This window comes from Zonotrichia leucophrys, chromosome 5, assembly GCF_028769735.1.
Source record: "Zonotrichia leucophrys gambelii isolate GWCS_2022_RI chromosome 5, RI_Zleu_2.0, whole genome shotgun sequence".
Taxonomy (NCBI): Eukaryota; Metazoa; Chordata; class Aves; order Passeriformes; family Passerellidae; genus Zonotrichia; species Zonotrichia leucophrys.
In genome coordinates, this window is record NC_088175.1 from 5,311,124 (window position 1) to 5,382,331 (window position 71,208).

The 71,208-nt window shown below is 46.7% G+C and overlaps 1 protein-coding gene across 1 annotated transcript; it reads right to left on the reverse strand.

The window, feature by feature from the left end:
- Positions 1 to 2,295: 2,295 nt before the first annotated feature.
- On the reverse strand, positions 2,296 to 21,325 carry EXOC3L4 (exocyst complex component 3 like 4). The gene is made up of 11 exons (XM_064715866.1): positions 20,992 to 21,325; positions 17,359 to 18,010; positions 14,697 to 14,814; positions 13,598 to 13,723; positions 12,253 to 12,353; positions 10,794 to 10,889; positions 8,682 to 8,796; positions 6,620 to 6,742; positions 6,200 to 6,352; positions 4,672 to 4,793; positions 2,296 to 2,458 (listed from the first exon to the last, which is right to left on the reverse strand). The coding sequence occupies exons 1-11, from the start codon at positions 21,323 to 21,325 to the stop codon at positions 2,296 to 2,298; spliced, it is 2,103 nt and encodes a 700-aa protein (XP_064571936.1).
- Positions 21,326 to 71,208: the final 49,883 nt, after the last annotated feature.

Sequence of the window (71,208 nt, forward strand, 5' to 3'; positions counted from 1 at the left end):
CAGAGAGCAGCAGCTCCCAGAGGAAGCTGGCTGTGTGCCTGGCACTCACAGGATGCCAGGCTGCAGGATCTGAGTATCCCAGGAGAGGCTGTGACAAAAGGCAGACCATTGTGCCCAGCCTTCCTCCATAACTTCAGAGGAGCTTTTATGAGGAAACGGAAACCGAGCACCTTATCTAATCCCAGGGACAGGCAGCTGGGGCCTGAGGAAGGGCAGTTGCTTTGTGGAGGTCGGCCAGTAAAATCATGAGATTGAAAACCTCAGTATACATTTAAATAATGCCCTTGGGAAAATGCCACAGCTGCCTCGTGTGAGGTGCTTGGATGAGAGATGCATATATGGTAAACAGAAATTTCTGATGCACAAAATCTCTTGCTGAGGCTTTAGTGCCTCAAATCCAGCACTCCAGGAGTGCAGCTTTACAAGTCTCAGGCCTAGCTTGCAAAATTCGAAATCCTCTTTGTATCATTCCCACTCAGTCAATCCTAACAATAAGTGTAAGGCTCTCAGCCCTGATGCCCCTCCCTGCTGCTGGGAGGGAGAATGTAGCTCACAGACCCATGGGGGTGTAATCACAGGGCTCCCTGCTTGCACCATGTCCCCAGGACAGGGGAGGGGAGCTCCAAAGTGTTCATGTGTTCTGCACACCTAGTGGGAGACTCAGAGGATATTTTACTTCTCCTTCTCCATAGCAAATACAGGGAATCACCAAGCTGAGCATTTGTGGGAATTGTCATGAGATGTATTGAAGAATGATGCAGGGCAGAAATTCCACACAGGATTTCCTGCTTCAGGCTCTCAATTTATAACTGATATTTCAAAACTATCTTTAGAAAAACACCTTATCTTGACTGTGCAGGTAACAAGTCTTCCTTAGAAAAAATTTCATATGATGATTGTGAATTAAAGATGCACTCTATGCTTCTTTATCCATCAGAACTTTTCCCTTGGCCTGTCACCCTTGGCCTGTCACCCTTGGCCTGTCACCAGTGCCTGCTGCTCACCCAGGCTGAAATTTATACTCGTGGAACCCAAAGCAAAGAAAACAAAAGAGACTCACTGCTGATGCTGTAAGCTCTGCTGCCAGAAAAATTAGTGTTCAAGGCTATGCCATGGCCACATTTATCAGTTTAGTAGGTCATAAACGCATCTCTGTAAAGTCTTAGATTAAATCCTGTGGAGGGCAACCTAAAGGATAAATTGAATTAAATAAAATCAGATTTATACAGCTTTAGGCTGCTGAATGCTTCTTTCAGTCTTCCCTGCAGATGCTAGATGTAATCCTTGGATCCTTTGTGGATTTAACCCTGTAGTGATCCATGCCCATCAATGGGATGATGTTGGTTTACACCAGATGAGGATCTCATCTGTAGCACTGTCTGTCCACCTCACATTTGGTTTCGTACTGCAGTCAGACTGTAACAGATTTCTTAAAATGCATTTAAACACTCAAGAAAATGGACTGGAGGCATGGTGGAACTTTCTCCAAGTCAAGGAGAACTTGGAGCCTCTCTCCACGTGGCATATCCAATCCAGACATGTCTGTACACGTGGAGATGTGATGGCATGAACAGATCTTCAGTCCAACAGGAGTTTTGCAAGGCAGTTCTTGACGGAGGAGAATCTGCTGAAAGGCCAGAGGGGCCATGGGGGCCACCCTGGAGGGGAGAGCATTCCATGTGCTGCGGGTCCTGGCCATGGGGTTTGGTTACCCAGTGTTTTCCTCCCCAAGCAGGTTGTGGTTTCTGGCCTCAGGTCACAGCGTCATGACCTTGTGTCATGCCAGCTCAGCCAGGTGGTTTGTGGGGGAGGAAATAAAACTTGGCTCCTACCACATCCCTGCCCAAGCTCTGCCCCCTTGTTGCTCATGGGCACTAATTATGAGGGAGGTTCTTGCTCTGCTGCTGTATAATTATGCAGAGCACAGTCCAAGCCTTAATATAGGGCTGAGGCCTTAATATAGCTCTGAGTGAACTGCTTTTTGTTTTCTCCTGTTCTTTGAAAATATATTTAATCTTGTACCAAACAGCCTCTTAGCAATAGAATCCATCTGGAACATGAGGTGGACACTGTGCCTGGGCTGGAGCTGCTGCCAAGGAGCTCTTACAGGAGGTTGATGTCTTAGTGCATTTGTAGTCTTTGGGTTCTGAACTCGGGGTAGCGAGTTCAGGAAACTGCTCCTTTCTCCACAGCAGTCAAAAATCTGGGTTTGCAGAGGAGCAAGGTGGGTTTGCAGATTTTGGATCTTGTGTAGAGGCAGCGTAGGAGAAGGCAGGATGTTGACTTTGTCCTGTGTTAGAAGCAGCTGCAGATTACTGGAACATCAATTTCAGCGAAGAGTGCGCCGCCCTTCCCTCCGTTGGAGCTCTCCTGTGCTTGGCACACTTGCCGCAAAATCGCCGCTCTCCTGGTGCGCCCCAGCACCCGGAGTGCCAGGATGGCCAGGATGTGCTCCTTCCTGCAGAAACCAAACAAGACCTGGCTCAGATCTGGCCAGCAAAACCAGCCCAGAGCAAGGTGGTTGTTGTGAGCAACCAGCAGCTGTGCTGGAGACAGAGCAAGGCTATAGCAAAGTGCCAGGGAGCGACCCCTCACCACACTGGAGGAGCCACCAGGAGGGGAGTCTGCAGCCTCTGGAGGTACCAAACCAGTGAGCAGCAGCTCCTGCCACACCACACTGGTGGGACAGCCTCCTGCTGCTGGTGCTGCAGGGAATTTCCTCCTCTCTCTCCACACCCGTGATGCCCTTTGCGGGTTTTCCAGAGTGGCTGTGGACCTTTTGTGTAATGATTATTTTGAGATGAGTAATGGAAGTGCTAATATTTAGGAAGCTGATAGACACTAATTAGATTAGAGCTGGAAAGCCAGCTTGGAAACATACCCTGTTCCAGTAATCTCAGTGTATACAAATTCAGCAATGTCTCTGAGAGCTCAGGGGAAAAATTAACAGGGACCTGAACAGGAAGCAATGCAGGTCCAGCAGGTTCCGCCTCATTTTCCAAACTTCATTGTTAAAATGATGTTACTCAATCATGGAAAAGCAGAAATTAAATAAACCAAGAGGACAAACCTTAAAACCTGGGGTGGGTCTGAGCCTAATGATGAAAAAGCGGCACAAATCACAGCCTTGTAAATTACTTTTCTGACTGGAAATTTGTTTTCAAATAACCATAGTTGATGATTAGCTGTCATTTACCTCTCCCATTCTTCCCAGAACAGGAACTGCCTCTTTCAGCTTAGTCTGGCCACTGGGATTAAACCCTTATTGGGGTTTATTTATTTGGTTGGTTTTGTTTGTTTTTTTGTTTGTACCTATCATTTTTGTAAGATTGGTATGATCACCTAGGAAATTGCTCAGGAACAATTGTTCTTTACATGTCCATGTCCTGAATTCCCCCACACAGATAAGCCTGAAGAATACCTGAACCACCCAAGTTATGAAAAATTTTGAGCCTCAGTTTTGGGGAGAGGTGAATATATTTAATGTGATCTTTTTTCTCAATATTTGAGAGTCCAATACAGTATTCTAGCAATTAGTTAAATCGTATGGATTATTTTGATTGCATAAATGTCATCCAGTGCTGAAACTTTTGGTGGGTTTTGTTCAGGTTTTTTTCTTTCTTTCTGAAATTACTCTGATGAAATGGAATTTATTGCAGTCTCTACTACTGATATTCATTCTCAGTGGTTGAAAGAAGAGCTGTAGAAGAGAAGGTGACTTCTGATTTGCAGCTGCTTAGCCATGCACAGAGCTAGTCACTTTCTTTACTTTTCCAGGAGTTTTACATTTTCCAGATGCAGCCTTGGAACAGAAAATGGAATGTACAAAAGAAAGAATTTGTAATTTATTCCAAAATTTAATGGTTGTGTTGAGGCTGTTTCAGAAATTGCGGCTGAACTGTGTCAATGGCTGCCACACTTTGAGGTCTGGGCCTGGGAACAGGAGGCAAACTATTTGCTCCAAATCTGGACCCTGCAAATTGGCAAACAGTGCTGATGCTGGTGATGCAGGAGAAAGCAAACTGGAGCTTCACTGTGAAATAAGGTTCATTTAGAGCAATAAAATGGAATTCAGTGATAGAATGAATGGGGATGGTTCAAAACTGTGTCAGGGGAGCTCTAGACTTGACATTATGAAGCATTTTCTAAACGAGGTGCTGGAGCAGGTTTCCTAGAGAGGTAGTCAATGTCCCAGGCCTGTCAGTGCTCAAGAGGCATATAGATAATTTACATTAACAAGCCTTTAATAATTTAATACATTAACTTTTGGTCAGGCCTGAAATAATCAGGAAAGTTGGACTGGATTATCACTGCAAGTCCCTTCCTAATATACTGAAATAGTTCTATTCTATTCTATTCTATTCTATTCTATTCTATTCTATTCTATTCTATTCTATTCTATTCTATTCCATTCCATTCCATTCCATTCCATTCCATTCTAAAATGAAAAGGCTTTGAAGGTAATTTGTGTGCATTATATGATACAGCACACAGGCGAAAAAATTAAAAAGTATGCAGCCATAAAGAGAGAAAACTAAGTTGGGATTCCCTCTGTTGCTGGCATCCTGATCTCTAAGCAAAGAGAAGCTGAAGAGCTCAGCCCAGGCACAGGACAAGCTGGTGCTGTTTGGGATGAAGCCCAACAGTTCTGGCATCTGCCTCTTCACATACCTGATATCTGGATAGTCCTGGCACAGCTCCTTGACATATGCCTTGATCTTGTCTTTTTTCTTCTCCCCAATAATACTGGCAATGTGATAGATGGCAGGGAGGAGCCAGTCAGCTTTGGAGCCCTGCGGACAAAGAATCACATGGGGACGTCAGGGACAGCAGCACCTGCTAAATGCCTTTTTCTCTGCGGGTAGAGCACGGCAGTGGGATGCACTGGAGTGACCAGGACTGGTGCAGGCAGGACAGGCTGCCTCAGGCAGGCAGCAGGGGGCTGGGTGGCAATGGCAGGGCACCCCTGGGGCTCTCCCAGACCTGACCCTGCACTTCTGATTCCCACGAGCACCCAAGCAAGGCAGACCCCGAGCAGGGCATTGTGGCTGTGGGCCAGCATGGTAGTGGATGCCAGAGACTTCACCTCCTGCTGCCTGACAGTTTCATGTGCCTCATCTCTGAGATAAGATTTAGTGCCCTGGATGCCTGACTTTCCACAAAATCCAAATAATTCAACTTTGACTTCCCTGAAAATCCCAGACTGTTGCTGTGAGAGACAGAAATGTTAAAGGTTAATGACTCAACCAACTGCAATCATTGATTGTGACCAACAGACCCCTAAACTGCAACAATCAAATCTTGTTGCTGGATCTACAGGTGGTGATACCTTCTCTCTGCTATCTGCTCTTATCCTTTCTTTCTTTTCCTTATATATTTTCCTAAGTGATATTTTTATACTTTTATAATGTTATATTACTATAGGTAATAGCCAAAATGGCTACATACCTCCTTTCCATTGTAATCAAATTGTTTTAAAATAAACCAGCCATACACACACACACACACACACACACACACACACACACACACCTATCTATCTATCTATCTATCTATCTATCTATCTATCTATCTACCTATCTATCTATCTGTCTATCTATCTATCTACATCTATATATCTAACACCAGTCATTCAGTGCTGTGCCACTGTAATCTGGCCCAAGGGATTTATTAATGGGAACCTCAGTTACCCCACCTTCATGGCTGGGTTCTAACAGTTTTCCCATCACAAAACTCTCAGTCTGCCACCACTTTTTCCCCACACCCTGCTGTACAGGGACTGTGTACCCAGATGGAACTTCTCATGGGACTCAACTTCATGAGTTGTATCCACGTCAGGAATCCTTTGGTGACAAAGTGCATCCCATGGTCTGAGGGAACAGGCCCAGGAAGAAGCTGCCACAGGATGAGTGTGATGAACCACCCTATGCAGAACTCCCTGGGAACACATTGAAACGGTGCTGCCATCACAGAGCTGCTGGCTGAACATGCACAAGCTGCCAATGCAGAGAGGCTGCCAGGCTGGAAACCCACACCATGAACCTGCAGTAATCATCCTGCTCACTCTTTTCAGCACTTCTATGTTTCTTGTGGTTTGTCCTCCTCAAGAGCCTGCTGTCTGGTCTCTGTGAAGCCAAGTGGGAAAATTGCACCTCTGGGAGTGGGGCAGCCAGGGGATGCCAGGAGACAACTCCCATACCTGATCAATGAGTGCATTGTGAATGATTGCAGCTTCCTGGCTCATCTTTCTGCTCACTTGCTGACGTGTGTCCTTATTCATTTTCCATCTGGGTTTGATGATCTGTGTGACATATTCCTTCACCACGTATTTATGAACTTCATGTAGAAGGTCCTGGTTAAAAAGAAGCAAACCTCATGAGTTTTTTGTCCATTCAAGACCAAGGCAGTGAGAGAGGGCAGGGAAAGCCCTCAGGTCTTTGGCAGTACCTGAGGGAGGTACAGGAAGGCAGCACACCATCAGCCAACACTCATACCTGCAGCCCCCAGAGTTATAAAGAGCAAGCACTGTTGCAGAGGAGTCTGCAGGTCTCACCACAGCCTGAAGATGATGGTGTGGCCCCTCAGCATTCCTGTGCCAGGTGAGGGACTGGCTGCCTACCTGCCCCAGGGGCTCCCTCATGTGCTGCAGGTGCTCGGAGAACTGCGAGACTGCCAACGCCAGAGAGTCCGGCCTTTCCGTCGCCAAAATCCAGCTCTTGGTCAGGATTTTCTTAAGGAGTGGCTGAAAAAAGACCAACTCACTGCTGGCACAGGTGTGTTCAGAGAAGCTGATGATGCCCTAGCTGAAGGCACCCAGCTATACACCTGATCTAGGCTTGAACTGAAAGCACAGGGCACCCCCTCTGCATGGAGACACACGAGGAGCAGGCTGGGTTTCTCTCTCCACCCAGGCAATTCACACCCATATCTCCCCTTCCTGGGTAGGCATCCCAGTGCAGAGAGGAGAAGCATCACGCCCTGAGCAGGAGAGGTTTTGGCATTAAAGGCTTATTTAGGATACCTAATTTTCTTGCTCTGTGCCACCTTCTGATCCACCAACTCTATTTCTTTAGGTAAGTAAATGTGTTTTTCTAATATACTGGGGAAGAAAGAGATGAGAATGTTAATCACAAGCAACTCAGGCATGACTAGAACAGGCTGTGGTGGGCAACCATGTGTGCCAGTGTTACATGGAAACAAAAATTCACTTGGTAGTGAATCTCTTGGAAATCAGCTCAGTAATCCATCACCTCTACAGCATTTTCCATATGGAAATCAAGCTCTTTGTGTTCACAGTCCTTCCAGGAGGCTCTCTGTACTCCTGCAGACCTACATGAAGTCTTGCTTGGATTTTCCTTCTGCTCTTTGCTCAGATGTGGTGGTGGGGGAAATGGCAGCTGGAAGCATCTCCAACATTATACCTCAAAGTTAGGGATGACATGGGACTGATGGCACAGTTTCCCATCTGTCCTGGGTACAAGGTGCTCTGACCAAGTGTCCTTAACAGGTTATTTTCCTTTGTTGGGTCCCTAGAGGTAATGTACCCTCATATAGAAACAGCAATATCTGCTAAAGACTTCTGGCACCTGGAAGACCCCTCCCTAAAGGTCAAATGCAAAATATCCTTCCTCTGGCATGTCCCCTTTTCTCTTCCTAGCTCTCACGATCTCTGTCTTTAGACTCCTGGCAGTCTCCTTCCCAATTATCTCCCCCCTTGCTGTGCTCCCAGCCTGCCTGAGAGCTGTTTAGAAATGCTTTGATTCGGCCTCTCTCAGTTCTCACGACATTTCAGCTCTCTTGCTCAATGCCTTGGCTAGGGCCTTTCCTCATCTGCTGCTTAGGCTCCAAAACAAGATCTGCAGTCACTGGAAAGTCCCCTTGGCCAGGAGGGCTTGGCTTAGGTTGGAGAAATTCCATGACTGCCCTAGTTTCTGGAACTTATGTTTGGAGATTTAGAAAGTGAATTAGAATAAGTGAAAGGGGGTGGGACCAAAGGCTTGATTTCCCCCATCTCTTCTATAACACCAGCTGGAGCTAGCAGACCCCAAGTGGCTGAGAGCAGAAAGGTTCATCTACAGCACCTGAGAAGCACAAATGTCATTGCAGCACATTGCCTTTTACACCTCTTAACACAAGTCAAATTCTATCAGAGTTTTATCAGTTGATACAAGACCTTTAGCATTCTCATTCTGGAGCAATCAGTCTTTTGTCACCATGGGAGCAGCCTGGAAAAATCACCCCTACCAGAATGAATTCTGTCCTATCTGACAGACTGTGATGGTAGATCTATGAATCAGTAAGTCAAAGTCCTGAAAAATCCAAATGATTTGATAGAAGGAAAAGTGTCCCATTGGTGGTGTTCAGTCTCCTGTGCTTCACTTCAGATAAAATTTTCCCCACTGCTTTGCCTGAGACTGAAAGCTGCTAAATATCCTTTTTCTTTTGATTGCTATTAACAGCTTGAAAAAATGTATCATTTCTCCTAGAAAAAAATTCCCAGAATGCTGGAAGTGTTGCTTTTTAAGGGGGATTTCAACAGGTGTGAATTACATTTTGGAGGGACCATAATGTCATGTGCTGCAAAATGAGGTTTAGCTGGTGAGACAAGGGAAGGGCAACGACCCTCAGATGCTGCACATAACCCTTATAATAAGGAAATAATGTGGCCAAGATCCTCTTACCTGTGTTTTTGTTCTTAATTTTGTTAAAAAAATATTTGTGAAGTTCCTTGTCAGAGTTGCCAAAATCTTCTGCAGCTCCTCAGTATTGACTTTAAACACTGTTTCCAGCCCTGACCTACAGAGAGACAGAGATCACCAATGAGTTAAGGTTAAAATGTAAACTATTACATGGCCCTAAGCATGTTATCTGGATTGGCATGATGGATATTATTTTAAAATAAACTTGAGTTTCTACTACTTCCTCTTGGAAACACTTACTGAGTCAAAGTAGTGGCTCTTTTTGCACAATCCTGTACACTGAAAATTAATCACAGATGAGTAACTGTGGTGAAAAACCCCCTCAGATTTCCTCATCAGGTGCAGTGACAGTGCAGCCATGCAGAGCAGTTGCGTAGGCCAGTTGCTTTTTCACTTGAGCAACATCTCTGCAAAATGATTTCCAGGTACCTGGGAGAGAACTGAGGGCTGTGGGGGGAAAGTAAATAATAAAGCCAGAGAAGGGAAAGCTGCTGACCCTGTGTCCCCCAGAGCCTGTCTGATTCACTCCACACAATGTCCAGCAGCATCAGCTGGGATGGTAACTACAGGGATGGAAACCTGTGGAATTTCCTAAGGACAGTGCATACTTCTGCAATGTTTCACCTTATGAGAAAGAAAATTCTGAGAGGTTAATGAAATTCCTTGTGTGTGTGTGTGCTTTAGGGGCATTGTGACCTCCTGGACCTCCTGGCTTTCTTCTCACTTTCCATCCCTGTCCCACTGTAACATGCTCAGTGTTGGTGAGGAGGGGAACTGAGGCAGCACCACCACAAAAAAAAGGCATCACCTGTGATGCCTGAGCATCCCTGGATGTGCCACATCCACTGCTGTAACCACAGAGAACAGCAGGTTCCTGTCACTGCCCAGATTTATGTCTGAGGCTGCTCTGGCAGGACTGCAAGGCACCAACACCATCCCTGTCATCCCAGGCTGGAGATCAGGACTGTAACTCCAGTTGAACACCTGAAGTCTGGGTCCAGCATCCCAAAAAATCGTGCTGTTGGGACACCTACCTCTGCCCCACAAGTCATCACTCCGGGCTGATGAAGGTTTAATTGACTCAGGAATAAACCCATCACCCAAACAATTCTAGCTCCCTGCCTGGGGCTGGCGTCTCCCTTCAGCCCCTGTCCATTGCCCCGCAGGGAAGGGGCAGCAATGTCGCGCAGCGGCAGCAGGAGGCAGGGAAAGCCATTTCCTCGGCGAGGTGAGCATTGCTGGAGACACCGTGCCACCTAGAGACGTGCTGGCGGTAGTGCTCGCTGCGGATGGAGCCGTCGGCTCCTGCGAGACACAGCCCGAAATCCCCTCCGTCCCCCGAGTAGTTCTTGGCATGAGCATCCCTGCCGGAGCGGTGCAGCAGCAGGGGCTGGAAATCACACCCAATCTTCCGGGTGGCCAGAGCCCACGCACTAATCCTGTGCTGTTTGGCCGGGTTGACAGACAAAAGCAGCACATCTGCATGGCAAAGATGTCCCCAGATGCTGATGAGCCCCTGGACCTCAGCACGGGGCTGATGGACCAGACCCTGGGACATGCACTCACTGCACCATCCTACTTATGGGCGAGTGCTGGATCTTTGACAGTCAGCCTGAGGATACCTGTTCTTCAGAGGCACTTTCCAACATGTGGCTTGAAGTAACTAATTCATGCAAAGCCCTGGAAGTTCCAGATGCCAGCAGCAATGGCAGGCATTTATTTTTGGGTTGAGTGCTTTCATGGAATCTCCTCCAGCCCAGTGCCAAAGGCAGCCTTGAGGGCATGTTTCTGAGTTTTTTCTGCTAACCTCCAAAACAGAAAAAAAAAAGGAAAAAAAAACTCCCCTGAGGATGAAAAAGATGCTCTGAAAATGAGTTCAAAACTCTCTTGCAAGCACTGCATCCATTCATATTTCTGTCTCTTCACCCTTGTTGCTTTTATTTGCATTCCTTGGAGGAAATCCTCCCTAGAGATTAGAAGGGCTGGAGGCTGAGCAGCCACCAGGGCACTCAAGGAGAGCTTGGTCTTTCCTTTCCAGATCCTGCCACCCCCCAGACCCCAGAAACCCCAGTGGCTCAGGGAGAGCAAACTTACACCAGGTCATGGAAGCTGTTGATGTAGGCAACAAGGTGGGGCACAAAGCTGGGGCTGTCCTGGGCAGTGCTCCACGCCATGAACTCCTGCTCAAACCTGTAGGAAAATACAGCCAGGTATCACTAACGGTGGGGCACTGAGGATGCCTCATCTTCTGTGTACATGGTGGTGTCAGGAGACACCTGTGGCTGGCCCAACCTGTCCCCTCTGTGTGCAGACAAGGTTTTTCCAGCTGTCATAACAAGTGTGTGCAGTGGAGGGAATAGATGGCAGATAATTGTGGGTTTAGGATGTGCTCGCTTGAGCAGGTATGCAGCACTTCTGGAGAGATGCCAGGGATGTTGGGAGGCCAAATCTCTGACTTTTCCTCATGCTGAGGGTTTAATTGCAGGTGTGCTACACAGGCTTATAAGTCTGAGCTTTCATTTTGCTGGCTTTTGGGGCAATATATTATGTGCCTTTTGAGAACACAGGGCTGATTTTATAACAGAAGATGTATAGGAATAGGGCAGTGCATCTACACCTTTCCTCCCCCCAAAACCTCAGTGTGGTTTTTAGGTAGTTGTTTTATTGTAGCCCCACTTTCATGGGGTTAACAGCTGTTTCACAGCCAGATCCATGCTGAAGGCAGGAGGCTGCATGCTCAGGCAGCCTTTGCCTGGTGGTCCCATTCTTTGTCATGGTATGAGCAGGCCCCAGCCTCTTGCATCTCAAAAACCTCATGCAGGTTTTTTAAGCAAAAGCTTAACTTTCAGTCCCTTAATTTGAGAGCCCTGGCTGCTCCAGCTTGCATTTTATGCAGTTTTTGGTTTAAAAGAAAAATTATTGAAAAGGAAAAAAAATTAAGAAAAAAAAATAAAAAAGAAACAAAGAAAAGGGAAAATAAGAACAAAGAAAAAAAAAAGTAAAAACATTATTTCAGCAATTTCCTTTGGACACTGGGTAGATTTTAAGGGACTCAGGAGGCAGCTCAGCTGTGTGTTTTGCCAGGGTATACAGACAGGGTCTCATCAGCCCTTTTTTATGTCCATAGCCAGAGAAAACCACTCAGCAGGACTCATCCCAGGATACCCTTTTGAGCAAACAGGCTTTTGGTCTGAGGGGTCCATAAACACTGCTTGCTCATGACTGAAGCTGCAAGTGATCAGTGTCCAATGTCACAAAAGTCCTGGGTGATGGGACTGCAGTGATCTCATCCCTTTCTAGGTAGCAGCTACTTCCCAGACCTTTGACAGTAGAATTTTGGACTCACAGAGTCCCATCTGGGTTTGTTTATGACTCCCTCCAAGCTGTTTTGCAGCTTGCTTTTTACTGGGTTCACTGTGATCTCCAATTCTCCCAGGAGCAGCCTTGTACCTGCTCAGTGCCAGTGTCTGGTCCAGTGCCTGGACCTCCTCCCTGTTTTTTTACCAGTGTGGGGCTCATTTAGAAAGAAAGTACTGCTCAGAGCAGTGATGACCTTGGTATGAATTCAAGCAGCTCTGCCATGCACAACTCAAGCATTTTTGTTTCCAGGCCTCCACTGATAGCTCCAGATGACTTCACGTGCTCCCCAATGATCTAGAAAAGGGAATGAAGAAACTCCAGTGAGTGGGACAAGCACTGGTGAAACATCCTTCACAAGGATCTCAGGCAGCTTTGGCTGGTAAGAGTGGCTCACCTAGCAAAGGGGCAAACAGCAACTTGTTGCCAGGAGGTTTTCATTAACCTCTGGCAGTTTTAAAAATTATAATGCAGAATGGGCCAAGAAGCACCAAATTATTTGTGATGTCGTCATTTACCCTTAATGGCCTCATGCCCTTCTGCTGTCTGAGTGTGATTAGAGGCAATGTTGGCTGGAGCTCTGGGGTGTCCTTGTGTCATCCTTCTCTTTTGGGGGAAATTGCTGGAATTCCCCCAACCCTAAGCCCAAGGGGAGCTGAGCTGTCCCCGTGCATGGCCCCATGATAAAGGTGACTATAAGCCCCATCCCTGAGGGCCCACACAAGCCCCCTTCTCAGGAGTGATACCAGGGCAGCACAGAGGGTCAGGCATCACCCTGAACTCTTGTTTGCACTGGAACTCCTCCCAGATTCCCATTCCCACAATCTCAGCTGCACTTCTGGACTGAGGTGTGTTGCAGTCCTACTCTGGTACTTCCCATGGCCTCCTATCCATCTGCTAAATGATTTCAGACCTGCCTTCCCTGTGATCACATAATGTGTCATATTCCTCTATGGAAAAAGAGTCACATCAGTGGGCAAAACTCTTTGATTTTCTTTCTTTCTCTGTCCCTCTCTTTTTCTGTTAGTTTTATTTAATTGAAATGACTCAACCAATTGAGTGATGAGAATTAATCCAAACCCCTCCTGCCTTTATTACCCTGTAGTCCTTAAGCTAGTAGGGGCTTTTGTTTTTTGTACTGTTTAAATTGGAGTGGCTGTCACTGCCTACAGCCTTTCCCCAGCTTCCACAGCCCTGGGACAAAGTTGCTCTTTAAGCCAAAGGTTTTTTCAAAGAAACCTTTTCTTTCCACCTTTTTTCCAATTCTCTTTCTTCTTCCTAATCAAAGAGGTTTAGGGACTTTAAAATCAGTTGCCTATTATGTTGCTGACACAATTGACAGCAGGTTTAATTTGCAGCTAGAAGGCAAGCGGGAGAGCTAAAAGTTGTAATAAACGGCATTTTCTGCTCTAATGTATTCTGCCAGTGTGTGACTTACATAAATTATCGCAGGAGGCGGTACCTCCACCCCAGAAGGAAACGATCCAGTTTCCCTGGAGCCACAGAGACACCTCCCCCCCATCCCCCAGCTAATTAAATACCGTTTGAATATCAAAAGAGACTGAGGCGTGGTAGAGGTTTTCCTCCTCTTCTAAACGAACTTCCTTCTCCCACTTCTCTGTGACCTCCAGTCTCAGGATGTTTCCAAAACAACTTTTGATTTTCTCCTAAATGTTAAACATAGGAAGGAAACACGCAGCTCAGGATAATGAAGCAAACACAAGTGCAGCACCTCGCTGCATTTTGCTCCATCAGCATGCACAGCATGATAAGGTGAGCAGAGTCACAGGCCTTGCTCCAGACCTCAGGAGAAACCAGGAACTGTGCTCTGTGTGTGCAAGGTACTCCCAAATCAAAGGAGAGTCATTTTCCTGGCAGGGAAACAGTGGATCAGCTGTTTGTTTGATTGCAAAGTCCTCCAGCACATGGAATGCACCAGGTCAGGATTAAAGGTCAAACCAGTCCTTTCCAGGGTACAGCCACTCAGGTAAGCAGCAGCACTGCTCAGTCCTGGCTGATAAATCAATCTTGTTGCTGGTGAAACAAAAGTGATCTTTCACCAGCATGGTGGAGCAATACTGATTTCATTCAGCTGGGTACCTTGAGCTCACCTTGAGCTGTGCCTTGATTCAGAAATTATTTGCAACAAAATGTCTGAGCCCAGCAAAGAGCCAGGAAAGTCTCACACAGGGTGCCAGGCAAGGACTGCAGAAAGACAATGGGGAAGGGGCTTCATCAGAGGACACAAACCATGAGTGTGTTCTCTGGTGGGAATGCCCAAAGTCTGCCAGTAGCACACCTCAGCTGGGCTGGAGGAGATCCCACACAAGGACAAGCTGCTAGAATGCCTTAGCCCCTGACTTTGCAATGCAAAGTACAATCTGCTGAAGCCCAGCAATGACCTTTCAGTAAGTGTCTGCCATACTGAGTGGGTCTGGTCCAGTCCTGTTGGCTCTCCTTGGGTCCCCAAGGTGGCACTCAGGAGTTTTTTGCTTTAGAGTACAGGCCACTCTGTGTGGGGCCAGTAGGACTCAGCACCTGGTGGGGCTGGAAACCACAATATAGTCATCCAAGACCTCTGTATGGGAGGCTGGGGCTCCTGTACCTTCCCTGGGGGGCACATGGGGTCAAACCTCTCACCTTTGCAGAAGCAATGTAGTTGTTTTTCAGTTTATCCCAATCAGCTGGTGTTAACAGCAAGGACAGGTTTTCTGTCTTAACCTCTGGTTTGAGCTCAGGATGACCCAGAAAGAATTCACTGGAAAGAATCAAATGAAAAATTGTAATGCCTCAGAGTGTGAATAAACTGATAGAATATTCATGCAGCATGAGCTACATAATTACTAAGCCATGAGAAATATACTTAAAGCTTAAATTGTGCCGCTTGTTTTCAAGGTTTAACAAGAAAATCTTTCCTTTCTATTCAAAATCCTAATTATTCAAACCCAAAATGATCTAAGGTTCCAGCCCACTTCAGAAATCATGAGACTTCTGAGTTGTTTGGACATGAAAAGTGCTATGAGAATTTACTTTTTAAAATAAACAACGTGAAGCTGACTCATTTGACTAGGAGCTTGCAAAATGCCTCTCAGGGTAATTCCTGTAGTAGTGCATTGCTCTGGAGTTAGCCCATCTCCTGCCTCCCCTGCAGTGTCACATCACGGCTCATGGCAGCCTGTGTTTGTCCCCGTGCACTGTCCTGATCCAGGGGAGGTGGCAGAGCAGGACCTGGAGGGCACTGCCATGCCTGGGACACGAGCCATGCTCCCCTGCAGATGGAAGTGGTGGGTGGACGTGCAGCTACAGAGTCTGACTCCAAAGAGGGCTCCAAAGCTGACACCAGACTTTGCTGCTCACTTTCCTCTGGACTGACATGTAATCAGGCCAGCTGATTAGCACAGGAGCAGGGGAAGGGAGGGAGTGCCTGTGTTCCTCTCTCTGGGGCAGGAAAAATGTTATTAGCCTGTACAATTGAATGTGCTGCTCCTGCAACCTGCCGCAGACTGTGGAGGCACCGCATCTTGCAGGGCAGTGAAGGTGGAAATGAGAAGGAAGAAAATATTCATGCCCTTGATGAAGGTGGGGCCTAAATTTTGAGCTGTCATCTTGTTAATTGAGGAACGTGCCTGCAGTGTCCTTCACACAGCCTGCACATTTGCTCAGCCACCAAAAAGGGTTCCCATTGCCACACCAGCACTGTGCCCACAGCTGGGCTCAGATACAAGTGAGGACTGTAATGTACAAGGTCAGGCTGCTGCAGAGTGACTGCTCAGCATAAAATAAGTTCAGCCTGCTGGTAGTGTCCTGGAGTCAATGGTTCCATGGTCATGGTTCAGATTTCCCAGAAAGGAACATCTCCACATGTGGAGCATTGCACAACCCAGCTGCTCCTTTTAAAGGAGAACACAGATTTAAATATGGACTCTCCACCACAACTGAAAGGACAAATGTGTACTCAAGGGGCCTATTCCACCTCTTTTTTTTTTCCCCATTTGTTTGAATTGTAACATCAAAATGAGTTTAGGTCAGTCAATCTCTTCCTTTTTGATTATTTATTCCAAGAGACAATGAAGTTTTTTTTGAATGGGAAAATCAAATTGAAATAGCCAGGTGATTGCAGCCAGAACAGCCAGGTGATTGCAAGCAGTGCTCAAAACAACTGCAAACTCTTAATAAGCCCTTTCTCAGAGAAATATGGCAGGGGCACTTTTCTTTGGTACAGAACCTGGCTGCTGAAGCTAATTTTTCTCTTTCTCTCCTGCCATGCCAGTGTGAGGCAATGCAGGAATTTCCCTTCAGATGAGATCTGCAGGGATTTGTGATGCTGAAGGGGTTGCACACATCATTATGGTCACCACACTCTAGGTGGGCTTTTAAGAGCAACTGGGTTAAGCTCACAGAAGAAACCTCTTGAGGGCTGTTCAAAACCAAGACCACCTGCAATGGAAATGTTTCTTACCCAAAAGCTACCCCAGGCTAGGGGTGTTCTGGGCAACAGTGTGCTGTTGCTTGCCCTGCTCTGTCATTGCCTCCTTCCTGACCAGTTTGACCCACTGTTTGGCTCAGTGCTGATACTCCTGCCTTCACTCCTTCTTGGTTTTGAGGGCTGCCAATGGGTTTGTGTTTCTCCCTTCCTTGAACATCTGCTTCAGGCCATATCTGGAGCCCAGCTACCAGGACAGACACAATTTTGCTTTGACAGAGCTGTTTTCCCATGCTTATTTTCCAGACCCCTAAACTGCAAGGAGCTATGTCTTAAACCCCTCCCATTCAACCAACAGACACATCTGAGACAGAGCCTTTCTTTTCATGTGTCTAATTACCTCAATGATGTCTTGACTCCTTTTAGAGGACTCTGACCCCTTGCATGGGGTAATGTGGCCCGTTTCCAAATGTATCACAATTTTAATTAAACAGGAAGAAGACATCCCCCACAGGCCCCTGCCTGTGCCTGGAAAAGTCACTGAACAGCTGTTGGATCTTGCAAAATATATGCAGAAAGGAGCACGTTTATCAGAGCAGGTTTATCAAATGCTGGGAGGAGCTTCCTGGCACATGGGAACAGCAAGTGGGACAGGGAGGGGAAAATGGGGTGATGTAGATCTGAAAAAAAGCAGCAAGTGCTTTATCCACAGACCTTTGTCCCCACCTATTAACAGATTTGCTATCTGGCTCCACTGTAGTCACTGCATCCCTCTTGCTTGCTTGGAAAACTGAGAATAGCCTGGTGCTTTTGTAGTACCCCACAGCCCCATGGCTCCCCAGAGGAGGCAGAGGCATTGTGGCAAACACAGCAGCTCACCTGTGGTAGGTGTTGGCCACCCAGTTAAGCAAGGTGTAGAGCTCATGGAAGTCCAATGGTCCCTGGGAGAGTTCTTGCAAATGTGAGGCAATGGCATCGTGAAAAGCTCCCACATATGTGTCACACACCTGGTACTCCTCTGGATAGCATTTTTTTACTGATGACTTGATTTTCAGTAAATCTTCCTTCAGGTGCTCCTGGAGAAAATGTAAGTGGAGATGAAGCCAAGAAGTTTCTTCTTCCCTTGATGCCATGGGTGCCTTCAGGACTCTTTTTCTTGCACTCTCATTGACAGCTTCCCTCCATTGCTCCCTCCACTTTCTGGGCCTGCCCAGCAAATCTGAGCCAGGACGAGCAGCACTGTCTGTGCTGGAATGAGCTGCTTCTTCAAGGGCAATTAAAGTCACCATGGAGGTCAGCATGGTATGCTGTAAATTGGGGTCCTCCAGTGTTTCTTCCACTATGGATTTGATTGCATTTGTGATGGAGTTATAAAGCAAATCCACATCCTTGGATTTCCGTACAAGCTCCTGGGGGTTATCTCTGTATTTCTCAGAATCCCATTCAGAGATGGTTTCATCTTCCATTAGCTTGATACTTGCAAATGCTTGCAAAAGTTGTCTTTTCTGAATGAGTTCATTGATTTCCATTACTGCAGAAACAGGGGGAAGGGGTTGGGACAAAGCAGGCATTAGGTTACTGACAGGTTGGTAACAAGATGCCTGACAGGGAGACTTCCAGGGGGCTGTTCAGAGTAGTCAGGTCCCAGCAGTGCCTCTGAGACTGCCCCCGGGCCTCCCTGATCTCCTCAGCTCCTCTTGGACACAGGAGAGGAAAACAGTGGGAAAGCAATCACTGCAAATTGAGCCACATCCCTAAACAGCTGGTTACAGAGACAGGAAATATCAAAAAACCTGCTGATAGCTCTGCAAGAAGGCCTCAAGCAATGGCTGGTGAGGCTGTACAGAGGTACACTGGAGGTTCAGGCTGCACAGAACTCTGCCTTTCTGGCTCTGTCCCTCTGCTGGTGTGGAGATGAGGTGGAACTGGCAGCAGGAATGGTTCAGGATATGCCTTACCAGCAGGATTTCCTTTAGCATGGGTGTCCTTGTTTTCCTGCATCCCACTGTGCTCAGCACAGCTCTGCTGCTGTGTTGGCCATGGTGGTGTAGGCCAGCTCAGGCACCTCTGAGCATTTCAGTGTGCTGCCCAAGAGGGCAGGGAGAGTGCCCAGGGTTCTGGCAGGGACAGTGGGAGGGAGCACAGCAGGCCAGACCCCTTTGGGTGTCCTGAACTCTTGGGTCAGGTCTCTCTCTCCACACATGGTTATGTGTGTCCCAGCCTACCCACAAGCATGTCCTCAGAGACTCCAGGGCCTGAGAGAGCCTCTTGTCTGTAAGCCCACAGTCAGGTGCCAAGCACTGCCTCACACCAGTGATGTTTTTTTCCCAAATGCTGAGCACTACTGTTCCTCAGTGGTTTGGGGAGTTGTGGGCATTGCAGGGGCATATAAACCTGTGGCTCTGTGGTGCTCCTGGTACTCAGGTCTCACATGGGTTTCTCCACCTCCTTTTGGCACCTGCTGCCACAATTGGCTGGTGTTGGCTGGGGAGAAGTCATTCAATACTGCTCTCCCCAAAGTGGCTGAGGTCTACTGAGTTTCCCACCTGTGTTTTGTGAAGTCTTGCTCATGCAAGAACCACTGCCTATTTGCCAGTAAGATAAGAAGTATTTGCCGTGTGTTGAGGAGATCCAAGAGCACTGTTAGCTTTTGAGAGACCCCAGAAAGCTCTCACCCTCTCCACCTCCCTAACAGATGCTTTGAACAGGAGATCCCACTCTGACACTGGGCATAAGAAAAATACTAAAGAGAAGGGAAAGAGTGTCCCTTAGGTACGTGTGGCCGCTGCTTCTGGGACATACACAGACAAAATGACATGGAAAAATTGGAGAGCGCTCAAAGAAGGACTGGCTCATAGCACATCATTTCTGCCCCTAGGCTTGTCTGCACACAGGTTTTATGCCATATGTACCAAGTAATCTTTGTAGCATAAGAGTATTTTTATGAAGACAGAAATATGCCAAATAACCAAACTACTGATGCATCACAGAACACATAGATCTTTGAGTGCCTACATGGTGCTACAGTTGCTTCTGCACTCACAAAGGAGGGAAATTCTACCAATTAACTTAGTCTCTTCTAGATAAATTAATATAAAACCTGTGTTTACACAAATGCTTGCAGTGAGAGACTAGAGAAATACATTCTGTTCTGTTTATCAAAGTGAGAAAACACCATTTAATCACCATCTAGGATAATTATTCAGGGAGGTGATGTTGGGTGCTAAATGGATCTTTAATTCAGCAATACAAGATCAGCCAGCTGGTGGTTGAAGGAAGACAATTGAAAGGCAATTAACTATTATGCAGCTTAATGGTGCACGTGGTGGAATCTCCATCACTTGCCATATTATCTCAGGATGGGCTGTGTTTCTGACAGAGCTGCTCTAGTCCAGGCCAAACACAAGCTATTGGGCAGAGAATGGGCTTTATTTGTGCAATTTCTCAGCTCGTTTATTTCAGGAGATCAGGAAGCTTGTGATAACATTTTCTGCCACTCCTTATCTCTGACCCTGGAGATCAGACTAGCCAGGTTTATGAGATGGGCTCAGATCCAGCTTACCAAGCTCACAATGTATCAATGTAAAGCAGTAAATCTCTTCCCAGCACAGTAGAGCACATTACAGCAGTGAGGCAGTGTCAGCCCATCTGATTCCTGTGGTACTCTATGCAGTACACCAAGAATTTCTTTCTAGAAATTTAGGGTGAGGAAAGGCCAAGTCATGTTTCACCTCAGTCTATCTCCATGTGAATGCATTGTAGCACCTCTGCCTTGAGAAGGTGGAGGGACAGCAGTGCTCAAACCATTATCAAAGTCATTGCAGTCTGCTCACACCTGGGGAAAGGTGAGAGCTGTGCTAAAGGGAATTGTTGTAATTTGTCTGACACCAATCTATAAAATTTTGACAAAACACATGAGAGTAACCAGCCTGAGGAAGATCAAAATCAAATACTTGCAACACTGCTGTTGTGAGGACAGGTGGAAAGTCAATGCAAGAAAGCAAAATATCTGTGGAAGTCTATTTGCAAGGCAATCTCTAAGATGAGGAACCAAAGTGGAGCTTCTAAGCCAAATCAGAGCCAAACCATCTTTCTTCCCCTCTAGGCCTTGCAGCACCCTACAGAGCACAGCTGGAGGACCATCAGTCTGAGAGCTGAAGAGCAGAAATTGTCCAGAACAGCAATGCAGGCAAAGCCCACTGCACTTGTAGGTTTTGTCAGACCAGCAGTTCCCAAGCTGTGCTCAGCACCCTCGGGACTGATCTGTGTGATGGGCAATATCACACTGACAGGTTGAGAGGATGGCTGCTGATATGGCTGAACTAATGCAGGGGAGGCCAGAGAGCAGCATGTTCAGTGACAGAGCCTTGCCCAGGCTGGGCTGGGTGACACACCAACATGCAAGGGGTGCCCAGTTCTTTAGCACCTCTGTTGGGCCCGAGCCTTGCACACTGTAAATTAATGTCACATTTATCCTGCCAGGAAAATGGCACTGCTGGTTTTGCGTCTTACCTGAAAGAGGTTTTGCTTCAATGGGCTCACATATTTCACCAACCTTCTCCATGCTATTACAGATTGTGGGTTTGTTCTCCTCATAGCTCCTGAGTGTTTGCAGAAGCCTTTTTGCATTCCAAGTGCCACTATCTTCCTTCCCTTTCTCTTTCTTCAGACTCCGTCTTGATTTCCGGATGCTTAACATTGTTTTAATGCCTCTTTCAAAGAACCCACTGTCCCTGCTCTGCCAGTCTGAGCTGCTCAGTTCAGAAGTGACCTCCATCTTTTCCTCCCCTGGACTCTTGAATGGAGAGGCTGGTTCTGAGGTCACACTCCTTGTGTCTAACTCCATATTTCTATTTATCTGGTCCTTCAACAGGAGCTTTACCAAACAGGTTGATGGCAATCACTGAAATGCACAAAACAGCAGAATTAGAGATGTCCTTAACAGGGTATTAGTGCGTCTCTAAAGTCACTGAAAATCTGGACTGAAAATCTGGCCCATTCCTTTCCTCTGCCTAAATACAAGGACAGAGCAAGATGCTGTAGCCCTTGGCTGCTGAAACAATTTCTCTACCCACAGACAGCAGATGCTGGCCTCACCTAGTGCTCTGGAAAGCTTCACTTAACTCCATAAAACAGGCAAGTGTCAACTATTTCTCCAGCACCAAGGAATCATGAGATATCAGACATGTCGAAATTTGTGTAAATATACCATTTCAGTGAGTAACCAGATATGGTTTTACTTTCCATTCTTCTAGGTGGATTTCCAGCCATGCAGGAATAATAATCTTCCTGAATCTCACTGGGTTGTTGCCACTTTCTTATGTGAATATGGCATCTTTGGATTTTGTTGCTACTTCTGCCCTGCTCAAACCCTGCTGCTGGAGGTGGCCCAGGGGTGAGTGGTTCCCAGCAGGTGGCTGAGCTCTGCTCTAGCCCCTTCCACCAAAGCCACAGCTGTCTCTGCACTCTGAATTGTCATGGTTACAGCACAGGAGGCAGTACAAGGCAGGAAGGGTTCACATCACTCATCCTGCCTCAGAGCACTGCATCCCAGTGTGCCAAGGATGGAGATCTCCAGGGTCAAACAAAATCTGCACAGGCCACAGGGATGCTGCAGGAGATTCCTGATTTCCTGTCAGTGCTGCTGGGCGGCAGTCACAGCCTCTACACTTGCTCAGTTCCTGCCCTGCTGCAGACAGCCTCCCCTCTGCCCACCCTGAGGGCTGCCCAGGTGTTTGGGAAGAGGGGGGCAGAGAAGTTTTGCCTTCCCTTGCTTGCAAAGGGCTCCCAGACCAGCTGATACAGCCCATTCACAGAGACATTGTACATTGCAGTGCCCTGATAATGGAAAATGCCACATTTCTCCAGAGCAGGCTTAAGGCAGCTGAGTGAGTGAACAGTTCAAATTATTAGAAACACCTATTGCTTGAGGTGACACAGGAACTGCCTGTCTTGGGTCTGTCCAGCCCACAGAAGCCAGAGACTGAAAAATAATTGCAGTCAATAGACATGTTGGGACTCTAGAAATAGATCTCATCCTTCCTCAGTCAGAGTTTTGCTCCCTTGTGCATGGGTATTTCACAGGCTGTGAAGTGCAGGGATGACATCTTCCCATGTGGGTTTGCTGATCTGCTCACTCAGTGGAGCCCAGACCCTGCCTCACACACTCTCACAGGAGGGAGTGTTTAACCATTCACTGCCCTGCCCAGGAGCTCACCATCACAGCCCATACAGAGGGTGGGAGGGAGAGGAGGCACCCCATGCCCAGGGATTGCAGTGAAAGGAGGCTGAGATCTCAGACTCTGCAGGGGGGTTCTGCAGACAGAGCGGAGCAGCAGCAATGCTCAAAGGGGTGACTGACATGGTGGAGAGAGCCGGGGAAAAGGAATAAAAGGTGTGAGCCCGTGAGAAAGGAAAGGAATACATACCCTAGTACTGACAGCAGTGATCCCCTCAGCAGCCAGCTGGGATAGCACAGGTGTGATCCACAGAACCTGGGAGCAGCTCCGTGCTGCAGGAAATACAGGGCAGATGCAGTGGCAGGTGAGCAGCGCTGCAGGACAGAGCTCCAGGCCAGCTCAGCTGACTGGGGCACCATCCCTCACACAGAGAGGGGGCTCCCTCTGGGAATGGTCCTGCTCTCCATCCTCCTTTACCCTCTGAAAAAGGCTGTTAAAAGTGGGAAAAAAGGTCTGTCTGCTCCTGCCCAAGAGCTCCAGCACCTTCACTTGTTGTTTGATCTCTGGAAAGGACTCAGCACTGTTTCACTTTCACTACACTGAGCATTTAAAAGAAGAGGTGTGGAAAAAAAATTTCCAGATTAATTATTACCTTACAAGGTGAGACAGGGCCTTGAGCCAGAGGTTCTACACTGGGGTGAGCTGCTGCCTTGAGATGGCCTAGGGCAATGAAGGCAAGGAGGATTTCAGGATGTAGTCCTGTCCTGATGGGCTGAAGCCCCACATTATCTGGGTAGGGGGGTTCAAAAGCAGCTCCAGAGCTGCTGTGTGGGATGGCTGCATTTCAGCCCCTTCTGCAGGTCTGAGTTTGTGCAGGTCACAGGTGGTTTGGTCCATGGGTGGTAATGATTGCCAGAGCTGGGTGAGGGACAGGGAGTAATGTTTCCCCTGGTTAAATATTATATATTCACATCCTCCCTTTGCCCTGTGGGCACTTATTTCCATGGGGTTGCTAGCCCTGGATCCCTCCATTCTCAGAGCATTTGGGAACTTTAGAGGGAATTCAAAGCAAAAGAGCACGAAAAAAAGGGCCTTGAAGGTTTAAACAACATTAAACACAGTCACTTGGTTTGTCACTGAGTTGTGTAAAATGATTTAACCCTGGGGCTCCTTTAGTGCCAAGACAGAGGCAAGTCAGGCTGCCAGGTGTCCAAGGTCCTGGTGTAAAGCAAGAGAGGTATATCAGGAGGTGCCACCATGCTATGAGCAGTGTGCACTTCTTTGCTTTAGAAGCTTGCCAGCATGCTACCTGTCCCTGCGATAAGGGACATCAAAGAGATTAGTGATGGATAGATGCAATAAATGGCATTTGGACTTTGTGCTGTGCAGAGGAAAACAGAGGGAGGGAATGGAAGATAACAGTCTCTTCTACCTCTGGGAGAGACTGGGTGTCCAGGAGATGGAAAGTGTGTGGGGTGGGAATAATTATGATCATATTAAACAGGGAAGCATGGCAGCATGGACTTGGTGTGAAATTGCCCTGATGGTGAGATGGGACTGGGCAGAGCATCGTTTGTGGCTGCCCCATGGTGCAGGGGGAGTCCTGCCTGAAGCCTCCCTCAGCCAGGGAGTGCAGTGCTGAGCTTTCTGTCCTTGGGCTCTTCAAAGTCATGTGTAAGCCAGAGACTGCCCTGCTGTACTGGGGAAAACCATTACTGATAATGCTCTGCCACCTGGCAGGCTGACAATGTGAACAAAGGAATGAGCTGTTTATTCAGACACAGGTTGAGGGGTGGAAATCCCCTTTGGACACAAAGTCCAACCAAACCTCTTTCCATCTAGGTTTTAATTGGCTCATTCACAAAATATTTACGTGGTGTTGGTTTGTACAGACAGGCTCACTGACTGGTGTGCTGCTGGGCCTCTCTGGGGGCTGTCAATTACCCCAAGACACAGCTAGCACCAGAGCCTGCTGGGATGTCAGACAGAACCCTGAGGGAGCTCTGAGTCTCACAGTCTGGGTCACCTCTTTCCCTTCAAGCCTTTCTGGTGCTCTCTCCTAGCAGCAGCTCTCAAGGAATGCTCCCATTCCTGGAAATGCCAACAGGGCAATGCTGTTTCCAGGTGTCTGTCCACAGGAGGTCATGGGAAATGAAAAATGTACTAGGTTTTGCAGTTGTTTTCCATTTTTCTTCAATTATGGCAGCGTTCTGTCAAGTTGTAGGTGCATTAAAATCTGCAGAGGTGTTGCTGTCTAACAGCTCCCTAATGCCCTGCACCCACAAACCTTGGTGAGGCTTTCAACTGCTGCTTTGCCTCCTGACCCTTTGGAATATTTGGTTTGGGGTTTATTTGATCCCTCATCTCTTCTCTGTGTCTTTTGCTCATATTTGTTGTCTTTCTCATTTCTTTTCCTGAAATAACACCAGTGGAGCAGTGTAGGACTCCAGAGGTGCAGTGTTCCTTGGCAGAGGTGAGGGGCAGGGAGAGTGGTTTGGGGAGTCCTGCAATTGCCTCCATAGCACTGAGGTTTTTATCAGCTCCAAACACCAGGAGAAAAACATATTTCTGAGGCTCCAGGGGAACAATGACATGATGCATGGTCAGAAAGCTGTGCCAGATGCCCCCTCACAGCCTCAGCAACCCAACTGGCACAGCCCTGGTGGGGCATGCTGTGACCCACTCCCTTTCGGCAGGTTTCTCACTTGAAATCTCACCCTGTGTGGGTGGAGAAGACCCCAGAGCTGCAGTGATTTATTGCAGCAGTGAGGTTTGATATTTTTAACAGCATGGGCAATGATGGATGAGGCAAAGACATGCTTGGAGGCTGCACATGCCTATGCAGCCATTTCCTCCTGAGGGGTGGTTTGCAAGGAAATGAGAGATATTGTTTCACCTGAAATATTTTTCTTTCTGCTTTTAGGTTGAGGGAGGTTTGAGCCTTAAGCTGAAAAGTCCATTTGCAGGAAAGAAGCAGGTTGTGATTTAGAGGCTGGCTTTTACAGAAGGGATGCTGGCCCCCAGGTTTCAGTGGAAGAATTTGGAAGGTGCATTTCTGCAAAACACAGGAGTGTTACCACATCTGGGAGAGGATGTGGTCCAGACCTAAGGATCATGTCCTATACTGTTTCTGTGTAGCCATGGGAGGAGACCACTTGAACTAGTACATATCACACCAGGGAAGAAAATTACAAGTGCTCACCTTTGCAGAAAGGTGGCCCAGGAGGATTTCCCATGAGGACTGCCACTGCTGTGGAAGTCCATCCTAGGTGCTTTTGAAGGTTAGACATCAAAGTTTTCCTTCTTCTCCTCCTAGAAAAGGTCTGGAACAGGCCTGTTCAAGCAGGATCTCTCACACTGGTTTTCTTCTTTTGAAGTGAAATCGTTTTAACACCTTCAGCAAGCCACCAGCCCCGTGTGCTGTGCCAGCTGTGCTGAAGTATGCCAGGACTCATGTGACCCCAAGAGGAATGGCAGGGCTGAGAGACAGGCTTTGCCACTCTCCTGATTCTTGCTGCAACAGCCCCACAAGCACGTTCTGCCAGCAGGCACAGAGCAGCCCCCACTGGCTCCAGAGCTCTGTGGTGCAGCCAGGGCTGGGGCAGTGCCTGTGAGCTCCTCCAGCCTGGCAGCAGCTCTGCCTCTGGGGATGCCCAGCTGGTCCTGTGGTGAGCATTTCCTTCTGCTTGTTTGTGACTGCTGTGAGCTGCTGGGTAGATGGATGGGAATTGCTAATAGCTGGCTGTGCAGGTTTGCACTGGTTTGCAGTGGGCATCAGCAAGGCCAGGTGGAGTTCATCAGCTCAGCCTGGAGACTGAAATGTCACAGCTCATTGGCTTCAGGTAGAAGCTGCTGCTGTGTCCTACTGAGCAGGGTGCCCTCATCCCTCTCATCACAGGAGCTGCCAAACCAGAGCTCAAAGAGCAGAAGTTCTTTGTGCATGGCACTGACAGTGGATTATCTGTGATCATGCTTCTGCTCTTACTTCACCCTACGCTTTGCCAAAGCACCAGCCTGCTTCCATGGCTTTTCACTGTGGTATGACTCCCCTGGCTTCAGTGGGATGGAGTCTGATGTCCAAAAGGGCAGGGGGTAACCAGCCCCATCTCCTGGAGATGGGGCATTGATTTAACAGTGAGAATTTCCCCTAGGAGCTGACTAGGGCTGAATGTTCCCGGTGGATTGCAGCCTTTGAGCAGGAATAAAGCCCTGCTGAGCAATTCAAGGAAAGTTACACTACTCTGTCATTTAAATTAGGTGACTAAGAGCAGACCACTTCTGGAGCCAAGGCACCTGCCTGCTGTGCCTGTCACCAGAGCTAGATGTCTGCTGTTGAAAATGTGTCATTGAGGCCAAGGACTGAGCTGGAGCTCAGCACTGCCTCTGCTGCAGATGACGGGGAGATTGCATAAAGCAGGAGCTTGTGCTTCTCCTTTGTGGGGTTTTGCTTTACTGCACCAAAATTTCCACTCTACAGTGCTCCAAAACTTTATCAAAGCCAGGTTAGCAGTTGTTTGCCACATTGCTGCAGGACATTCTAATGCACAAGACCCTTGAGAGAAATCAATGGAGCTTTGGGAGAAACCTCTTTGGTATTTTCCCAGCTGAACTTTCTCCAGGTTAATCCCAGGCTTGGTTTGATAGAGGGATGAAAGGTGCAGGTTCTTATCTGAAAAACACTTTTAGTCCCTGGCTTTCTTCCAGTGCTGAAGGGTTCTTGTATCACACCTTTTTATTGCCCTCACAGTGTGAGCTTTGGTGCCCACAGCAATGCCCCAGGGAAGGGAGGAGCAACTTTAACTGAACATCTCCCTGGATGAAGCCTGACCTCTGGAAATCTGAATTTTCTTTACCTTTCGTGGATGGGGAAAAATGAGAACTATTGCTTTATTTAAATATATACTTCTGTACCATTTTTTTTAAATTAGTGTTTTTGAAGTTGCATTGAAGATGTTGTCACTGTAATCATTACATTTCTATAGAGATTATAATGACTTCTTTTGAAGAGTTAGTCTCAGTCAGTCAGTGCTTAATTCACATATCAATGACTCCATAAACCCTAAACCCATAAATCTGCTGAAACTGCTCAAATCTATTGTGCTAATGAATGCTTACAGGGGCTCATCATTGCAGAGATAATTCACTTAAGGAGCTGCCCCTGTGAGAGTGGGTGGTCAGTGATGGCAGAGAGGCCTCATCTCTGTGAGGCAGCTGAAGGTTTTATAACCCAGCCATGCTCAGAGTGAGCATTAGAACCCAGACACTCCTTTTGGCAGATATTCTCCAGACTATTTCATGTGCAGTCCATCAGTCTGCCCTTCAGAATGTTTCCTACCATGGAGAGAGCTGGGCATCATTTCTGTGTGATGGTGGGGTGGGTGGAACCTGTTGGTGCAGAAATCATGATGTCATTTTGTTCAGAGTGAACTGGTTAAGCCATAGCTGGTTATTAAGCCAACAAAGGCAGTAGCTCCTAACCAGTTATTAGAGTGTTTGCAAACCCTTGCTCCTGCTGCTGCAAAACACTGGGCATCTCTTCTGGCTTACTGGAATCTGTCTAATGACGCTATTGTAAACCAGTCCTAGGAGCTTGTCCTTTATTTTAATAAATGCATAATCTGTATGGAAAACTGGAGACCAGTAGAAAACAGTGCCAGAATCCCCTGGAGCAGCAGGAGTGTGGGCTGCTGCCAAGGAAATAGGTGGGAAACTGCATGTCCTCGTGGCAGTCAAGTGATGCAGGTGTATAATTTGAGTAGCCCCAAAGCACTTGGCCCTGACAGGCGTCAATCCTGCTTGTCCTTTCAAGGGGGGCAGTTCACTGGCAGTGTTTTTCTTCCCCAGTCCAAGGGAATTTATATAGCCATATTTTGAAACCTTTAGGTGTGGGTGCCTATAATGGATCTGTAATTGCAGCAGCAGAGCAGGTGCTGCTGCAAAAACACCATCTTCCTTTTTGTAGGTTCTTATTTGGTTTAAAACAGTGACAGGAACACTGAGCATTGCTTATATGTGCTTATATGCTTATATTGCTTATATGTGGAGGGGACTGTGCCCCCTCCTTGTGGCTCCTACAGAAACGGGTGCAAGGGCAGCGTATGGCTGCCAGTGCCAGCCAGATACCGTGTCTCCATCGAGTCCCAGCTGCAGGGACACAGGGGAAGCCCACTCGTGTGCAGGCATCCCCGTGGGGACTGGCTGGCTCTCTGGGGCCATGGGCCACCCTGCTGCCGAACGGGCTGGCTGCTTGTGGGGAGCGCGGCCGCCAGCACCGCCCTTCCTTGCTGTGCTTCACGGCCACCCCTCGCCCACGGGCTCCCGCACATCTCTTCCCGCAGGGCAGCAGCAGCAGCAGCCCGGTTCCTCCGGCATCGCTGCCGTGGCAAACACCCTGCAAACCGCTCAGCCGGCCCTGCCTCCACATCCCCGGCCGTGCCCGCCCTTCCTCCGGAGCCGGCAGCAGCGGTGCCCCGGCCGCTGAGCCCCGCAGGTGGCGCCGGCCGTCACACCAAACCGGGCTCCGGCCGTGGGTTCCCGTGTGGCCCTTTAAGAAAGCCTATACATCCCATTTCCCCGGGGCAAAAAAACAAGAAGGCAAGTGGAGCAGATGTAATTGTGCAGTGCTGGGCTGACTGTGTGAGTATGTCAGCGGGAGGCTGGGCTCTATCCAGGGTGAAACAAGGAGAAGCTGCCGGGAGCGCGCTTGCCTCCGCCGCGGGGTTGGTGCCGCTGGGAGGGCAGAGCTCCCACTGGGATGTGTGGGTGTCCCGGCTCCCAAGGCGCTCCTGCAAAAACCTCGCAATGCTGCAGCCAGAACCTGAAAGTAAAAAATATGCTTAATTGCCTCTATCTGCTTCAGCATCAAAAATCAGCGAGGCATTGTTGGACCTGGCGAGACAAAACCGACTTTCTTCCAACTTGGGAAACAAAGGCTTCGGATTTACTGTGTTTCCCTACCTCCACATGCCACTACATCACACAAATGCATGCTGTAGTTGTAACCTGTCTGCATGTGCTTGCAGAGAGATGGCTGTGTTCACACACGTGTCTATGCAGGAGACAGCAAAGGACCCCAGGATATCTCATCTCCCTTCATTCCAACTCTTGTGGTGAACGTTTCACCCTCCTGTAGTGTTTCTCTCTGCTTCTTTCCTTCTGCAATGTTCTAGTTCCAGCAAAGTGAGGATTAAAGCACAAAATATTTTTTTATTTTACTGTCTGTGTAGTGTTCATGAGACATCTTCAGTTCTGCATCTGAGAGTCACTGAAAGTCAGTCTGACTTTGCCCTACAAATCTAGCAGGAATGGAAGCAAACCACAATGCAAACTTAAGACTCAACTTTTCTCTGTGGAAAAGGGATGAAATCCAGCACTTGCAGAGGCACAAGAGTCAAAGGTAGAGGTTGCAGAGACCCACATTCCTGAGGGATCTGACAGCCCAAATCCTACTCCTCTCCTAGTCCTCATGTCCAGCAGTGCCTTGGACCACTCTGCTGAGGTGGGGTCAAACTTCAAGGCAACACAGCCGTGGCTTTATCCCTGAGCCCACAGAAAAGTCTTCCAGGCAATGTTTGTGAGGTTCCTGCAGTGTCAAACACGCTGTGGCACAGATGAGATTGAGCAATTGGCATCATCTGCACCACCTCCTAGCTGGGCAAACCCTGCCAACTTCTCTCCTCTTTCACCAGCAGATGTAGCTTAATTTGACCTAATGATACTGACACTGTTTTGAGGACATGACATGCCCTACAAGTCACAGCACAGCCTTGGTATGCAGAAAACTCCAGTTCCCGTCCCTCCTAGGGCTAAGCCAACCTCGCCTCTGCAGAGCCAAGGGTGTGCTGGTAGTCTGGTGTGAGTTGGAAAGCTGGAAGATGGATGGAGCTCTCAGTGCTGTGTCAATGCAGCCCCCACAGCTGATCCACCACGGAGCTGGCTCTCCAGGGAGCTCTGTTCCCAGTGCCTGGGCAGTGTCCTGGAGCCAGCCCTGCAGTTTGCAGTGGTGCCTGTGCCCCTGCTGAGCACGTTGCTGTGGGCACAGCACCCATACCACCCCAGGGTGGGGTCCCCAACCCAGAGCCTAGGACTTGTGGCTGCTTCTCAATGCTGCCAGTGTCACACGGCTTTTCCACTGCCACCACAGGAAAGAAAGAATAATTTAAAAAATAATTATGAGCTCATCAGAGGGGAGTGAGTTGAGCTCTCTGTCTGTTTTTATGGAACCCCACATGAGTTCCTGGCTCCTGGTGGCTGTCAGCAGCATCCCTTCCCAGAGGGAGACATTCTCCTTTCTCCCTGCAGGGAAGTAGCAGCTCCTTCCTGAGCACCCAGCTGCTTCTAGCACTCATCCCACGCTCTGAGCAGCACTGCAGAGCTCTGCCTTGCCCATGCAGATGGACACCTTGGAGCTGGGCAGTCCCAGAGGGAGCTGCAGGACCTGTGCCAGGCTGGTGCCATGCCCAGGGACATCCCTCTTGCCTGATTTCCCAGGCCAGCAGCCACACTGAGGAAATCTGATGGGTGAAAGGGAGAAATCGATTTATGATTCAACTAAATTTTAAATTTTTTAATGTTTTGTTTTGTTTTATTGTTTTGGTTTGGTTCTTTTTAAGTGTTTTGCATGAAATCTTGCCTGATCTTTCCTGCCTCTCTCCACTTTTTGCTTTCATTCTATGGTTAGAACTGGCCAGCAGGAGGTGGCAGGTGATGCCTGGTGTCCTCTCTGGTGTCCCCCTTGATGCAAGCACGCCTTGGCAGCCAGACCCTCACCCAGATATGTACAAAGTTGCCCAGCCCAGTCAGAGGTGGCTGCCTGGCCTTGCACCAGGGACTGCTTTGCTGAGTCCAAAAGGGACACTGGCACCATCCTCCCATGGCAGTGCCTGGTACACATGCTGGAACCACAGAGCTTTGCTCTGAGTCAGGCTGCAGTCCTCTCTCAGGCAGGAATTTGGATTTTGGTCCATGTCTTGCAGTTCTCCAGAACAGCAAACATAGATGTGTTTAAATTAACCAGATTCCAAGGGCATTGACTCTTCTGCATTGTTTTCTAATCAGCCATTTGAGACAGATTTTCTTGGAAGGTGTGAATGAGGATGAGAGATGATGACACTAAGGTGTGTAAATCCTCCCTCTCTACGATTGCAAAATAGCAACGGGAGCAGTAAATCACATTTTAAATCCTAGCACAAATATCTTCCCCAGCCTGCTAAAAAAATCAAAGGATAAACAATGAAGCCAAATTTGTATTGCTTCTGTGGCTATGGCACATTTTGTGTCCCACATTTTAATTGCCTTTCTGGCCTCATCTGCTAGACTGATGTTTAGAAAACTTGGCTTTGTGGTGATTATCTTTGTACCACATCACAGAGAAATGTCAGTCATCTCCTCTTCTTTGACATATTAAACACTTGTCTCTAATATCTTACTGACTTTTATCAGATTGAAAGAATATAACAAATGAGCCTTTTTGATTTTCCTTACTTGGTTTCTCTGTGCCTTGCTTATTACGCTTTTGTTGTTTTTTTCACCATCATATTCTGTCACACAATTCACACTCCACTCAAGCTGCAGTTGTGGGCTCTGAGTTACTCAGTGCCAGTGTAGTTTGGCTTCAGATTTACTACACATTGCATCACCTTGTACAACCCACAGTGCTACAACACTGAGCTGAGATGGAAATAATCTCCCCCACAAGCCCTGACTCAGGTCATTATGTGCAAACCAGTAATTGCACTGGTGTAATTTATTGAATCACCTCCAGTCTCTCCATGCCTTCAGCAGCACTGATACATGGGGATGGTCCTCATCCCTGTAAGCAGCCTCTCCAAAGTCTAAGGACTGCTGCTGCTTCAGCTTCATACTTCCTAAGAATTTTTTATATCTTTGAGGAGCAGGTGGCATGAAATTAATATGGATTTGCCTCATGCCCAGCAGCTTTGGTGGGAGCATAGCTGCCAGACACTGGGCACTTTTGGGAAGTCCTGTTACAGATCACTGAGTCAGTGGCAACAGAAAAAGTCAAATAGATGTGTAAAACCTGACCTTGAAAAGCCAAGCATCAGAATACATTGTAGAAAGTTAGAACTGCATATTTACCTGCTGTGTTGTCTGTCAACAACTGAGGAGCACCTCTGGATGGCCAGTGCACCTGACAGCATTTGAATACAATGGTCAATAGCCAAGATCTCTCATAAGATAAAAAGCAGGACTTGGCCATGGATGTAGACCAGCACAAATTAATGCATCCTGTTTGGTTGTGGTTACAAGCCAGCTGCTGAGTCACAGCCCATATCACATCCTTGAGCTTTACTGACCCGGACTGTGGATAGATAAGCAGGATAAAGCCACGTAAAGCAAATAGTGAAAGAACCATTACTTGGGACAAAGGTCTGTGCCCTGTTTTTCTGGTTAACATAGAGGTTTTAAAGAAAATATGGTGTGAAACTAGTGCAGGTACAGTGCTTCTTCTTTGGAGGTGGAGCTGACTCTTGGTGAAGGCGAACCCTGGATTCAGAGTTTTTTTACAAGGGATATAAGGTCTGGACCAAGATCTGACAGTGCTGATTGTGTCACCCTGCCCACCTCTGCTGCAAGAATAGCGAGTTCCCAGACCCCTCCCACGTCCCCCAGGATGTGCACAGCCCCTGCCAGGAACCCTTCCCCATCTCCGCTGTGTGTGGAGCAAACACGGGGCAGCAGCCGCGGGCACGAGTGGCTCCTGCGGTGCCAGGGGCTCCGGGCTGTGCCAGCGGGCACCGCCAGCAGAGGCTGCGCTCAGCTCAATCCGCTCCCTTTCGCAGGCGCTCAGGAGCCTTGTTGTGCCTCAACACACCAATCCTACGCAGGTTCCCGAAGAGGTGTAGGAAGTTGGCAGTCACACCCTGCCCTCAGCCTCCTCCCTGCAGCCCCTCTCCTTTCATACATGCTCCGTCACTGGATTTTCCCTGGGAGAGGCTACAGCACCCGTGTTTTCTTGGAATTGAGTGGCTTTAAATCTCAAAACAGAAAGCAAAGTGCACTAAATTTAGGGAGACTTTTTGCCCTACCTCCAGGAATATTTAACACACCAGGTGTGAGAGGCAAAGGCTTTCTCGTGTTCGGGCTGAACTAGTGCATATTTGACATGGTTACTGGTATGGACAGCTAATTCCCTGCTTCCCAGCATCCCTCTGGTGGCCCCCACATCTGCTCCCCTGGAGGGTCCACACTCTGCTTAGGGGGCCCTACAGATGATGGAGAGCAGAAGAGGCAGCACTGTGTGGGGGGAAGAGACAGGAATGTAATACATTTTGTGAAGGAAAACAAGTAAAGACAACAGAGGAATAAAAGGAAAATAGCTGTCAGAAATAAAAACCCTTTCAGCAGAGGAATGAAGACAGATGGGAAGGCAAAGAGAAACAGTGAACAAAGAAAGAAATGCAGAGAAGTCAAGGAGAGGTTGGGGGAAGGCTGTGCAATCATTTGGCACCAGCTCCTTGCATTAGTTCCCTGAATATTGTGTGAAGCGGGGGTAGAGAACTGCGGATTACTGGAGTGTAGCACCACAATATCGTGGGCTGGCCACTAAATTACCATTCAGAGAGTCTCTTGGCTTAGCCTCGCTGCTGCCATGAGAAGGAGCAGGATGTAAGCTGAAAAACAGATCTATGGAAAATAGGGTTGAGGCTAGAAATTCCATTATATTCTTGGCACTTTGACATTTTTCCTCCCCTTTTGTGAAATCTCAAGGGAGCGCTGCCTACTCTTGCAATAATAATAATTAAAAAAAAAAAAGGTAGCATATGAGTTGGCATGGTAACTTCATCTGCTAAGTAACTAACATGTAGGATTTGCTTCTTGATCTAGAATAATAATGTCAACAGCCCCCAGGAAGATGCTTCCTTGTGACTGACTGCCTATTGTCACCTGGATTTCATGCTTCACTCACGCTCGGTGCCCTTGGTGAGACTCGCTGTGGTGCAGGGACAGACCTGTGCTGCTCTGACACCAGACACACATTTGCTGCCTTCCTATGTTACACCCTTCAGGCCAGCAGTATTTGGACATATCCACATGCTGGTTTACATTTAATCACTGTTATTCTTATTCCTGAAAGGCCAAAATGTTTCAAATGTGCCCATGCTGGGACCATTGGGCTGCTGCCGACCATGGGCACCAGTAGCTCCCAGCAACTCCTGCTTCTGAGCCTTCCCTGCCCATGGGAACAGGCCAGGCGGTTCCAGTGCTCCTGCTGAGCCTCCCTGGGCAGGACAGATGTCCTCAGAGTGATGCTGGCCAAACAATTCTTCCTTTAGTGCCTCCAGATGGGGCATGTGCACTGCTACCCTGGAGAGCCGAGGTAGGGAGAGCTCAGTGGAAGCAGCAGCAACACAGGGAACAGAAGAAGTGGAAAACACTTCTTGTTGCCAGTTTCAAAAGATGGAAAAAAAAAAAAAGGAAAAGAAAAAGAGAAAGCAGCCTGATACTTTATTTTGCCCATGTTTGTGGCTGAGGATTAGCTGTATGGTTGGACTCCACACACCTATGCCCCTCTGCTCCTTCACCCTGAGCAGGTTCTCCCAGACAAACATGTATAAAATGCCCAGTGCAAAGAAAAAGGGTTGCCTGTGAGGAGTGGGAGTGGTGAGACCCTAGACCAAAATGGAATTGCTCCTTTTCTTTCTGTGTTTTTATGTCCCTGCAGATGGCTTTCCTTCTGGGCTTGTGAGGGGACTGTGACCATCCTGGCCCAGGAGCTGGGGTCAGCTGCAGTTGTCTTCTTCAGGGCCCAGGGAAGAAAGATAAGGGCCAGGGTATCATCCAGAGAAAACTTTGCATTCTGTGGCATGGCTGCTCCTGGGAGCTGGCTTCTCTTCTCACTTCTTGTTTTAGATTCCTGCATCCTTCAGCTCTTCCTTTTCATGGGTCCCACGTAGTTTATTTTTGTCCCAATGTACAGACACTGTCATACTGGTGTAAAGACGACTTGGATCAGGGTGGCTTGATTTAAAACCCACAAATCTGGCAATAACACTCCTGGCCATAGGTCCGTCCAGCCCAGCATCCTGTTTCTGAAGGGCATCATAAATGGGTGTGCAGAGAAAAGCAAGAAGAAAACAGATATTCCTGCAGCCTCCAACCATTTTCAGCTCAGGGCTTCCTGAGCTAAACATGGTTTGCAGTGTGCATGTAGCAACATTCTGTAGGTTCCTTTCCCAGGAACTTCTCCTGCTTCCTCCTGAATGCATGCAGACTTTTAGCATGCAAAACATCATCAGCAAGGGGTCCCATAAGGCCATCTGCTCTCTGAAGAACAACTTGCTTTTGCTTGTTTTGAAGCTGGGCTTCACTGTGAAGCAGCCTTCAATTTCTGCCCCTAATTCCTGTACTGGAAGAGACAGAGAATATTTCCTTCAGTGTACAGGAGAAAATGGTTTCAAAAGACACCTATAAAATACTGTGTGGCCTGAACAGTGAGCTGTACTGCCCCAGTGCCACTGATTTCAGTTCAGTGCAGCCAAGCAGCACCAAGCAGGTCGCATGCCAGCCCTGTGTGCTCTCCACAGCCTCTGCAGGCTCCATCCTTGGTGATAAATTAACACAACTGCAAAAAAGACAAGTTGTAGGATATCCAAACCCTTTCTGGGCCAGAATTTGTCCAGTTGTTCCAACATATCAGCTGTTACAATATAAAATAAAACCTTCCTGCACTCCTTACCTCACTTAGCCTGGGTCTGCCACTGCCTTAGCACAGCTGCATGTTACCAACAATGGGCTGGCTCTGTAGTCCCAAAGAGAGCATGGTGAGTGCAGAGATACCTGAATGAGTTTTGAATGAGTGAACTCTGTTCCTGTTAGCATGGCCAGCAGCTAACCCCACCAGGCTGCAGTGTCCTTGAGCCCCTGTGTTTCTGCCTGGCGCAGCTCCCAGTGCACCTGGGTTGAGGAGCTGCTTCCCAGGGGATTCCACTGATGCCCAGCTCTGCTCTGCCCTTTCAGGGCTGGTCCAGACCCAGTGGGTCCTCGTCCACACACCATCACTGAGGTTCTGCTGCAGGGCAATTCACCCTCAGCATCCTGTTGGGGAGGGTGGCTTCATCCATGAGGACATTTGGTGTTTTCCAAGTGTGGGCCCATGCCTCTCTGCAGGCATCTTTTAAATGTGAGGGATGTCTGATTTGAAGATTTTTGTAGCACACAAAGCAATTTAAAACCGCTGAGTGCTAACCTCCTCAAAGGAAGATTTATAAATATTTGCATCCAGCTCTCAGTGGCACAATAAAAATATATTGTACTTTAGATAAATGCTTTGCCTAGAGGAGTCCCAATAAAGTCAATGATCTTTTTTGTTTGTTTGTTTGCTTTAAGTGAGCAACAAGCTCTAAGGACCTTTATTTCCTTCACTGATCAATGATTTAGAAATATTCCTCAGTGCAATCTCTTCCCTGAAGAGCTCCCTTATTCTTTCTATCCACGCTGGAGAAACAGGCTATCAAAAGCCAACAGCAGATACCTCATAAACATTTTACTTACTTTTTATAGTATCTGAAGCAAGCGTGAGGCACCCAGGGCTCTCTGAGAGTTGTTTCAAGGTTTCCAGAAGAGCTTTGTGAATGCAGGATGATGGGGCTGTGTTTATACCTTGTGTGGGTGGCAAACCCTCGGGTACCTGCCTCCTCCCCAGCGGGGTCAGTGAGGTGCTCCTGTGCTGCGACGGAGCAGCGACACACGGCCAGCAGAGCCAGGGTCCAGCAGCACCGCTGTGGGAAGTGGTGAGCACAAGTGGGGAATGGCCGTGGGACACTGCTGGCAGACTGGCACGGATTCGGCACCCTGGAGAGCAACGTGGGCCTGGAACAGAGGGGTGGAGGGCGTGCTTTGTGTTCCTTGGTGAGGATCACGCTGTAACGCAAGGGAAACAGCCATGCCTTGTTTGTACGGGGCCGCCTCCCGCGCTCCGTGCGATCCCGGCGCGGTGCTGGGCTCGGTGTGTCAGCGCAGGCACCACGCACCCTCACCGGTGACTCAGGGATGCTGGGGGAGGCAAACAAAAGGAAGCTCGACTCTGTTCCGTGATTTTTTTTCCCTTCTACGAGGCAGGAAAGAGGCCGCAGGCAAGGAGGCTGTGCCCAAAGCCCCAGCGCTGCCGAGGGAGGGGGTCAGGGAGGTGTCAGACCCTGGGGATGGAGACAGGGTGCTGGTGGGGTGTTCTGGCAGGCATTTCTGCTGTGCAGGTACCCCGTGAAACAGCGCTGCCAAGGGGCTGTACATCTCGTTTTGTCTGAGCAAGAAATCATCCTTCTCTTTGTATGGAGCACCTGTAAAAAACCAGAGTGTAACTGGCAGTGGGCAGCAAAGAGCCCCACTGAGCAGGAGTCATTAAAGCCACATTATTTTTGGAAGGTGAGAAGTGATATAGAGCAGGTGAAATCCCTTCACAATTTTTTTTGTGTGGTGTCACTAAGAGCACCTTAAAGTTATTATTTAATTGGTGCTATTGATAAGTAAATACTTCTGATCAGTTGATGGTTTACAACTGAAACGTGAGCCAACAAAAATCTTAAACTATGGTGGATGGTGGCACTGCTGTTTTTGCCACAGCTATGCACAGTAATTTGTAAAGCAAACCAACAGAGAGGCATCTCTGATTATTTTATGCTCTGTGATAGTGTAAGAGTGAGGTGAATTGTGATGCTGCTTATTTTCTTGTGGGTGATGCTTCTTGGATGTTCTGGAGATCAGAGGGATTCTTCTCTGACCTTCTGTAAGGGCAGGAGGAGCCAGAGGTAAGGAGAACTGAAGCTAAATGCTGTGGGGGAGATGTGTGCATAAAGATGCTGAAAGCTCTGGTGTGAAAGGGCAGCTGGAAGCAAGGACCTTGGGGTGAGAAAACACGATTTTCTATTTTGCTTTGTGTTAGGGGTATGAGGATGTTAAAATGTCAGGCTGTGAATGTTTTGGTGCTGGTTCACCCACATGAAAATGAATTTGCTGTAGAATTTTGCTTACTGCTGCCTATATACTTACTTTGGAGTTCATTTCAGAGTGACTACTTCTTCTTTTCCTCAAGCCAAATGTTTTGCCAAAGATGCTCAGAATGTTCTGTGAATGAGCCCAAGGAACAGATTTCCTGGCTGATAGAAACTGGCAAGGCTCCTCCAAAGTCGGGCAATATTGGGAGACAATAATTTTGGACTGCTACTAAAAAGCTTACAGATCTGTAAACTAGTGCTCTAAGTTGTCTAGCAATATTATTTTGTGAAGTTATATAAGTTTGCAACAGAAAATGTTTTGAAAATTGGCTCTCTTTTCTTTCCTAATGCTATACCAGGAGGCAGAAGTCAAAGCAACATCAATGTTCCAATTCAAAGGCAAAAAGGTGGGTGTTTCAGGATTATATTGAACACTTTACAGACAGATAAAATTAGGCCTTTTCTTAGGCCGTATGAGCAGCTGAAACCCTTTTTATTATGATATAATCAACGCTGAGTGTCATGAGATTGGACACAGAATTGAGGCATCTCAAACCCAAAAGCTGTAATAAGGAGGCTCTATCAGCCCTCAAAGTTCAGGCAGCATGTAAGAGCTTTGCTGATACTGAAGGCATCACCTTACTTGACATCACTTTGGTTCTGATGCTCCTGCTGAGCTCCAGCCCATCCTCCTGGTCATCCTGACCCATATCTCACCTGCCAGATGTAGGGTGCAGAGCTTCTCCCTACCAGGCAGTCCTACTGTGGACAAATGCTTTTCATTTTCTCAACCTGTTCCAGCATAAAATCATTGATGTCTTTGCTTTTACATTGCAGCGATGACACTAGGCTGGTTTGCACTTGGGGTTTGCCCAGAGACCCTTTTGCCCAAGTTTTGTAGGACACACCCAAGATGATTCTTCACTCTGCTGCTGCTGGTACAGCTGCATGTGGACCTGTGCACTGTAAGATCTGAGCAGTTTTTGTTGTGCCTGACCACTTTATTCTGAACATCTGCAGCAGGCATTCATGGTAAAAGCTGTTTCACTGCTGTTGGCTGGATTTACCTTTCCTCTAACACTCCAACCTCTGCTTAGTGCACTACTGCTAAAGAGCTGCAGCTTAGTGCTGGAATTCCACTACTGATAGTGGGAAAAAAAACCCAACCAAAACTGCTATCTGCAGTGGATGAAGCTACCAGATTTAGGGAAACTGCTGCAAAGCTAAGTAAATGCATCAGAAACTCTCAAGAATGCTGTTCCTAGGAGGTCCTTTGAGGACAAACTGACTTTTTTCCCCTCTGATTTTAAGATTTTGTTTGCTGCTGTCTGGTTTCAAACTAGGCTGTTGGTATGCTGTTGCATCCTGTTTATCACTCAGGACATAAATGTTGTTAGATAAGCTCAGATCACTGTTCCAAACCTGGAACTGCATTTTCCATGAGAAAGACCAATTCCTTCCAAGGAGTGAGTAGTGGTTCCAGCACAGGGAAGAAGCATTTGGTCTTATTACACAGTAGTAGCACTGAACATTTCTAGATGTCTGCATGGTTCCTCTAGATTTATATAACTAAATATTTCTAGCTTATCACAAATCTTTAGCCTGAAAGAGAGAAATGGGGAATATAGGAGAGGTCTGTGAAATCACAGGAGGCAATAGGAGAGTTGAATGTGTGAGGGCCATACCCTTTTGTCAGTGTGAGAACTGAAGACCGTCAAGTGTAATTAACAGGAGGTTGCCTCAGAATGTAAAAGAGGTTAATTGTTTTCCACACAGTTGATCTGTGAATTGCGTTGCCAAGGGATGTAGATGACAGAATTTTACGGGGACTCACAAAGTGAGTAGGTAGTCAAGGAAAATTAAAATCCACTGAAGGCAATTAAATGAGAGGGTGGTTTTCTAGCTCGGTGAAACCTTAAATCCTAGGTGTTTGGGGTGGGAAATGAGAATGGCACATCCTTGGGGGGGAATAAATCACTCTATGCATGCTCCATGCCTGTTTTCTTTCCCTAAACATCTCTTGTTGGCTGCTGTTGGAGCCAGGATATTGGGCTGGATGGACCTTCCCTGTGACTGCTCTGGTGTCAGACAACATCTGCCATGTGAAGTCTCTTTCTGCCCTGTCAAAGGCTTTCTGAGAGCCAATATGAAGTGGTCACATGATAGCTGCTGTTCTTCCATTTGTTTAGATGTGGAAAATATGGTCAGTGGAAGAATAGGACAAAACCCAAGTTGCACTGGAAGCTTGTTCTTGACAGTGTTGTTGGCTTTGCTTAGTGCTGGTTTGCCAGAAGGGTTGCCTTGGAACAGGCAACAGCACACTTTCATTCTGATTGTTGCTGTAGATTAAACCTACTGAGGAAATTTTGAATTTCCCCATCCTTGGGGTAGATTCCTTTCCCGGGTTCAGCTGAGGAGATAAATCTTTATTTCAAAGATTTCTCTACATAGCTGCTGAGAGAAAATGGCAGGAGTATAATGTTGTGTTGCTCTCTAAGTCTGTACTTTGTTGGCAATCACTTTGAAATCCTCTAAGGTGATATTTGCTCGTAATATAAGATTCTACCTTTATGATGATAAAAATGAATTTTGATTCAAGTAATATCTATTCAACATAATGAATTAAAAGGTCTGCTTAAAGTATTCTTTGTCCTTCACAGATAGAGTATTTACATGTCAGTGGTGATTGAGTGACTGTGGTTACAACTTGGGGTTTGGGAAGGATATCACACACTGCTTTGTGCTTGCCATCTCATGTTCCTGGGCAAAGCTGTCAATAACATTTAGCTTTTTCTCTAGCTGATCTTTTGCAGCTTCAATCAGGAACATACTTTTCATCAGTCTTTTTCTTCTCTCTGCTAATAGTGATGGAATTCAGAGCAGCCTGTTTATTTTCATGAGAACTTCTGCTATGGTATTTTGACTTAATTTTTGCCTTTTTGTCTCCTGTCCTCACGAAATCACAAAACTCTGCAATATTCACATGCAGATGCCTGGCATACATTATTGAGAACTGATTCCCTTGTGGATCAGTTGTCTGAGGGCTGGAATTCAAGTTTTCTTGTGCATCTTAGAAGTTTTATTTGTTTGCTTTTTGCACAATTACTTGGAGGGCAGGAGAAGCGTTTGGGTTCCTGGCTACACTGTCCAGAGCTGCCTTGTGCATTTATGCAAACTCTTTGTAACAATGAGAATTTTTCTAGTAATACATATTTCATTTTTAATTTCTCTTGGGGAGAAAAGTGTGAAGTTGCCAGTGATTCCCAGTGCTGTTGCTGATGCCCATTGATGTTGCTTAGTTCATTGCTATCCGTCCTTACCTTGTCTGTGGGAGGTTTGGTGTTGGAACCTCGCTGTAACAAAGTCTTGGATGACATGACAGCACTTGTCTCCATTTTCTGTCTGCACCCTTCTTGTTTATGGGTCCTGATGGATAATTCCAACAACATGGTCCATGTCAAGGGTCTTGCACCTATTGCTGGTCTTTGTGTCTTGGTGTCACTCAGAGCAGAGCAGTGTCCCCTCTTCCTCCAGCCACGGTGCTTCATAGGTTCATCCCTTCCTTGCTCCTCAGTGTGGTGTAACCTGTTCCTGGCTGTGCTCCCTGGTGCTGAGCTCTCTCCACCTTGCTGGGGACTCAAGCTGGATTTCCAGCTGATGTTCCTGAAGGTTCATAGTGGAAACCAATCTGCAATCAGTTTCTCCAGGCCTGCTTTTTTTCATCATACTGACTTCTGTTTAGGATCTGTCAGTAGGGGACCACTAACTGGTTCAAGGATCATAAATAGCCATCAGAATGCTTTTTTCTCCATCTAAAAGATACCTTCTGACAGGCTGAATTGTCAGCCTTGTTCTCTACCTAGAGCCCCCAATCCTCATCTGCATTTCTAGGCCTGAGAAATCAGTTTTTCCCAGCCTGTATACCTGTACTTCCTAAAGCCCTGCCACTGCCAGGTCATAAATCCCCCTGGTGCTGTGCACTGGGACTACACTGAGAAGAGGGTGAGGCATCTTGTACTGCAATGGGTTGAAGTTTAAGTCCCATGTACTCCTTTCTCCTATGCTTATTGTAAGAGAAGTAGCAAAGAATGTGCAGAGTTAAGGAGAAATGGGCACTCAGTCATCTTTGTGTGAAGATGGTACAAAAATTGTTTTGTTTCTTGTTTTTACATTGGCAATTCAGCTCTTGTCTGCCCTGTTTGTTTTTTGTTCACTAGAGAATTAATACTATTATGACAGTGTAAGTAAAAGCTGATGAATTTCAACTTGAATTGCTTTTCCTACGGAATGTTTTAAGCAATCTGTATTTAGCTAACATTTATCTAACTCTACTCCCAACCAACAGTTGGAAGAAAAAAAATCTTTGCAGTTCAACACCTCCTCCTCTCCCTATTTCACTAGAAGCTGCAAAACCTCCCACTCTACTTCTCTAGATCTTCTGAGGAGACCTCTGCCAAAACACAACTTGATGTTGGATTCTTTTTTTTTTTTTTTAAGTATGAAAAGCAGAAAACAAAATACTTCCAGCTTCTCATACACAAAGAATCAGAACAGGGCATGAGTCCAGCTTGTTTCCCAGCCTATATTTCCTGAATGTGTACTCTCACAGAGGCAACCAAGGCTCTCTGCTACAGCTCTATCCACCAGCCCTGCTGCAGTTCTCTGTATCAAGCTATCTCCAATGTCACCCTATTCTTTAGGGTGGCATCAAAATTGGGACTTTCCCAGGCTTCTGAATGTTTGGCACAAAGGAGATACCGCCTTTGTGAGCCTGAGACAAACTCCTCAGTGGTGACACCAGCCTACAGCAAAGACTCTGCTTCTTCCTTGCAGGCATTGTTTCTACACAGGCACTGACCATTTCTCATGCAATCTGTGGGTGTAAGAGGGTTTTTTGAAGTAGAGCATGGACAGGCTTCCCAAGGCTTTCCCAGGAGGTGGCATGCAGGGAGCATCTACCCCACAGTCTCCTGACAGGATCAGGGAGAGGCTGTGCTGGAGTGAAATGGGCTGTGCCCAGGGCTTGGGAGCAGGCCTCCTGTTCCACTGTGTGAAGGAAATGGAAGAGGCTCCCATTCCAGGCTCCCATTCCAGGCTCCCAGCCCAGGCTCCAGGCCAGCCTGAGGGTGAGGTCCCAGCTGGGACAATTGAACGAGCCCTGTGTGATGTCCCTGCCTGCTGTGGGGCTGTGCCAGGGTCCCTGGGCAGTGTGCAGGGCAGCAGCCTGCACAGGCAGGCCGGAGCCAGCAGCAGGAAACTGGAATGGCAGTCTTTTTAAAAGAGGTTCTTTTGCCTGTCTAGAAACTCTTTTTCCTTAAAACCTGCTGATCACTTGGGAAACTTCACTGCAGGCTCCTAACCCCTAACAGCATCCAAGCTCTCTATTTTCCTACCGCACATGAGAAGTTTAGCCAAGTCTGTTCCCACTGACATGTAGGCAGTGGCAGCTCTAAGAAGACCATCAATTTTTACTTTTTTTTAAGTCTACAAGTTTCTTCACCTATAAGACCACAGCTTCTAGGAAGGTTGTTATCTCTTTCCAGACTTTACCTGCCACAAATGAGCAACAGCTCTGGTGTCTCACTGACATTGCACAACCTGTCTCTGCTCAGCCAAAGCTGCAGGTACAGTCTGGGACGGCTCAAAGCAGATTTGCCTGGGAGATGGGCTCACCCCCACCTTGTTTCCAGTCTCTAGACATCCTGAAGGATGTCATAAGATGCATTCTTGCATGGGCAATCTCTGATTCACTCCTATGAATTGGCTTTACAAGCTCATTGTTTTGCTACTGTTGCCTCAAAGGGCAGCTGCAGCCATATTTTGACTCATGGTCAAGAAATACCAATATTTCCAGTTACCTCTTAACAAAGTGCTGTGAATTCAGCAGTCTATTATGAGACACTCATCAGGTGCTACAAAGTAAAATGAAATCTTCAGTATCTGGTAAGCAGGGGAATGCAGAGACCTGAATTCAGCACATGTCCAATTCACCGGAAAATGAAATGTCAGCATCCCCTGCTCTTCCAATTTCTCCTCAAATACCCTTTGATCCCACTATGTGAAACCTGCTTCAAGCTTGACTTCTTTTGCAACTTCTCCACAAGCAATATACAACCTAACAGACATCTCACATCCAGGGATGTCCCAGGACAGCTCAGATGCCAGTCTAATGCCTCCAGGCTAAACACACAAATCTGAACAGAAATGTCATTACTTTAGGAAGCATATGTGAAACCCCTCCCATCACTGATAGCTTACACCAGTGGTAGGACCTTTCTTCCCCATCACAAAGGCTGCACAAAGAGCCCCTCTCCAGAAATGCTTCCTGTGAGTTTGCAGGTTGGAGGGGGTGGCTGCTGCTTTCCTGAGTTGATTGTTCTCTGGAAATCACCTTGGTAACTACAATAGAACAACAGTCCTGGAGACCTGTTCTTTCTGAGCAGCTTGTAAAGTAAAACTTGACAGTTTGCAAGTCAAATGTTGGGATTCCTGATCGGTCCTGCCTGCTGGGAAATAGAGGGAGAGATAGGACACTGAGCCTGTGCATGGCCTGAGGTCATCCTGCCTACTATTAGTCACCAAACTGTGGTCTTCAAAGTAGGAGCAGGGTTCCTTGTATGGCTGGGTAAGAGAGAGGGATCCCCCTCTGGCTGTGGTGCCCTGCTCAGCCCTTATCCTGAACCACCCAAAGCACTTGAGGGAAGACAGGATCTCTGCACATCCACCTTCCCTGGAAGCAGCCTGGAGGTGATGGATGAGTGTGTGGCTGCATTTCTCACCACACTGCCCGTGGTGTGCTGTGAATTGAATTGTCATTAACCTTTGCCCTGTTAACTGCTGCTCCTTTATCTTAATTACACACACAGGAGCTGCTGGTGCCTTACAGAGCTGTCAGTACACAGTGCTGACAGAGCATGGGGCTGCTGTGCACTCCAGCTGGCCTGAAACCAGAGGGAAGCCCTTCTTAAACAAAATCAAGCCTTTTAAAAGCAGAGGGGACTAGAAAGCTCTGAGAAGTAACCAAGCTCTCTGGCTTTGATGGGAGATTTTGTCCTGGACCAAAGGAGAAACTTCATCAAAATTTTTAATAATCCCCACCAGCAGTGGAGCATTTGCTGGGAAGATGGTGTTCCATGAGCACATTATGTGCTTTGTCAGTTCTTGGTTGCTTAATTTTAATATTTTATTGAGTAACTCAGATTCTCCCCTCTTCTGCCTTTAGGATGATGTACTGTGAAGGCAGAATGATGTGGAGACAGATGGAGGGAGGGGAACTTCTGTCTGACCGTGTCATTCTTCACCTCTTGACTTTCTCTTTTCAAGAAAAAAAATCAGTTTAAAACAAAAAGTGCTGCTTAGTCCTTTTTGTCAGAAACACCAGTATAAAACCTTGTTCTTTTTTAAAACTTCTTGTCAGCTAGAATTGGCATCTTGACCTTGCCACCTCCAGTCAGGCTCCTGGAGTCAAATGGGTGACCTGGCTTTGCCTCAGGCCAGGTTTGGGCACCTGTGAGCATCAGGGGATGTGGATGATGTCTGCAGAGGTGACAGAGGTGTAGCTGAGACCACTCCATGTCCCTAGAGAAGCCAAGTGTGAGAAGGGCTCAGGACTGCAAAGCACCAGGGCAGGCAGTAGGTGTGTGGTGCCAGGTGGTGCAGGGGGAAGTAACTCAGGGATAATTAACCTTATGCAATGAGGCTGAAAGGCAATGCACAGAAAACTGCTGAAGGGAAAGAGTCTTTCCCTGCTGTATGGGTTGGGGAAATCATTATCTCAGGGCTGTGGGGGCAAGTGTGAGAGCTGAGCAGGTAGGCTGCTGCCCCTCATCCCTGCTGCTGGGGCCAGGTTCAGGCTAGATGATAGGGGAATCCATTTGAAAGCATTTTTATTTTCTTCCATGTACTGGAGAATACACAACTGATACTGAATTCTAAAGGTTTCCACACAAGTCGCTCTCACTGAGGCACAACTTCTGAGATTCAATTGCAGTGTGGGAAGGCAGTTTCCTGGGATTTGCTGGTAAGGTCAGCAGTCACTGGAATGGCAGACCTAAGCAGTGCTGCTGTGTGGCTGAGCTGGGGCAGGCTGGGTGACCACAGCTCCTGGCACATTGTCACACTGCTCTGCCCCCATCCTGTGGCCTGGGGGAGTTTAGGGCGGCGCTCCCTTCCCTGCTGACATTCCAGCTGGGTGCAGATGGCACCAACTTGTCCTCTGGTTAACAGGGAAGGTCATGTCTGGGCACTGTTTCAGGCTCTCTGCAATTCCCAGTTGCTTTAGCAAATGGAACAGCTTGAGAATGATGTTTCCATTACAACTTGGGCTGCTAAAATAGCTGTTTCCTGATGGCCAGTGGAGGCAGGGCAGCAAGTTGGGGATTAATCCACAGTGTTTGAGAGGGTTGCATTTTAATTTATTTTATTATTTTGTTTTATATTTTACTCGATTTGAAGCTTTGGGGTTTTTTTTCTGCAGTCTCCTAACATTTTGTACTTGCTTTTACAGGAATGTGACTGAGCATTTTAATGTTAATGGCAGACTTGGAATGGAGATGTATGACTGGGCATGGCTCGTGCACAGGCAAAGCTGGTTCAAAAAACCCCAGAGGTAAATCAAGCATGCGAAATTTGAGATTTTGTAAAAAATTTGGCTGAGTTTGCAAACAGTATATCTAGCTCTATAAAGACAAGGTTTTTTTTGGTTGTCAAAATAGCTCAACCAGATGGCAATAGGCTATTTTTGAACTTCAGTTACATAATTTTGCTAAATATTTTTCCTTTCTCCTCCAATTCAAAATTATCTGTAACTCAGACTGTATTGGTGCTGTGTATGGCAGTCTCCTGACCATTCCTAACGTGTTCCCTGTGTTTGGGGCAGCCAGGGCCAGGCTGCCTGCGAGGGGAGAGGAGCCAGGAGCTGAGATGGCCCCAGCTGGGATGAGCCCTCCCCAAAGTGGTCCCCAAGGACCCAAAAGAGGGACAGATGGTTGTGGCACCCAAGCACAGCAACACCAAGGAGGCCAGGTCAGGCAGAGTGTGGATGGGGGTTCCAGGTGAGGAAATTAAGGGCCAGGAAGGAGTTTTGGTGCCCAGGGAGGAGGTGCAGGGACCATTCAAGGTATCTAAGGGGAGCAGCAATGCTTGGGAGAAGACGAGGTGATAGATTTGCAGTTAAAAAGGTCCCAGAGGGGTCAGTAAATTTAACCAAAGCAGTGGGACACTTTAGGGGACAACATGAAGCTGTTTGTGCTCCTCACACCATTCTCCTGCACCAGAGTATGATGGATTTTAGAAGAAAAATTATTTTGTTCCCTTAGTTTTAACCATCCATTGCCACAACTGGAATGGTGAGAAGGGAAGAAACTGCCCTTTTTAAATCTTGAAGTGACAGGACTGCAAAGCTGCAACTGGAGCAAGCCTTGCCTGAGAGCATAAGGGCCTGCCGACAAGGTAGAAATCACACTTCTCTGAAAACAATGTAAATAGCTTTTAAAGAGCTTTATTCCTCTTTGAGAGACCTCAGTTTAAAACTCAATTGCATTTTAAAGGAGAAGCTTAAAATAAGTTTTAATAAATACCAGTTAAGGACTGTTTTCTGAATTTTGCTTTAATAATGTAAAAAAAAAATTAATGTTGCCAGCATCCTATTACTCCATAAAAATAACCAGAACTCATGATAAAACAAAGAAAAATTGTAACTGTTTTTCCCTCTTCCTAGTAATATTTTCCTGTGGACTTGGTCATATGCATACATTTGTCATGGGTTCCCACTTCATCACAGAGAACACCAAATAACTCCTAGTTCTAGACCAAGTTGGAAAAAGTACTAATAGATGATTTTCCAACAGAAAAATTAATTTTTTTGCAGGAACATAATTTTTTTAATGACTATATCTTGATAATCTTACTGATATTGCTTGAATTAAATTGCTGAGGATAGAGAAGAGGTCAGAAGGGCTTTGTTCTCAAATTTGGCTTTTATATCAAAACAGATGCCTTAAAATTCTTTCTTGAGAATTTGACTCACATTTTTGATTGAAATCTGGCCTATTTTTGAGATTTTTAAATAGGATGTTTGCTGTGAAGAAGAATTTTGGTTTCCTGCCCAGTACTGACAAGGTGTCAGGTGTCTCAATTGTGACTTCTTCACAGCAGTGCTCCTGTATCATCCCCTTGTGATGGCTCCTGGTCATGGCAGTACAAACCCTGTTGGTCTTTGGATCAGTGAGCAGGGGCCTCCTTTAAGGCATGGGCTCAGTCTCAATTTCTCCCCCTCTCTGGGTGCCCTACAAGGTTGCCTTTCCCTTCTGTGTACTTGTGAGTTCAGCCCTGCCTCGAGTGCTCCTGACACTGATCTGCACTGTGGTAACACCTTGATAGGGCCAAGAGCTCCAGGACACCAACCACCTTCTGTGAAGAGCTCAGGGAGGGAAGTCTCCTGAAGTTATTTGTAGCAAGGGGGAAGACAGCCCTTTCTTTTCTTTATTCCTTTAATTTTTCTTTCCTTTTTCTTCAAGTGAACCAAAATAAGTGCTTCTATACACAAATATTTCTGCAGTATCACCATACAGAAGGAGAGGGATGGGTGGCTCAACCCAGCCTACTTAGCCCAAAAGAATAACAATTTTTTTGGGTTGTTCTAATTTCTTAAAATATTTTGATTTGGGATTAAAGCCAAAAACCCTCAGCTATTTTCTCAGCCCTAATTTGAGCTCACAGGAGTGGGGTGTTGCCTCTGTCTACTGGAAAGAGAGATGATTCATCAACCTACAGAAGTCTCATTGCTCAAATCTCCTCAAAACATGTCTCTGCTGTCACCCACGGTGTAACATTACCCCACAGCACACATCCTGTGTGGATCTGCCAGTCTCTCAGGGTTGTCTGCCTCCTTCCTATCTGTGGCACTACTGCCCCTGTGCATGTTGGGCAGTGTTTGTGTTTGCACACCAAGAGAGCTGAGGGCATGGCAAAGTGACGACAGCTGGGAAAGTCCTGTCTGGATCTCTGGCTCTGTCCTCTCTCCTTTCCATCATTGTCTGTAGTTTCATGGCTGTGCTGGCTGCTGGCTCACATCTGACAGGAGCACAGATAACTTCTGCAGCTGACTTGGCTCCAAAAGTTGCCCCAAATCCATGGCAGCCACACCTGCAGGGATTTCCCACTAGAAAGGAGGCAGCTAGCCCTGGTCCCACTGCTGGCACACCACAGCTGCAGAACCAGCTGAAGCAAAGTGGTTTTGCTGCTTTTCCAGCTCTCCTTCCTCCTCTGAGCCAGCTGGAAGGTGAACCAGCTATAGGAGCTGCCTGTAGACAATGTCCCTAGGCTGTGATTCAGAAGGGCCAGGATGTTCAAATAAATGAATACCTGACTTGTCTGAGCCTTGACAAGGTGGGAATTGCTAATTACTTTGAGGAGAGAGCCTTCAGAAGTGCACTGCTGTGAGTTTATAGGGTGCAGAACCTTTTTCCTCCAGGCCTACAAAGTTTCTTCAGTCTCATGGATATGGGCTGGGTCTCCTGACAGCTCACAAATGTGCCATTTTCCAAGGCCACTGGTATGCTCAGAGCTGGTCTGGAATTACCCAGGAATAGCTTTTTCCATAGCAGTTACCTGGTTTTATGTATGAGACATTTTATTTTGTGTTGAATGTCCTATTTTGTTTTAACATAAGACACTTGAGATATTTAAGAATGGGGATTGCACTTACAAGTAGCACCCTTCTTGAATCTGAATTGTCTTTCAAGTGTAGGCATGGCCCAAAAATCAGGCTAGGAGCCAGTGGGGATGGTTGCCCCAGAGGGAAGCTTTTGCTGTAGCAGGACTGAGCTGTGCTGGTGGGGTTGGATCAGTGGTGTTTGCTGTCAGAGGGAGAAATAGAGGCTTTCATTCACAGTGATGGTAAAGGAGAAGTCTTTCACCAGCTTCAGGGCTATGCTAATTTTTTTCAGAAGCCTTTTTTTTAGCTCTGTCAGGGGTTACTGATGAGAAGATGAGCTCAGTGCAGTGATTTACTGAAGCAGTTACAGGTAGAGCACGGCTGGTTGCTCCTGGTCTCAAAGTCCATCACCCAGGTGTCCTGGGCAGTGACAAACTTGTGTTAGACCTGGTCTGAAATAAAGCTAATGCAGCTGGAGAGCTGTTCTGGCCCTGTACCTACAAACTGGGAATGCAATTCCCCTGGCACAGACACACTCACAGGTTTGGGCTGGTAGATGACTTTTCTATTTTTTATCAAGGGGAGGCTCTTAATTATTTTTCGTGTGTCCATTTAAACCTCTAGGTGAGAGGAGAAGACTGCTTATTTTTCAGCTGTGAGAAAGGGGATACCTTCTCCTTGGTGAGGATGTGTGTGGCAGCAGCAATCAATATCTGTCTCTGTCAGGTCAGCAGCAAAACAAGAGACTGAGCTGTGCCATGAAGACAATGGCTGGAAAGGTGCTGACTGAATGTGGTCTGTATTCTGTCCCCTCCCAAACACAGGAGCTGTCAGTCAGTCCTTTGTGGAGAGGTATGGCCAGAAAGCATCACAGATTTTTAGTCCCAGGAAGGGACAGAGCAGAGGAGAGACCCAGGATCTGTATTAATGATGGCCCCAGGGGGTTGCTGGGTCCTCATTAGAGCAAGTCCTGATATTCTCATGCTTATGGTGATGTCTGCTCTTTCATTCCTCCATCAGCAACACCTCCCACACCAGCTGAGCTCAGTGTCCTGGAGAAGGGAGTTCTTGAAGGTGAGGTCAAGGTAATTTCAAGAGATGCTAAAAGAAAAAGTAAGGGCAGGCTGGCAGCCAGGAAAGGAAAATTGGCCCTATTGTTAAAGGAAGAAAAGAACATCAGAGAGCTTTTAAAATGTTGGGAGTGGAGTATTGCTGTTTGCTCTTTGCTTATTGAGTAGAATTGGAGGGACATTTGCCTTAAATATACCTTCCATAGCAATACACAGAAACATGCTTTTTAGTGTACTTTAAACACAAGTTGTAATAGTCTCTGGATAAAAAGGCAGTCATTATTTCTTCGAGCACACTCTCTACTGACGACCAAATGTTCCAGTGTGGCAGACTGGTGGCTTTAAAAATAGCTGTTCACTCCCAAGGCTCTGAGCATGGCTGGGAGGTAAATTAAATGTTTGACTGTGAGAAGTCATTGATGTGGTCCAAGAGCTGCAGCCAGCAAATCCTCATTTCACTGAAGCCAGTGGAAACACAAGGCAGTGGGAAAAGGTTGCAGAAAGAGAGGGTTTGGGTGTCTTCAGGAAGCTCCAAGTCTTTTGGGAGCTGTTTTAAAAATCATTACTTGCTGAACTGTTAAAAATCCCAGAAAGCTGGGTGGAAGGGCACTGTCAAAATGCCTTCTTGGATGCCATGGCTGGGCCATTTCTTAAAGTACTTATCCAATTTCTTGTTAAATATCCAGAGACAGAGACCCCCACATGCCTCTGCTCAGCAGCTCCAGCTGCACCAACCCAAAGCTCTGTTGGGTTGTGTGTGAATCTGCCCTGTTGTAACTTGAGCACATTATTTTTGTCCTATCCACAGCTGTAATGAGGGAAAATGTATTTTTTTCTTTTCTTCACATCCTTTGAATTCTTCTTCCCTTCTCCAGAAGAACATACCCACCTCTTCTGACCTTCCCAAGGTCAAGTTGTGGTTTTGGGTCCTTGCTCACCCCAGCTGTTGTCTCCTCTGAACTCCCTCCAGTGAATTAAAGACCTTAAAATGCCTCCCAGCTGAATGCAGTAGTTGAAGCTAAAATTTTACTGATGTTAAACAGACTTGAATTACTTCATGTGTCTTATCAGCTGCAATCCTGTTGTATGTCACAGTACAGCATCTGGCTTTTTTAACAACAGCAATGTTGATTTACAGTCAAGGTGTGACCCACTAAAACCTTCAGGTCCTTTCCTACCCAGCTGATACCAAAGTAGCTTCTTATCTCCCATAAGCAGGAAAGCCTTTTCCTTCCTCTAGCTGAGAGTTCAAATTTGTCCTAATTGAATTTCATCCTACTTTTTTTTCAGAATATTTATCTTTCTAATGATTTTCAGGGGGTAACTTAACACTCATTTATGATCCAGCACGGATTTGCCTGTCCCATGCTGGAGCTATTTGCAAATATAATAAGGATCTTTTCTATCCCAGCTCCCCACTACTCCCACCCTGTGCCCTGGACATGGCACTCCAGCATCAGTTTGTTCTTCATCCTGGATTTGATACACATATATTTTCCAATGGAAACATACTTGTGAAGTAACTGTGACAAAAGGGAGGGCACTCACTGGAAAGTTTCATTTTTGGCAAAACAGCAATTTCATGAGAAATTTCAGGAAATGTGAAACTATTGATTTTGTCTCCAATTGTCAATTTTCAAAATAAAAAGTTCTTCTTTTTTTTCCTTTCAGTCAAGTTTTTCTTTTCCACTCCCTACCCTCACCACCACCTCCTCTCAACTTTTCCTCCATATGCTTGCCAGGGAAAGTACAATGTTCAGATTTTTTTTCCAAATCTTCCTTTTTCCACTGTCTAACCTTTCAAGACTTCAGTCTGAAAAAGTTAAAGAATGGAAGAAAACCCTGTGTAAATAAAAATTGCTGTTTTTACTAGGGCATGTGTGGAACCACTGTTGTGCAGGGGCACAAGGAGGAGAATCCTAGTTAAGAAAAACTAACATTAATGTCACTCAGTAGCCAAGAGCAAGCACCAGAGAAGAAGGGAAAGCACTGCAAAAGCAAAATGCATTAAAACGCTGGAAAAAGGAGGTGTTCTGCTCTGAGTTGGCAATGCCTAAACACATTCACCATCTGAAAAGGGTTGAAAATCTCCCTTCTTCCTGCCTTCCTTTGCCCAGGGCAGGTTTTCCTGATGGGCTTTATCTCCTCAGTCTGGTTCTGCTTCTCATGGGGGTGCCACAGGCAGGTCTGAGGCCCTCTGTTGCTTTCTGTCCCATCTCTGTAGGACTAGATACATCATTTTCATACCATAGCAGCAGTAAGAATTTTCAGTGACCATACCACAGGATGAAAGCCAATCCTTTTTTTTTTATCTTCCTTAACATTTCATGCAAAGAGCCAAGAAAGAACTGATTACAAAAGTACAAGGGATAAACTCTTCCATAAATTAAAAAAACAGCACTATTACTTTTGGAGAGGGCACAAATTGTGACTCAGAGCAGGACTGCTGACTGGAGTTCAGCTGGCCAATGTGTCATCCCAGAGAGCAGCAAGGCTGCTTCTCTCATCTGCTGGATAATCCCTCTCCCTGCTGAAGGCAGTAATTAAGGGCCATGTTTTCAGCACCCGACAAAAATAGGTTTGTTTGACTGCAGGAACTGGACAAATTGCAGCATATGTAGGTAGCACCATGGCACAAATACTGATTTTCCACATGCACCCAGAGACACTGAGGGCTTATTCTGGGTGAGCCATTGCAGATGTGGCTGGAGCTGCCTGCATGCCCTGCTCCAGAGGCTGCAGCTGTGCCTCCAGCCCACGTCCCACAGGGAGCACTCACCACACTGTCCTGGCTCCAAGGATGACTGGAGGGGGTGGCAAGATTTCAAGACCCTCTTGCCACATAGAAACAGGAAGAAATTCATTACAGTGAGCATGGTGAGGCCCTGGCACAGATTACCCAGAGAAGCTGTCATGTCCCATCCCTGGAAATGTTCAAGGACAACCTGGATGGGCCTTGGAGCAACCTGGCTTACTGGAAGGGGTCCCTGGCTATGGCAGGGGTTGAAACAAGATGATCTCTAAGACCTCTTCCCACCCAAACTGTTCTGTGATTCTATAATTCTTCATGTCTTGGACACAAGGCAGCTGTTTCTTCCCACTCTCCCATTATTTCAGCCTTGACTGTGACTGGAAACCAGAAGAGATTGCTCAGGGAGGTGGTGGTGTTTCCATCCATGGAGATATTCAGGACACAATTTCAGTGCCCTGGCTGTGGCTGTTGCCCTGCTGAAGGCTCACTGCCAGATCTGTGGCTGTTCCCAGGGCTTATCAGACAGTGAAGATCATAAGCTCTGGGCTTTTCTGACAATAAACAACTTGAGTTTCCACTACCTTTTCTTTTCAAACAAACTGATGCATTTTATGATGGCTGTTGATAAACTGCACTTATTTCAGTGTTGTTGGAAATGCCCTGGTGATTTTTTCTTCATGTCACCATTAGAAATAATTTGTTTTCCTTTTCTAGGTAAGCAAGCACAAACGTGACTCTCCCATCTCTGTCTTCAGATTTGGAATAATCAAGTTAATTACTGACATTCTTTATAACACTTGGTATTTTCAGCCTAAAGACATTCTGACCTCGAAGGCTCTGAACACACAAGGACAGTGGAGAGGCTGCTCCATTCTCAGGTAGACCCTGATGAAGGCACAGTTAAAAACAAAAACTTTAAATATTCTGCTTCATTTAACTATCTCAACAAAAATCTGTTTATCACATGGAAAACATTTTGTAAAGTTCCTTAACGGTTTGCCCAATGTTTTGGGCATATTTCTCTTTTTTTCTTGCTGAATGAAGACCTCATGCTCTCACTTCTCAGTCTGATGGAGCTGGAGATTTGGGATAGATACTCATATACTAATTGTGCAAGACAACATTTACTGAATAACCTGCAGCAAAGAGGGAAGTGATTGCAGACATCTTTATTGTCTGCTATTAATTGGTATACCTGTTGCACAGACCTGTTGGTACCACTGGATGTAGCAGTGAAAGATGAAATCATGGTAATTGCAATCTCCCCTCAAGCTATCATTTAATTTACATTTTAATTAATTTATGTTGAAGCAATTAAAGGCATGAAGGAAAGAACGTGCCAGTGTCAATTAAGGACTGTGAGTCAAAGAGGAGAGTTTAGTTCAAGACAAAGTTAATTTAAAAATAATGCTTTGTAATTTACAGTTCTGTCTATGTGACTTTTCTAAGTTCTTTGGAAGTTTGAATAAAAGAAAAGAAAGTTCTAGAATCTTGGCCATTTTGAGAGATCAGTGGCTTCCTTAGTTTAAGAATTGGGAAACTGAAGCAGAGAACATTTGAACATCAGTTCTTTGAGCCCAAGGATAAAAACCACAGCAGAGCTGGAAATCACATCCTGAGCTGTAGAGCAATCCAGGTATCTTCCTTACAAGAGCATTCTTCCAATTGGCACACAAAAAGGAATTATGAAAGACATGTTTTTGTGAGCAGGGTGATGTCTTTGCTGCACAGATCTCGTAACCTGGCCTTTGGCTGCTCAGCCATTTGGTGTTCTCAGAAAATGGCTGTTAATAATGACAGCCTTGCTAGGTCTTGTGACTTTAATATTCATTGTTTTCTTAAAATCTCAGGTCTTAGATGCAGAAGCTTCATTTCTTTTTAAATGAAACTTAAAAGAACTTAAATCTATCTTTGAATCACACCCAATGTAGCATATCTTGACTTTTCCAAGCTACCTCCTCAGTTCTGAAGGACAGATTTGGGACTTTCAGTGTTGCTGCTATTGCACATCAAATGGGAATGAGCCTGGAGGTGCTGAGCTGCTCTGAGCAGTTGGCAGGAAGTGGCTGCCCCTCAAACAGAGGGACAGCAATGCTGACTTCAGCTGTTTGGGCAATAGATTGGTTCAGCTCTGAGTGCCATAGTGGGAAAAGAAAGCAGCTGGGTTTGCTGTAATGGGAAATACAAACATCTGAGGATTAGGTTCTTGCACAGCAGCAGCAAATGCAGGAAACTGCTTACACTGATGAGGAGACTCAGTCACCAGGAGGGATCAGGCTAAATCTATGCTGAGGTGCAGCAAAGATATGACAAGAGATTTATGGTCTTTTCATAGGGAATTGACTGTTCCCCTATTATACTCCTATAAATTGTATAAGGGAGGGCACAGGGCAGAGAGCTTTCTGTTTGCTTGATACAGACAGGGATAACACACAGTCCAGCCTTGGAGGTGATGAAGAGTTGAGGGCTGATCCCCAGGGAGCACTGGTCTCCATGTGGGAAGATGCAGCTGGGCTGGAGAAACCCAGGGAGAAAAGCCATCTTTGCAGCAGCAGTCTGAACTGAAAAAATAATTTACTTCTATGTTGACTAATTGTGAATTTTTTCTACACTGAAGGGGTTTCTGTTCTCTTCTGCTCACAAAACCTGGCTCTCAAATTTTGTGTATTTGTAGAGCTCAGGGTGAGGAAAAGGGCAGGGTGAGTCCCTCCAAGATTTATCTGACTCATGCCTATCATGAGAGGCACTGACACCAGTGGAGACAGGTCTGACAGGGGTGGCCAGGAGCCCCATGAGCAACCAGGCTGCAAGGGCACTTCTGCCACCAGCATGGACATGGTCAGAGCTGGCTTGGACACCCTGTGTGTGCTTGCCTGGACACAAAAACTCCAGCCTCTGGGGAAGGCAGCATGTTCATGCCCTCACAGGGGGCTTGCAGAGCCATAGGTGTAGGAGCTAACCCACTTTTCCTGGTGTTCCTCCCTGCACTGTACCTGCAGGGAGCACGTCTCCATCCTTCCCTGCTGCTCCTCGTTGTGGCAATTGCACTGGAACTCAGAAGGATGGTTTGTCTCATTTCTTTAACCTTTCACCATTGTAGAAGGAACTTTTGAAAACAGCTTTTTACATTTTAGTAGGGCTTGTAATTCTTCTGCTCCTTTTGCCATGCCTTTTTCAGTGCATGCAACAGGCCATGAACAAGGCTGCAAAAGAGGTGTTCTTGGTGCGAACAGGAGGGGGAGAGAAGCAAACAGGAGGGGCAGGCTGCAAGTTCTCCACTAGAGTTTGCTCCCTGCCTCCTCACAGAGCCTCAGGGACAGTGCATTCCTGCTGAGCCACTGCCTGGATGAGGCTGCTCTGGCTGCTGTGAGCCTCCAGCCCAGGAGCATTTCCACACCATTATCGCCAGAGATTGGGGCATTCCCGAACCAGCCCTGGGCTGGGGAGAGGCTGTGCTTTACCTTCACGGCCCTGCAAAAAGCTGCTGAAAGCAGGAGACTCCCGGCTGGGAAGGAATAGGGACAGGAGCAGCTCCCTGCGTCCCTTGGCTGGTGGCAGCGCTGGAAACAGAGCCCGTGGTGGCTGAGCTGGGGACACGTGGCACCAGCTGCTGGGGGGACAGCAAGGGAACCGCAAGGAGCAGCCAGGGAGACGATTGTCTTTGTCCTGCAGGGAGGAGGTCGAGTGGAAAAAACCACGAGAGATGGGATGAAAATCAGCAAGGAGAACAAGGTCCGTGGGCCAAATCTGCCGCAGCTGCCAATGTCATCAATGCAGGGCTGGCGGGAGCCACCCTTTCCAAACACGGCAGAGGACGTTGGATGCTCTCCCAGAAGCACTGCTGCAAACCCACCCAGAACGCTCACGACGCAGGCAAAGAGAAATATTATTCTCATCTTTTAAAAATACAAAGTCTGATAAGATATCAAGGAAATGGTGCCGGTTCTGCCCTGCTCCCGCTGCCGGGGGATGCAGCACGTTACCCCAGCCTGGGGACAGAGACTCAGATGTTGCACTGAGTGTGGCAGGGCAGTGCCCAGGACTGAAGGGATGATGTCTCCCAGGGAGCTGCTGTGACAGTGAAGTCAGAGTGGGATGCATGGAGGCCCTTGGATCGTCCTCCTGCAGAAGCAGAGCTGTGGTCTGGCCTTGCCACAGTGACCATGAGCTCTGTGGGAGACAGGCCGGGCCTCACCACAGTGACTGTGGCCTTGCCACAGTGACCGTGAGCTGCCTGATGGCCAGGCCCGGCCTCGCCATGGTGGCCATGAGCTGGGCAGCTCCTCCTGCTGCCAAGTACCCGCTCCTGACACAGCTCAGGTCCTCACCCTGTCCCCTGAGACAGCCCCAGGACCCTCCTGCCAGAGAGAAGCTCAGCTCCCGCATCAAGGCAAGCCAGACATGGGAACTGAGCATTGGCTTGCAGCATCCCTCAGTTTACCCCTGGGTTTTAAGCCACAAAAAGCCCTGCACTGCCAGGCCCTGAGCTGCAGGAGATATTCCCAGACTTTCCTCCTCCCATGCTGTCCTGCCCATCACTTCCAAGCTGCCTGAGGAGGGATCCCTGTATCTCCCAAGCTCCAGATGTTGTAAGCACTGACATTTGTTCAAATCTCTCCCTGCAGATCATTAACATGGGAGAGCAGTTTTGTGAGGAGAGGTGAAAATTTTATTAGTGTTCTTTTCATGTGGAAATTATACTTCTCCATAGTGTGAGTGATGAAAGAGAACAGCTGTGTCAATAGTCCATAATGGGAGAGAAAAAGAATTGTTAACAGCCATATTGGCTCTTAGAGAATGTTCATAGGCTTTGTTAGAAGCTGGCTGCCCAGCATTAAAGTATTGAGGGGGTGAGGGGTACAGGTGTCTCAGAGCATCCCCCAGCCACTGCAAGGCACATGTGAAACTGAGCTGCAGGAGAGTCCTAAAAGGTGAGGCCAAAGTGTCAATGAAGATCAGAGATCAGATGCCAACCAAGATTTCCTGACTGGGAGTTGTGGAATGCAAAAGGCGCTCATCCATGCTGCTGAGAAAGTGTTGCTTATGGAGGAAAAGGAGCAGATCAGGGCAGATGTCACTGAAGGAAGAAAGACAAATGTCTGGGGAAATCTCATGCAAGAGGTTTATCCTTGTGCTGGCCAGAAGGTTCTGAACAATAAGTACCAGTACAGAGGTAAAGAGCAGTGGCTGCTTGGTCCTGCAGGGACAACAGCCTGCAAAAGGGAGCTGAATTCATATTCCCTGCAATTGCTTTGTGCAAGTTGAGGAGGATTTTGAAAATAACTGTATATTTTTTTGCCTTTCAGATTTTTCAGCTCCATATTTACCCATTTTCCCTGAAATGCTTATTACCCTTGCAGTAGATATTCCTTTTTATTTACTCCTCCTACAATTCCAGAGGAATAAGAATTGCTTACATTGGAGTTCAGCTTGTTTTTTCACTGCTTTCTTTAGCTGAGAAACCTTAGAAGCACTTTCCTAGGTGAAATACTGAAGCTTCACATTTTTGGTAAGTTGGCAGGTGTCACAGAAAGTTTTATTCTGAAATATAGTGACATCAAATTAAAAACATCATCTCTCTGACATCTAAATGAATGCTTTTCATGCAATATCCAATGTGATTATTCTAGAGAGGGTAGAGAGAAAACATTTCTATGTTCTTTTCATTTTTTTGTGAAAATCCCTCATGACCCTAATGCCACAAGTTTTCCATGTAGTTTTCTTCATATCTTATACAGTGAGATATGCATAAGATAACATAAGATATCTTAAACATCCAAATCTCAAAAAATTAATGGTTCTTCCTCTAGAAACCTCTGGTTTTTCCCTCTGACTTCAAAGAGAATAGCCTCGTGTCACCTGGCATATCACCAGGGTCAGGGAATGAGCAAACAAGGTGGAAGGAAGCCCTCCCTGCCCACAGGTACATCTGAAAACTTTGTTTTGTGTGTCCTGTATATTTAATGGAGCAACTTGGAGGCTCAGAGTTATTTGTTGTGATAGTTAAGCTGCTCAATGCTCCTTTGGGCAAATGCATAGCACTTCTCCTTCATCTGGGAGGAAGGCAGGAGCCCTTCAGAGCAGAATGGTAGAAATTAAGAAGCTCGTCAAAGATGGCACTTGATTAGAGACCCCTTAATGCCCTATCCTCTGCATTTGACGTGGGCAATCAGGAGAAGGTGTTGCCAAGGCTACAAGATATTGTCAGTCTGCCTTCCAGGTCCTCTGTGGCTTCTCTGCTCCCCCTAATTGTGCCCACTCGTTCTGTTTAAATACCATCTGCCTCAGCTGCAATTTGCACAAGTGTCTCAAGGGGCTTTGCTCCTGATTCTCCCATAATCTGCCCTTTGTGTGCTAACCCTGCACAAGATGGTCTTGTTACAGGAAAAATACACTTGTCTTCGAAGAATGATAAAATAAGAATGTGAAGTAACAAAAGGCAAGCAGGTCAAATCTGAGATCAGTGTTGCCTGAGCCAGATTCCCTTGCAGATAATTCCTGAAAACATCTTGAGATCAAGCATCAAAGCAAGAATTTGTCATAACCTCTGAAAGAGTTGATAGAATACTCAGTCTTTATTGAAGAACTATCTGCTGCCCATTACTGCTTATATTCTACAGAAACCCCAACTGGTACCAGCAGGATGGTCAAATGGGAAGTAATAACTTTGCACAGTGACCCAGAGCAGCAATGTGGATCCAACCAGGTTTGAAACTGGTTGAATTTCACAGGTTAGATGCTGATCTCTTTCTGCTTTCAATTTCTCTTTCCACATAGACTTTTCCACTTTTCTCTATTTTATATAAAATTCATTTAAGGTGCGCCGGCGGGGTTGGTGTTGTCATATAACATCCCTTATACAACCAGTCTGATCCCAACACCACTGGAAAATTATTTAAAAGTAGGACTAGTCCTTCCCAGCAGGCACACAGTAAGAGTCTTGCCAATACCTATACATTTCTTGTAGAATACAGGAAGAGTATGTAATAGCCAAACAAGTAGAATTTATTAATAATTTCAGGTTCCTCCTTCTTGCTCTTATACTCCTGCAGGAGGTTAAACAATACTTTTGCTGAGAGCATTGGAAAGGCTCACCAGCATTCTGCTCTGGGCTGATCTGCTAAGGCTCCCCTTTATTCAAGCTGCTTGGCTGAAGCTTCTGATTATAGGATCCCTTTCTTCTTTTTGTTTAGTTGCAGTCTTTTCCTGTTTGGACTAAAATGTAACATTAAGAGCATTCTGACTAAAACAGGTCAGAATATATTTACTGTATACCTAAAATTGTTAGCTTAAAGTAGCAGTTTCTGAGAAGAAAGCAGAAGAAAGCATAAAGTTTCGCCCATTTTGTGAAAGAATGGTAGGAGTGATTTGAAATTTGATGGGTATCTTGTATCAAGATGGTATTACTCTGTAAAAAATTTCCCCAAAATGAAGCCGAATGAGTGAATTTTCAAATATTCACAGTTTGCACAGGAAAAGCTTTCCTGTATTTCACAGGTGATTTCTTCAAGCCTCTCCATTCCACAAGCTCTGTGCACAGCAGGGAAGGCTGCCTCAAAGCAGTGCTGCAGCCTCAGTTCCTCACAATCATTTCTGCACATCACCACAGCTCTGGGTCCAGTCTGGAGCTTCCCTCAAGATCGAGCAGGAGCAGATGTTTTCTTCAAACAGAGCTAGCAAAGAGATTTTTCACTTCATGTCTTATATTGCTTTGTATCCTGCAAACCAAGTGCTGTGCCTTGTGTCAAGTCAAGGAGGAGTGGTTAGGGAAAAATTGGAGCTGCAAGGCTTCTCTTCTGAGTGTGACTGTGTCAGCCTGGCAGAGTCTTCCCTGCCTCTTGGACTTTCCCAGAGGTGATTCCATGGGTCAAGGCAGGAACCCTGGAAAAGGAGCATCTCCTTTTACCTCTGGGTAATGCCTTTATTTGTTCCTGATGTCTCTGCACTTTCAGTTGTGTCCCTGATTTATCAGGTGCCTTCATTCCTGTGTGCCCTGGGATTATCTCAGCTAAGAAGGTGGGAGAATGGTGAGAAGGAGTAATAATGGACAACAGGCACTGTGAGAAGGAATAGAGATGAGCAGGAGGCAACTCTGTCGCAGTCATCTGCATGGCTGAGGAGAAGAGGGTGTCAGATCTGAGCAGGAGTTTCTGAATTCCTTGCCTTTTGGTGTGGGACTGTAGGTTCAGAGAGACAGAGGATAAAATGGCCTTTGTTCACTGTCTGGGTTTATGGCAAATTTTGAGTCACCCTAGGACAATCACGAGAGGCTCTTCAACCACAAGGAAGACAGAATAGTTAGAGAGTTGGTTATTCAGGAATAAAAGAGTGCAGAGATAGAGGCTGCATGAGCCTTTTACTGACACCTTTAACGAGCACAGGGAGATTGCCTTTTCAGGGGTGTTAAGTGTTTATCAGTGTATTGGCCAGCAAGTCTTGAGCTGGGTGAAGTGCAAACTAGGGAGGAAAGGGGGGCATACAGGCCAGAAAGCTGGACACCCTTGCTGAGCACAATCAGGAATGGTCTCCCAACTTGCTTCTGGAATCCAGGCCCAGATCTGTCTCTGTGTGTGGAGGGGGAAACTGTTCAGAGCACATTGAGAGCTGTGATTGGCTCTGGGTTCCCTAAAGTTCTCACAGCAGTGGGGCAGCTGGTGGTGTGCTCCTACAGACCTCTCCCCTCCTGGAAGACTGGACAGTCTTCCCGGGTGGAGGTGACACCTCTGTCCCCTTCAGCACATGCCACGAGGGGACTGACAGCAAATGGAACTGGCACGAGCCACCCAAGTTAGCAGGAGTCAGATGCTGGAGAGATGAGAACAGGGTGGTTTGATGCACACCCAGAGCACAGGGATTTCTGTACTGGTGGATTCTGCTGGGTGTGCTAAAAGGTCAGCAAAGTTTCAAGCCAACCAGCCAATAGCTATTTTTGGCTCCCATTTTGCAAACACTACATCATAAACAAAGAGTTATTTTGGTCTGTCAGGATTGCTCTGATAACTTTGCTCAGTACAATGTTAAATAACCAAACCCCACAGGAATAACAGCACTGTTTTACAATCCCATATTATCAGATATATAGAGGCACACAGGGGTGGGTGGGTGGAGGGGAGAGCTTAAATCTTTTAACAAGTACAAAGGAATATTTATGTTATTCATATCATCACAGTCCACATATTGCAATGATTTGGAGAATTGTGTAGGTGTGCACAGAGGTGTGGATTTTTAAACAAGGGGGTACTTGTCCCAACAGGAGAAAATAGCAATAGCTGTTGTCATCCACCACTTCTTGGTAATGCCAGTGCACAGTGCGGCTGGTGTGACAGGGAGCAGCCGAGGCACCTGTAGAGCCCCCCTCCCACACACACTGTCACCATGGCTTCCTCCACATCTGTGCTGTGGAAACACCTCCCTTACCCACGGAATTCTGGTGGAAGTGAAGCGTCTTGATTTGTGAGTCACTGGTAGCACAGCTACAGCAACAACCATGGAGAGAAAGTCTCACCTGCTTTCCTTCTATGCTTTATGTCACACAAGACCCAAATAGAATCAGAGTTGCCATTTGTATGGACTCAGGGAAGACAGCCCATACACAAAGACCTTGAAAATGTCCCCGCAGAAGACAGATAAAGGAAAGACAAAAAAGTCTTATATTGTCCAGTTTATGGCTGGTGAGGTTAAGCACAGAGACCTCAAAGACCATCTGCTCCATCTTATCAGATCCAGCACACTTTAAAAAATATTTCTATTTAGGTGTCAAAGAAACACCTGCATTTTCAAGCACAACCTTCATGGCAGGTGATCCCTACACGGAAAAAATCTTCTCCAAAGAGTCCAGATGGCAGCAGTGAGAAGCTGACCTCCTGTAGCAACAGAAAGGGGATCCCCTGAGAGCTGGACACTTTGGAGCCACCTTCCTCTGGCTACCTGCCAGCAGTGTCAGGGAGGTTGGTGCTGGATAAGTCACTAAGCCAAGACATCCTGAGCACCAGGCTGGGACAATGGTTAATCTTTTCATCAAGCCCACCTTTCCAACCCATAGAAGGCTAAAGGCTCCCTTCTGTCTTGTCTTGTCTTGTCTTGTCTTGTCTTGTCTTGTCTTGTCTTGTCTTGTCTTGTCTAATCAGCAGTGGATGATTATGGAAAAGAGGAAAACTCGTCTCAGGTGTGTGCAGTGAAAAGGCTCAAGGCAGCAATCACATAGATTGTTATAAAGAGATGAGACATAAGGGGAAAAAAGACATATTCATGTGGTAATTCTGTCCTTTAAGGTGTTCAAGATTCAATGGGACACAGCCATGAGCAGCCTGCTCTACCACCAAAGGTAGTCATGCTTGGAGCAGGGTTGGACCAAATAAAGTCTATAGATGCCTCCCAATCTAAATTATTCTGCAGTTTTTCTGAGTTGAAAAAGGTCACTCATCCTGCCTGAGTGGCTCAGTGTTGTCCCCAGGAGGCAGCATCAGGATAAAGCCATCGCTTTCAGACCCAGGGGCTCAGCTGCTTGGTGCACACACTGGAATGTGAGGAAGCCTCAGGAGTTTTCTTTTCTGCCTGAGGGATTTGGCCACATTTTCTGCCTGAGATTGCTCTGTAAAGCACTAGGGAGTTGCAAGGCTGCAGTTTATTTTCTATACCTTAAAAAGCAAAAAACCTGCCTCAGTTTGCATGCAACAAACAGCTGTTCATCTGCACAAGGAAAAGACCCCATGTGCTGCTGCTTAGGGCAGCCAGCTGGCAGGTAAATGTGGATTAAAATATATTGTGCAGTGAGGACTCACTAGAGCAAAGGTTGAAATCCTGGAGTCTCACTTCCCCTTGTCCCCAAATCTCTCCAGACAGCAGTCCCTGAGCTTTGTGTTTTCCAGCTGACCTGGTGGAGGGAGGCCCTGGGATTCCTTTCCCTGCAGGGCTGCCCCCTGTAACTGGGGAAGGCTGAGGCAGCCCCAAGAAGGCTCCTGGTTGCAAGAGCTGAGCAGAAGCAAACACCCCCTGACACCAGTGTAAGCCATTGGGTGAGGCTGGACCAGAACCACCTCTTTCCTCAGGATTTCCTGTAGCACAGCTTGAGCTTCCTGGTGTGTATGAGGCTGCCTGTGAGAGCCCTGCTTCCCAGGCACTGCATCTTCCCCTGTGCCTCCTGGGCAGCTGCTGTGAGCCCTCTGGTGAGGCTGCAGGATGCACAGCAGCCTGGCCCCAAGGCTGGCCCCCGTGTTGGTTCAGCACAGAGGCACTCAGGGACTGGCCCAGCGAGAGAGTCAGCCTGAAATGGTGACAGAACAGGAATTTCCAAGGCAGTATCACCAACTAGGTTTTTTTACTCTCTTTAGATCACATTATCTCTCTGGAAATCTAGCAACTGGAGTCATGAGGCTACCAGAGAATTGCAGTTTGGGAATTTTCTAAAGGTGGTTCTCAGCTGTTTGTGCAGTAATGACTGAATTTGAAGTACCTGTCCTGTACCCCTGCTGTAAAAAGCAGTCAGGGAACCCAGATCAACTTGCACTTTTTTTTAAGTCTTTAAGTCTTTGCACTTTTGAGGCAAAATTATAGAACTTTCTAACACCTGGAGTTGACAGTCCTATGGCTCAGAGGTCCTTGTGCCTAGACCACCCAGTCTTTGGAAATATCTCCACAGATACAGGTGTCTTCAATTTGGAATGTATTTTGCAAAAGCTGTTCCAATATCTTGAAACAGGCACTTGTTATCTTGAACATTCACATTCCTGAGCACTGGCCCCTGTTGAGGTATTCATGTGTTTTTTGTCTGTGTCACTCAGTCAGAAGGAAGATAATATATGCAGTTGCATATTTGGGTTGTTCATCTTTTGGAGTGCTGAACAGGCTTCCTAAATGATGCTTCCATGCTTTGTTCAACTTTCAAAATGAATATCCCAAAGAGGTCTGCATTTTCTGGCTCAGAAAGGCTTTCAAAAACAATGAATCAAAAGGGGCATGATTTTCAAAGAACTTGTATGGGGAATTTATGTCTTTGTTTCTTCCAAGATGAAAATCCTGATGTAGCCTAATAATTTATTTAGATGTTTGCCTTTAAAACTTAGCTTGTGACTTCTCATGGGAAACTTAGGATGGGTAGATGTAAACCAACCTATGCTAAATGGAATGGATAAGACTTCAGGAAGAGAAATCCAAAGGACATACTCTTAGTGGTAGAGTTAAGCTGAGCTCAAGCCCAGTGTTACCATTTCACTCATCTGTGCACACAAGACCCTCTGGCATGAGTTCCATGGCACTGCCAGACAGATGATCTGACACGATAGGAGCAGAGTCAGATTGCAGAGAAAAGTCAGGCTCAGAAACCTTCCTTGGACCAGTCCTAGAATTTTCCACCTGTGCCAAGAAATACAGAGGTTCTCCCAGGACTGTTCAAGGGAAAGTGCAGGATCCATTGATTTGGGGCAGCACAAGAGGCTCATTACCTCATGTTCACACCCAGCATTGCCACCCCACAGGCAGTGATGGACATCCAGTGCAGATGATGTGAAAGCAAATCCTGAACAACTCTGCTGGGATGGAGAGGGGGGAAAAGTTAACCTGATGCTGAGAAACAGTGCCATGTGTATTCCTGATCAGTTTACATTGAAATATGGCTGCTGAGAGGTTATTTTGGTGAAAAAGGCAAGAGCTCATTGTGTCCCTTGCTCTGCTCTCCTCTCCACGTGGGTGGAGTGTCACTGCAATCAGCTGGAACCCTTCCACATACAGCAAACGGCAGGATTAGCAGTGATGTTTTGCAAATATTCCTCGTACTCAAATAACTTATTAACCAAAAAGCTCCATTGGGCTGTAATCACTAGTAGGATTGTTTTAGTTTATAGTTTCTATGGTGAGCAGTGTGTTTCTGGAAGCTGGGCTGGGTACATTTTTTTCTCTCCAGTTGGAAACCTTGTGTTGAAGAAAGTGGAGATTGTTAGATGTTTTTGAAACGTGTTCTTCTGCAAAAGAAGTTCCCTTTAGAACGACTGAAAATAAAAATTAATTTGCGTGATGCTACAGGCTGCAGGCTAAATTGTATGGCTGAGTGGTTATTTAGGAAGATACAGAGTTGCTAAAACTAGATCCCAGTTCAGAAAACAACCTGACATTGCCGGAGTTTGCAGATCAGAGAGTCATCACAGAGCAGAGGAATTGAGGAGCTGGTGGCGCCACACAGGATGCTGGGCAGTGCTGGCACTGAACGCCATACGATGCAAATCCCAGTATTAAGCACTGAATCATAGAACAACCTGAGTTGGAAGGGCCTCATAAGGATCATAGAGTCCAGCTCCTGGTTCTGCACAGAACAGCCCCAAGAATCACCATGTCCCTGAGAGAGTTGCCCAAAAATCTTCTGAAACTGTGGGGCTTGGGACCATGACCACTTTCCTGGGCCCCCTGTTCCTGTGCCCAACCACCCTCTGGGTGAAGAATCTTTTCCTAATATCCAACCTAAACCTCCCTGACACAGCTTCAGGCCATTCCCTCGGGTCCTGTCACTGTTTACCAGAGAGAAGAGATCTGTGCCAGCCTCTCTGCTTTCCCTGTGAGGAAGCTGCAGACCATGGTGATGTACATGTGAGCAGAAAAAGGCCACTAATTCAGCTGGAAGGTGTAGGTTTGGTGGCATGCAGGGAGGGCTGAGCCCTGGCATCTGCTCAGGACAGGCAGCAAGGTTATTGCCAGCAGCAGGTCTTGGCCAACATCACTGCAGCCACAGGTTTGGCTCCTCAACACTCTCAGCTGCTCATGTCCAACAGAGACAGCTGTGTCCTGGAGAGGAGAGATGGGTGTGTAGCAACATCAGGAGACTGCTGATAGGAACGTAGAATATTTGAGCTATTTCACTCTTTGTGTATAAAGCTCAGTGTCAGCACCAGAAATGCAACACAAAAGCAAATGTCAAAAGGAGAAGTCTCAAGAACTGAAGAGTAACAGTTTCTGGGAGCTACATGGATGTTTCTACCCATTAGTTTGGAGATGTAATCCATAAATCTTGCCATCCTCACCAGTATGTTTTATGCAAACTGTTACAGTCACCAGGAGCTGCAAGTGTAAACACTGTTGTTAAACTCATATTCTTACATCATGTGTGATTCCTGTCCAATTTGCTAAGCAGCAGTGTACAGTGTCACATTGTGTGGGCATTATTTTGTAGTCTTTTGTAATTTTTAACATTTCTGAAATGCTAGGCATATAAATTGCTGCTTTTTAGTTTAGGATGAAAAGGGAAAAACAATAGGGGTGTCACTTGAACCATCATGTCATTTCAGTGCTAAATTCTTAATAAGGAAACACTTGAAAACTGCTCAGCAACCTTCCTCTTGCCCAAGAAGAGGCAGCCAAAACCTGCCTGTCTGTGGAGGCACTGTCTCCTGACAAACCCACTGATGAATAAGTTTGTCAATCCCACAGGTGTAAGTCAGGTGTGAAAATGCAGAACACTGCTGAGGAAAGGTAGATACTCTCATGGCAGCAGAGATGGAGGGGTTCACAGTCTGGGGACTGACCACAGAAATCTCGTGTAACCTCAGCTCAGAGGGATAAGTGGCTAGAACCAGAACAGAAGTCTAGAGTCTCCTAAAACCCAGCAACAGACACTTTTCCCCTTGGTTAATCCATCTTCTTGTAAATCATTTATGGATGTTTTGAGGCTGCTTATGAAGTTCAGAGGCATTAGGCTGGAGAAGTGAGTGCAGAGAGGCATGGCATGTGCTGTCAGCCCCCCGGGGTGTGTCCATCTGCTCTCGTGCGCTAACGAAGACCTGCTGTGTGATGCCTTCCAGGAGGCTCCACTCTGCAGGGTCTTTTGCATTAATCTTTAATATGCACTCTGTGTGCTAATCTTGTAGGAATTCAGACAGAAACTAGATTGCTTAGCAAAGATGGGGCTTATTAGCTGTCTTCTTCTCCAGGCTGTGGGCCAAATCCACCAGGCTCTGGCACAAAAGAGGCCAGCTTGGGCTAACATTCCCTTTTGCAATATTCTCCATTTTCCAGTTGGAGAGGGAAACATGTCAGCACCCCATTCTGTGGATTTTAATTCTTCCTTTGGTTGATCTACCTGATCTCTCCAAGAAGACACTTGAGGAAAGTCCTCAGTGGAGGGCCAGCAAAACTGCCAAGAAATGCACACCAAATGAACAAGGCCACAACCACCTCAAAAGTAAGATCCAGTTACAGTTCAAATATCCAAATTCAGGGTATTGCCCAACCTACAGACTTACAGGAATTACCTCTGTATATAACTGATCTCTGTAGAACATCAGGTTCAAAGTTCATGAGCACAGCTTCACCACACCTAGCCCAGCAGCACGGATACTGTGGGGCTGGTTTATGCCTTTGGGATAAAAGCTGAGTGTGTATTAGCTGTTTTCACATTAGACACTGCAGATTCCTGCTCTGTCCTGTATACTGTGTGCAGGGAATTTTGCTTTGAGTTGGTAGCAAACCACAACTCAGAGGATAATGGTATCCCCTGGAGCAGAGCTGATGGTCACCCTAGGAAAGTTTAGTATTTGATGTTTGGCACCATGTGCTCTGTGCCAGTCTGTGTCATTCATTTTGTGTGTGTTTAACTCATGTAAATTCACCACTCTGCAGTGGTACAGTATTTACAAACCTACCTGGGATGAGACAACCCCTACAGCATATGCTGCTACAGAAGCTCTGTGGCTTCTGAGCACTCCAGGCAGGGTCACACAATAGTGAGAGCTCCATTCTGCTCTGGTGTAAGGCATGGGCCTTACCCTGCCATCTGCAGCCATGCATCTGCTGAGGGCTCACATCATCTTGTGTTCAAGGCACAAAATCGTTGCCTGTGGATTCTTCTTTCTAAGAGTAGTTCCACAAGCAGGAAATTTTGTTAAAATGCAGCAGCATCTGGTTCTGATTTTGGGAATCAGCCATTTATCCAGTTTTCTATGAGTAAGACTCAAGAGGTCAAATGACTTCAGAGACAGAGCTGGTGGATCAGGTTGATTTACATCTCAAGATGATCTTCAATCTCTCCTTTGGCCACCAGATGTTACAGAACAAGACAAGAGAGAATTTCCAGAACTAATGCAGTATTACCTGTCCCTTCTCATGTAACCTATAACCACTTATGCATTAAGACTCTGTAAGATCTCATCATGGTGTTTTCCCAAGCCTGTAGATGTTTTCTGATCAGATATATATGCTGGATTTAGCCAAATCCCCACTTAAGTGCTGTGCTCTATGTATCTAGGTCATTTGCACAACATTCTTATTGCAAATCTGGAACAACAAGAACAGCTCTTGGCAGAGTTCTGCGTGGCAGAAACACTTTATGTCTTCAAATAAATACATGGAAGCTTTTCTGGATAGAAAGGGGAAAATAAAAGGCAACAAAAGAACAAATTTGTTAGTTTGTCCATAGTTTTTCTGTCAACTCAAGGGTAACCAGGAGAGATAACTGGAGAGACTCAGAGCTGCTGCTGTCACTCTGCTTTTAGGCAATGTGTTGTGCAGTTCTTGGGCCATTTCACCTGCCTCCTCTTGTCTCAGCCCACTCTTGGTTTGGCCCTGGGCACCAACAGTGGTGAATGTAACAAAACTCTGCTGGTTTTGTCTTTGCCAGAGCCAGCTCACCCACAGAGCTGTGTTCCTGTGTGGAGCAGGGCTGGTGGCAGAGGGGAGAGGGGAAATATGCAAAAGGTGCCCCAAAGAGGGGCAAACTCGAGCCTCATGCAGGGTGAGGACAAGGCACATCTCTGCAGGCAGCTCCTGCTGATATTCCCCCAGAGAGATGGGGAGATCAGCAAAGCCAAGGCACTGTGCTCCTAAAGCACCTCCAGTACAAAACAACCAAAAGGTACTTGCTGCCCCAAAGGGTTTAAAGACAAATCACTTGGAAAGAAAGCTTTGGCTTGGTTTCATTAATGCTTATCAGGACCTGAGCCAGGCTGTGGCAAAATCACAACATGTGTGGGTTATTTGTGAATTGAATCAGTGCTTTCCTGTTTGTTGGGATGACAGGCAGCCACCTAAGCAGTGTATTTTGCTGGGTTGTTCACAGAGTGAGCAGCACTCCTGCCCAAGCACGCTGAGGCTCTGCCCATGAGAAGGGCACACATCACTGTTAGAAGCCTGAAAATTTTTG

Excerpts from the sequence above, each read along its gene's own strand:
- EXOC3L4 (XM_064715866.1), bottom strand. The coding sequence starts at position 21,325 with ATGGAGTTAGACACAAGGAGTGTGACCTCAGAACCAGCCTCTCCATTC. Across the intron at positions 18,011-20,991 it reads TGAAGCAAAACCTCTTTCAG|TAATGGAAATCAATGAACTC; the intron begins GTAAGACGCAAA and ends CTGTTTCTGCAG. Across the intron at positions 10,890-12,252 it reads CTGCTTGAATTCATACCAAG|GTTTGAGCAGGAGTTCATGG; the intron begins GTCATCACTGCT and ends ATTTTCCTACAG.